This window comes from Saccopteryx bilineata, chromosome 9, assembly GCF_036850765.1.
Source record: "Saccopteryx bilineata isolate mSacBil1 chromosome 9, mSacBil1_pri_phased_curated, whole genome shotgun sequence".
NCBI lineage: Eukaryota > Metazoa > Chordata > Mammalia > Chiroptera > Emballonuridae > Saccopteryx > Saccopteryx bilineata.
In genome coordinates, this window is record NC_089498.1 from 43,567,301 (window position 1) to 43,639,389 (window position 72,089).

The 72,089-nt window shown below is 42.1% G+C and overlaps 1 protein-coding gene and 1 long non-coding RNA gene across 12 annotated transcripts; one reads left to right on the forward strand and one right to left on the reverse strand.

The window, feature by feature from the left end:
• Positions 1 to 10,121: 10,121 nt before the first annotated feature.
• LOC136312609 (uncharacterized) lies at positions 10,122 to 24,615 on the forward strand. Its single transcript, XR_010727023.1, has 3 exons — positions 10,122 to 10,188; positions 10,887 to 10,953; positions 24,484 to 24,615. It is a non-coding gene; the product is annotated as an uncharacterized lncRNA (long non-coding RNA).
• Positions 14,984 to 43,900, reverse strand: LOC136312590 (zinc finger protein 568-like). 11 transcript variants are annotated; one of them, XM_066242180.1, is made up of 6 exons: positions 43,669 to 43,900; positions 41,938 to 41,991; positions 33,358 to 33,478; positions 24,988 to 25,111; positions 24,596 to 24,691; positions 14,984 to 17,609 (listed from the first exon to the last, which is right to left on the reverse strand). In XM_066242180.1, exons 3-6 carry the CDS (start codon positions 33,430 to 33,432, stop codon positions 16,168 to 16,170), a joined length of 1,737 nt encoding a protein of 578 aa, XP_066098277.1. In that variant the 5' UTR covers positions 33,433 to 33,478; positions 41,938 to 41,991; positions 43,669 to 43,900; the 3' UTR covers positions 14,984 to 16,167. The 11 variants fall into 11 exon arrangements, with proteins under 11 accessions (XP_066098277.1, XP_066098275.1, XP_066098276.1 ...); XM_066242178.1 differs by lacking the exon at positions 43,669 to 43,900 and adding an exon at positions 43,519 to 43,660; XM_066242179.1 differs by lacking the exon at positions 43,669 to 43,900 and adding an exon at positions 43,095 to 43,489.
• Positions 43,901 to 72,089: the final 28,189 nt, after the last annotated feature.

Below are 72,089 nucleotides of genomic sequence, written 5' to 3' on the forward strand. Positions count from 1 at the left end.
CTAGTGTCTCAGTCCCTCTGAGAGGATTTAGTTTATAAATACCTTTTGTTTGAACTTTGTCTCTGTTTAGAATTTGGTTATTATGTTATGCACCAGCTTTCATGTTTTTCATACTAAAGATTCTAATGAAAAATTAATTAATTAATTAGTTAATAATTCAAAGTGGGAAAAATATCTTACTACCCTTTCTAGATGCTAAAGCTTAGAAAAAAGACCCTGGCCAGTTGGCTCAGCAGTAGAACATTGTGCAGGCATGTGGATGTCCCAAATTTGATCTCTAGTCAGGGAACACAGGAGAAGTGACCATCTGCTTCTCTACCCCTCCCCCTCTCCTTCTCTCTCTCTCTCTCTCTCTCTTCTCCTCCCACAGCCATGGCTCTAATGGTTTGAATGAGCTGGCCCCGGGTGCTGAGGATGGCTCCATGGCTTCACTTCAGGTGCTAAAATAGCTTGGTTGTTGAGCAACAGAACAGCAGCCCCAGATGGGCAGAGCATCGCCTGGTAGGGGTCTTGCTGGGTGGACCCCAGTTGGGGTGCATGCAGGTATCTGTCTCTCTGCCTCCCTGCCTCTGACTGAATAAAAAAAGAAACTCAGAAGAAAAGGAAGAAAAAAAGAGAAACCAGGTCATTTAAATATTTTGAAGCTTTTAGGAGACCTGAAAACTATTGTAATCCTGAGAACAATAGGAGAATTAACATCTCTCCAGATCCTGTGCAGGCTGTAAAAATGGCAAGGATCACAACCTCAATGTAAAGGAAAAGAAATGGGGTCACTTTGAAAATTCAAATGGCTCAGTAGCCCAACCCCTCCATTATCTTCTGTCAACCTGGAAGTCTGCCAAAGACAAAGAGTTTTTCTTCTCTGCAATTATTAATAATACTGTAAAATATAAAACTATTCCAAAAAATTTTTTAATCAGGTGGTCAACAGAAATATTTTATATTACTACTAGCTTAATTTAATTAATGTCTTTTAAAGTTCTTAACAGAAAATATGTTTGTTTTGCCTGGGTTTACAAAAGGTTCCTGTTATCTCTTTTGAAAATATAAGTTTGTGGCCCTGGCCTGAAGGCTCAGCGGTAGAGCATCGGCCCAGTGTGTAGAAATCCCAGGTTTGATTCCCAGCCATCTGCTTCTCCACCCTTCCCCCTGTCTTTTCTCTCTCTATCTCTCTCTTCCCCTCCCTCAGCCAAGGCTCCATTGGAGCAAAGTTGGTCCGCATGCTGAGGATGGCTCCATAGCTTCTGCCTCAGAGGCTAGAATGGCTCTGGTTGCAATGGAGCAACACCTCATAGTAGGCATGCCAGGTGGATCCCAGTTGGGTGCATGCAGGAGTCTGTCTCTGCCTCCCAGTTTCTCAAAAAGAAAATGTAAATTTGCCAATGAAAGAACCTGTTTCAAAGGTCATGAAATATGTTCATAAAAGTATCACTCTAAAATTGTTAATTACTGACTTAATACTCACTGAAAGTTGAGGTTTCTGAAAATTGAGAATTCTGATTAATCAAAAAGAAATTGTATGGTTTTAATGATAGAGGGTATAAGGTATGGAGGTACTTTTGAATGGAAAAAGAAAAAAGCTTTTCTAAAAGCTGGTTATTTCTGAATAGAGAAGAAAGTTTGCAGGTTGTAGAAAGTTTGTGCAGAGGGAAGAAACAAAAAGAGAAGGAACTGAGAAACTGAGCAAAGGTGAGAAAAGGAGAGGAAGGACTTTAGAAGAATTGTCCTGAAAGGAAAGCAGAAAGGAACCTTGAGACATTCTTGGGGGCCTCAGGAGCTTGAGGAATTCACCCAAACTTATAGGTATTACAGAAAGATCCAATGGTCTTCTTAATCACCAACTGAACAAATAAAAAAGGGGGAGTCAGGAGGAAAGACTCACCCCACAAGAACAATTGTATAAGGCTCTTTTTACTCTTAATTTTTTGAACATTGTCTCATCTGGACTTACTTCAGCTGATAGGCATTTTATACTAGCCAAGCAATGGCCTAAGCTTTAGCTTTTTGTGTTATACCAGGATGTGTTAGCTATCCATGAGTGGCAGAATCCAGTCAAATTGCTTACCTGGGGGTGAGAGTATGTTGCAATTTTGTCATCAACAGGTTCTCTTTGGTAAGGTGACCAACTTTTTTACAATGAAAAGGAGGACAAAAATAAATGGAAGAAAACAATATTGTAAATAAAAGAAACATTTTATTCATTGCAACAATAATACACTATAATATGATAAATGCATAATAAAAACATTGTACTATTTTATATTATAATTATGCTTACATGCCTATTAATTTTTAATAATAATTGTAAGAAAAAATACTCATTTAGTAAAACTAAATATTGTTGGAATCCATGGGAGTCCGAAAGACCAGAGTAACAGGCTTTATTGAAAGGAAGAAAAGAACCTGTAAGGTATTTTTCCCCGCCGAGAAGGAAGGAAGAGGGCCAGAGCCGCAAAGTGTGGAATAATAAATGGCTTTATTGAGTACAGAGCGCACATCCCACCCGGCAAGGTTCCCTGGCCCCGAGGAAAGAAAGATGGAGGCTAGGGAAGTTGCAAAGATTAAACCACATGGGAGATATTTAAAGGGTCCCTCTAGGGAAGTGGAGCTACTATGACGTGGTAAAATTTCACTGGCTGGCAGACGATCGCTTCTTTCCAAATGGTTCCTGGGAAGCTTCCTTTGGCGGGCTTGATTGTGGGCGGTCCTAGCCAAAGTGGGCGGGTCTGAGTTCTCCACATGACCATCCCTCTATCCACCGACCTTATAGAACCCTGCCGGGCACTTCTCCTGGGGAGAAGAGCACCGAGAACAGACTGAGGTAAAACTTTATAGGGTTGCGGATAGCCTCGAACAAGGGTGTGCTGGTATGTTCCGGCTTTCTGGAATATTCTTCATTGGGGTGATTGACCAGCTTCCTGGAGTTCCTTTGTCCCATGGGCGATTGTCTGGTAATTAAGGGTGGGGTCAGGCAGCCAAGTGGAACAGCAAAAGTGCAGTTTGGAATTTACATACCTATTAAATATCAAACAAAACCACTAATTTGGAGTGATATTTAGGTGTATTTAACATTTTCTAATTTAAAAATATCTGCTTTATGCAACTATTTAATCAAAATGCATTATTAATAGATATGGTTTGAGGTTGATTTCCACTTTAAAACTCCAATTTTGAGAAAATATTTGTAAATAAAATTATACGTATTTGGAAATTATTAAATAGATAATGAATTAATAAAACGTGAATTGTGCTTACCTATGATTGAATATTCACTGAGAAAAAAATAATCATGAGTCTCTACAATGTCGTTTGTGCCATATCATGTTTCAGTAAGAAGTACACAAAGCCATTTGCACACTAGGTATATCACGCACTCTCTTAAGGTCTCCTGTGTGAAGCACATCGATCTCATAATCACATCTCACTGCACTGTACTGATCCTTGATGAATCGTCATGCCAAATACAAATACATCACACGCAGTGAATTGACTCTGCATTGATCAAATGTAAACATTTACAGATTAGTCTTCCAATATCAAAAAGGAGGATATGTAGGAAGACACTTTTCGAGGGAGGACAGAACTTACAATAAAAGAACTATCCTCCCTAAAGGAGGACGATTGCTCACCTTATCTGTAGGGCAGATAAAATATATTATGCTCACTTTGTTAAAGATGGTGCTGCCCACGTGAAGGCCGTCGCCCAGGTGATATTAATGTGTGTTGGGGGCAGGCTGTGGGCAGGCAGGATCGTTGTAGCCTGGGGCTTGGTTTTGGGATTAAGCCTTTCCCACCCTTTTTGATGTGGGGTGGTATAATCTAATCATGCCTCAGAGAAGTGACTTTGTATTAGACTCCCCTATTTTGTATATTGGATTAAAGGTTTTGAATCTACACTATAAAATGGGGGCAGAACGAGAGCTTGCTCTCTTGGTTCCTGAGATTAATATTAGAGGAGAGAGCAGAAAGGAGAGCAGAGAAAGGCACATGGAGGAGGCCAGGAGACGCAGCCAAGATGGCGAAGTGTTGAGTGAGAGGCTAGTTTGTGCAGAGTTTGTGCAGAGGGAGGGAAGGAGATGGGAAACATAGGTGAATAAGTCTGGTGAGCTAGAAACCTTTGATTCTAGGAAACTCGGATAAGTCAGTAGCTTTGTGAGCACTGAATGTGAGTGGGTTTTGGAGCCCAGTGTTTTTTACTTGCCTGCTGGGTGCAACCTAGGATTAAAGATAATGGCCCATCAGTTTTTGGCTCCATTGTTTTTTTGCCGACTGTCCAATTCCAGTGCAAACCTGCATGGATCCACCCGGCACGCCCACCAGGGGCGACGCTCTGCCCACCAGGGGGCGATGCTCTGCCCCTCTGGGGCGTCGCTCTGCCGCGACCAGAGCCACTCTAGCGCCTGGGGCAGAGGCCAAGGAGCCATCCCCAGCGCCCGGGCCATCTTTGCTCCAATGGAGCCTTGGCTGCAGAAGGGGAAGAGAGAGACAGAGAGGAAGGAGGGGGTGGGGGTGGAGAAGCAAATGGGCGCTTCTCCTATGTGCCCTGGCCGGGAATCGAACCCGGGTCCCCCTGCACGCCAGGCCGACGCTCTACCGCTGAGCCAACCGGCCAGGGCCTGAATGATTTTTATTGATTTGCTAATATTGTACTAGCCTTGCCTCCCTGGAATAAATCTCAGTCGATCAGGGTGTATGATCTTTTTAATGTATTGCTGGATCTGGTTTGATAATATTTTGTTGCGAATTTTAGCATCTATGTTTATGAGGGATATTGACCTACAGTTATTTTTTTTCTTTGTAGTGCTTTTACCTGGTTTTGTAATTAGGATAATGCATACTTTTTAACATGAGTTTGAAAGTTTTTCCTCCTCTTTAATTTTTTGAAATAGTTTGAGAGGAATAGATGTTATTTCTTGAATGCTGAATAAAAGTTGCTTGTGAAGCCATTTGGTTCAGGACTTTTGCTTGCTGGTAGTTTTTTGATAACAGGTTAAATTTTATTTATTATAATTGGTCTGCTCAGGGTTTCTGATTCTTCCAGATTCAGTTGTGGAAGATTGTATATTTCTAGGAATTTATCTATTTCACCCAGGTTGTTCAATTTTTTGGCATATACTTCTTCATAGTATTTTCTTACAATCCTTTGTATTTCTGTGATGTCAGTTACTTCTCCTTTTTCATTTCTAATTTTATTTACTTTGGTCCTCTCTCTTTTTTTCTTGATAAGTCTGGTTAAAGGTTTGTCCATCTTGTTTACCTTTTCAAAGAACAAGCTCTTGGTTTCATTGATCTTTAGTATTTATTTTTAGTCTTTATGTCATTTATTTAACCATTCTGACCTTAATTATTTCCTTTCTTATACTTCCTCTGGCTTTGTTTGTGGTTCTTTTTCTAGTTGTTTTAGGTGCAGGGTTAGATTGTTTGAGATATTTTTTCTTCTTGAGGTGTGCCTTTTTTTTTTTCCTGTATTTTTCTGAAGCCAGAAACGGGGAGAGACAGTCAGACAGACTCCCGCATGCGCCCGACCGGGATCCACCCGGCACGCCCACCAGGGGGCGAAGCTCTGCCCACCAGGGGCCGATGCTCTGCCCCTCCGGGGCCTCGCTCTGCTGCGACCAGAGCCACTCCAGCGCCTGGGGCAGAGGCCGAGGAGCCATCCCCAGCGCCCCGGCCATCTTTGCTCCAATGGAGCCTCGGTTGCGGGAGGGGAAGAGAGAGACAGAGAGGAAGGAGAGGGGGAGGGGTGGAGAAGCAGATGGGCGCTTCTCCTGTGTGCCCTGGCTGGGAATCGAACCCGGGACTTCTGCACGCCAGGCCGACGCTCTACCACTGAGCCAACCGGCCAGGGCTTTGAGGTGTGCCTTTAAAGCAATAAATTTTCCTCTCAGGACTGCTTTCACTGTGTCCCATATATTTCAGGTTGTTGTATGTTCACTTTTATTTGTTTCAAGGACATTTTTTATTTCTTCATTGATCTCATCAACCCATTTGTTATTATTATTTTTTAATTTTAGTGAGAGAAGGGGAGGCAGAGAGATCGACTCTTATATGTGCCCCAATTGAGAACCACCCAGCAAGCCCACTAGGGGGTGATGCTCTGCCCATCTGGGGCTGTTCCTTCATTGCTCAGCAACTGAGCCTTTTTTTTTTAGCACCTGAGGTAGAGGCCACAGAGCCATCTTCAGTGCCCAAGAGAAACTCGCTTGAACCAATTGAGCCATGACTGCAGAAGGAGAAGAGAGATAGAAAGACAAAGGGAGGCCCTGGTCGGTTGGCTCAGTGGTAGACCGTCGGCCTGGCGTGCAGAAGTCCTGCGTTCGATTCCCGGCCAGGGCACACCGGAGAGGTGCCCATCTGCTTCTCCACCCCTTCCCCTCTCCTTCCTCTCTGTCTCTCTCTTCCCTTCCTGCAGCCGAGGCTCCACTGGAGCAAAGATGGCCCGGGCGCTGGGGATGGCTCCTTGGCCTCTGCCCCAGGCTCTAGAGTGGCTCTGGTCGCAACAGAGCGTCACCCCTGGTGGGCGTGCTGGCTGGATCCCGGTCGGGCGCATGCGGGAGTCTGTCTGACTATCTCTTCCCGTTTCCAGCTTCAGAAAAATACAAAAAAACAAAACAAAACAAAAACAACCCCCCCCCCCAAAAAACAAACAAAAAAAGAAAGACAAAGGGAGTGGGAGGGGTGTAGAAGCACATGGTCACTTCTCCTGTATGCCCTGACTGGGAATCAAACCCGGGACATCCACACACCAGGCCGATACTTGGTATGATTTCAATCTACTTAAATTTATTGAGACTTGTTTTGTGTCCTAACATATAACCTATTTTAGAGAATGTACAATGTGTACTTGAAAAGATAATATATTCTGCTACTTTGGGGTGAAGTGTTCTGAAGATATCAATTAAATCCTGTTGATCTAGTTTGTCATTTAAGGATGCTATTTCTTTGTTGATTTTTTTGTCTTGAGAATATCTATTTATGTCAGTGTGGTGTTACAATCTCCTACTGTTACTGTACTGCTGTCAACCTCTTTCTTTATGTCCATTAAAATCTGCTATATATATTTAGGTGCTCCTATATTGGGTACATAAATATTTACAATGGTTATAGCATTTAATGCATTTACATTTAAGGTTACTATTAATATGTACTTATTTATTTCTATTTTATTCTTTAAACTTATAATCCACTTTATTTATTTTTTCTTTCTCCCTCTTATAGCAGGTCCTTTAACATTTACTGCAATGCTGGTTTGGTGGTAATGAACTACTCTTGCCTTTTATTGATCTGGGAATCTATTTAGCGTTCAATTTTAAATGATAGTTTTTCTAGATAGAGTAGTTTTAGTTGTAGGTTCTTGTTATAAGTCACTTTAAATGTTTCTTGCCAATCTCTTCTGGCCTGAAGTGTTTCTGTTGAGAAGTTAGATGTCAGCCTTATGGAGACCTCTTTGTAGGTAATTGATTGCTTTTCTCTTGCTGCTTTTAGGATTCTTTCTTTGTCTCTTTGGCATTTTAATTATGATGTGTCTTGCCCCTTTTGGGTTCATCTTTAATGGGATTCTTTGTGCTTCTTGAGCTTTTGTGACTTTTTCCTTCAACAGGTTAGGGAAGTTTTCAGATATGATGTCTTCAAACAAGTTCTCTATCACTTGTTCATTCCCTTCTTCTTCAGGAACTCCTATGATGCAGATGTTGTTTTGCTTGATTCTGCAGAGGTCTTTTAGATTTTCCTCAGCCTTCTTGAGCCTCTTCTTTTTGTGGCTCTGCTTCTGTGCTTATGTTTATCTAAACCTCTAACTCACTGACTCAATCCTCTGCTTCATCCAACCTGATCCAACTTGCTGTTGATTCCTTCTAGTGCAGTCTTCATTTCAGATATTGTATTTGTCATTTTGTTTTTAAATGAGAGGAGGGCAAATAGTAATACTCCCACATGTGCCCAATCAGAATCCACCTGGCATACTCCATCTAGGGTCGATGTTCAAGTAAACCATGCTATCCTCAGCACCTGGTGCCAATGCTCAAACAAATTGAGCCATGGGCTGCAAAAGGGAAATAGAGAGAGAAGAGGGAGAGGGAGAGAAAGAGAGAAGGTGGTTGCTTTTCATGTGTTCCCTGACTGGGGATCACACCCAAGATTTCCACACACTGGGCTGATGTTCTATTCACTGAGCCATCTGGCCAGGGCCATATTTGTCATTTATGACTGGTTCTTTTTAATAGTTTCAGTGTCCTTTTTAATGCTTACTATCTCTTTGTTTAAGTTCTCATTGTGATCATCCATTCTTACTCTAAGATCCTTGAGCATCCTAATAACCAGTTTTAAACTCTGCATCTGGTAGTTTGTTGGTTCCATTTCATAAAATTCTTTTTCTGGGGGTTTCTCTTGTTGATTCATTTGGGGCATATTTCTTTGTCTGCCCAATTTCCTTGTGTATTAGGTATCTCTGGTCTGACTCCCAAATTTGTTGTGATGTCTTCATGAGGAAGGTGGGTTCAGTGGTACTAATGTTCAGGTCATCTGAGCTCTTTGCTCTAGAAATGTTTCTTGAAAGGTATATTTACCTCCTGTTGTAGGTGAGTCTTGGATGCTGTAGTCCTTTTTGTGGGTGGAGTTAACCTGTCAGGCTAGCTGGCTCTAAGGGTTAATCTTGATCAAGTGTATTAGACACTGTGCTGTATCTATCCTCTGGGGCATAGTTATTCTTAGCAGGGCCTGGTACCTGCTGGAATATTTATTTGATCATGCCTCTTGTGTGGCTAGTCATCTAGCATTGGTGTGGTCTGAAAACCACTACTGGCTGTGTTGATTCTGGGTCTTCTTGGAGGAGTTCGGATATGGCTTGATGTCAGACATTGTTTGTAACCCACTGTGGGCTACTTGTTTTTAGCCACCACTCTGTTCACTGTTTGTGTCTATGTTATTTGTGCCTGAAGGGGCCAATCTGTCTATAAGGATTGACTTCCTTCTGCTCAAAGCTGACAGCAGCTCCTTAAAAGAGTCCAAATTCCTTAACATTGGCCTCCAATTCTCAGCTGCCTGGTCTTCCCACAGAGTTTTCTGTAGAGTGAGCTCAGACCGGCCTCACCCCACAACCTCTCCACGGTTAAAAGCTTGATGGGTTAGGACAGCTGAGGTTGGGATGACCTTAATTGGACTCCCACTGGGAAGGCCACCTGGGAAGGTGCTCAGTATGGGGAAAGTGCTCCCTACTCCAGAGCCTAATTCCTCAGCCATTGCTGGATACTCTGATTCTATTTCTCTCCAGAGAGGTGAGCAGCACATTCAGGTTAGGTGTGGCTTACTGGCCCCCTCTATAGTTCTTTTAGCTGAGGAGCCATGGATCTCAGGGAGGAAGATTGAGAGACTTCCACTGGGGCTGATTGTGACCCTACCCCAAAGGGAGGCTAAGCCCCTTGCCTGGTACCAAAAATAGTCCCCAAGGAACTCACACTTTGAATTTCTGAGCTCTAAGCCTCTCTCCCACTGTGGAACTTATCCCAGCAGGGCAGGGTATCTAAAACTTGAGCCAGCTGTGAGGCTCTACCTCATTGCAACACGCCAGATGTTGTGCAGGTGCTGACCACAAGCAGCAGAATCCACCTCAGCTGGGTTTGGTGCCTGATGAGCTCTCCCATTAGATATGCTGCTAGTGATGTTCCATGGATCCTGCTCTAATGTCTGTAGCTAGCCAATGTGTTGGTTCTAGGCTTCTTAGGAGGGGACCTAGTGCAGACCAGTATAAGACACTAACTACTACCCAAGACTGGCCCTCAGTAACCTTTTTGAAACTATAAACCAGCGGTTCTCAACCTGTGGGTCACGACTCTGGTGGGGGTTGAACGACCAAAACCCAGGGGTCACCTAAAGCCATCAGAAAATACATATTCCCGATGGCTTTAGCCGCTGAGAAGCTGCGCTACTGTCTGCAGCAGCGCTATTCAGCTTGAACGCACGCCGTTATGGATGTGCGTTCCAAACTGAATGCCTGTGGTCGTGCGCAGACGTGGTTGCATCATCTGTCCGGGGCCTAAGGGGAGGGGGAAGCGGGGGAATGCTCCACAGTCCATAGCAGCGCATTACGTGTGTCCGGAGCTTGCTGACGTCATCAGTGGGCGGGTGCAGCAAGCGCCAGAGGACAGAAGCCTAGGAGGCGGAGAGGCAATGAGAATACATAATGCATATCAGGTATTTACATTCCAAATCATAACTGTAGCAAAATTACAGTTATGAAGTAGCCACCAAAATTATTTTTTGGTTTGGGGTCACCGCAACATGAGGAACTGTATTGCGGGGTCACAACATTAGAAAGGTTGAGAACCACTGCTATAAACAATCCAGAATTTGTGGCTCCCTCTGCTGGGCTTAGGTGCACATGGGAGGATCAGGCTGCACAGCTAGGCTGGCTGTTACCAGCACCACTCTCAGGGGGCAAGTCAGCAAAGGATCCAAGGATCCCTGAGTTTCACTTTCTGTTGCCTCTGCTTGCCGGCTGCTTGGAGCTAATGTGGCCGCTAGGAATTCTGTGGGTGTGGCCACTGAAACCCAGAGATGTGCTCTTCCTACAGTCCAGACAATTTCTACTGTATCTCCCATGGGGCAGAAGAACTAATCATATTCTCAGGAAAGTGGAGGGAAAAGCTCTGGCCTCAATGCCAGACAACCGAGTCACTGTCACCCCCTGAATCTTTTTAGCCTTCTACTTCCTAGCCAAGGCTACTTACTTCTCAAGCAGGACCCACTCTCCATAGGGTGGGGCAGTTGCTTTCCTCCAGGTTGATGCTGCGGAGGGGAGTGCTCTACCCAAATAAGATGATGACTGTAGTATTAGAAAAGGACTTAGCACAGGGGTTCTGGTGGCTGACCCCCACTGTGTCTCTCCTCAGGCCACTATCCTCACAACCTCCTCACGCAACTGCAGTCCTCTCAGCCCTCCCTCCGCTGGAGCCCTGGGTAAGTGGCTGTGAAAGATTTCCTGCATTGGCCCTTTAAGAGGGTGCTTGCATCTCTGCAATCTTTTTCTCGCAGATGGAAACCTCGCCTTTTTTCACCACCAAATGCTATATGGGCACCTCTTCTACACCCAGGTTGAGGGGTAGGACCCAAGCCTCTCAAGGAACACTTCCCCACAGCTGTCGCTCACTCCTGGGAGCAAAGGCAGTCCTCTTGCTTCTCTGCCCTTTCTACCAGTCTCGATGTTGCTTCTGTGAATCCTTGGTTATACACTCCTCTTCATTTAGTCCTGTTTATCAGTATGATTGCTCTTAAATTTAGTTATAACTCCAGTTTTGTCCTGGAAGGAGGCGTGTGAAATATCCACCTGCCTATTTCTTCACCATCTTCTTTCATAATATGTATTCCTTTTTAAGTTGTGATGCTCAAGTGGAATCCACTGGATTACTCCAAATGTTGAGAATGTCTAATTATCCTGAGGTATGTTTAACTGGATAACTGCAGTGATTTCACAGCAGCTGAATATATTATACATATCCTGTAATAGTTTCTTGTTTACTACTTTGGGTGATAAGTTATTTTAGCATCTAGTTTTCAATATGTAAACACTATGTTTACACATTGTATATATATATTTAACACTTGAACAGGTCAGGTCATTTTATTCTGGATTTTTAAAATCCCATTTTTTCCCCCTAATACACTACTGGATTTGAACTTGTATTTTCATTGGAATATTCATATAACATGAGTACAATGGATTATTTTTATAGCTGATTTGGATATCCTTATCCAAATTTGGTCAAAGGCGTATGTAGCCTCATAACTGTGACTCTTTGTATCTTGAAGACTTAGAAGATTTTATCTGTAATATACTCTGGTACTAGAGGAATAACATGGTATAGCTTTTTAATCAGTTTTTTTTCTTGATTCTTATTCAGGAAAATAATACTATTCTAGGATTTCAGACAACTGTAAAAAGCTGAATATAAACACACTGCAAAACCCTGAATATAAATAAACATGCTGTATAAACACACATTTCCTACATCTTACTAAATCATAGTTGACTATGTATACATACATAGAGGCTTATTGCGCTGTCTTGTTGCGTGTCACAGATGTTTTATACATTGAAGGTAAGACTCTCCAAAAGCAAAAAGAACATGACTCAATTTAAGGCCTTACTATATTGCAATGGTCTGAAAACAAATCTATAATATATCTGAGATATGCATATATGTTTAAGAAAATAATGCTTTTCTACAATTTGTTATACCATAAAAAGAAATATAAACATTTTCTCATCTTTCTAAAGTTGAATAAATATATGTATGTATTTATAAAAATCTTTTTTACTCAGACTCAGACATACTACAAAAAGTTGATATAGGCCCTGGCGAGCTGGCTCAGTGATAGAGCATCAGCTTGGCATGTGCATGTATTGGGTTTGATTCCCAGTCATGGCACACAGGAGAAGTGACCATCTACTTCTCCACCCTTCCCTCTCCCTTCTCTTCCCTTCCTGCAGCCATGGCTCAGTTGGTTGATTGGTTCAAGAGCATTGGCCCCAGAGGGGAAGACCATCAGCCCCAAATGGGGGTTGCCAGATGGATCCCAGTTGGGATGTCTGTCTCTCTTATCTCCCCTCCTCTCACTTGGAGAAAAAGAAGAAAAAGTTGAATACAAACTTGTAACAGCTGCACCTGTAGTGGCACACTGTATAGAGCATTGACCAGGAATGCTGAGGTTGCTAATTCGAAAGCCTAGGCTTGTCTGGTCAAGGCACATACAACAAGCAATGAACAACTAAAGCGAACCAACTATATTCCTTGCTCCATCCACCCTCCCCATAAAAACCAACAAACAAAATCTTTATTTATTTATTTATTCATTCATTCATTCATTTGAGAGAGAGAAGGGAGACACAAGTGGGGAGGAGCAGGAAGCATCCTCAGCATTCCAGGTCGATGCTTGATCCACTGCTCCACCACAGGTCAGGCTCAACAAACAAAAACTTTAAAAAGAAACTTCTAACAGATATGCATGGAGTTTCTTATTTCACAAAAGTCCAGGATCAGGGCACTCTGAATTGTTTCATCAGCTCAACATTGCCAATGACACAGGTAATTCTAATCTATTCCATGCCAATCTCAGCCTCTCACCCATCTAGCTGCAAAATGGCCACAATTCCAAGTATCACACAGACATATAAACTGCATCCTGTATGTAAGAGGACCATTTCCTACTCCTATTTTGTTAGGAAAGAAAATTTAACTGAAGTCCACGTGCAGCCATTTTGCTCAGCTCTTCTAAGGCCAGGACTGTAATACAAACTCCCAGGTGCAAAGCTAGCTAGGAGAGCAGGATTCTGGCATTTAGACTTCAGTGAGTAGCAGGTAATCCTGGCAAAGGAAGAATAGTTAATACCAATGGGTAGGCAACCAATGGTGTCTACCACAATAGTATTGTCTGTTTCTTTAAATTCCTCCATGTTTGTAGTTACATATCTTCTCTCAATTCATGAGTTTTCACTTTTTAGGATACAATGTTTTTCATTTCTTTTTATTTTTACTTATTTTTTATTTTTCTGAAGCTGGAAACGGGGACTCAGACAGACTCCCGCATGCGCCCGACCGGGATCCACCTGGCACGCCTACCAGGGGGCGACGCTCTGCCCCTCCGGGGTGTTGCTCTGTCGCGACCAGAGCCACTCTAGCGCCTGGGGCAGAGGCCAAGGAGCCATCCCCAGCACCCGGGCCATCTTTGCTCCAATGGAGCCTCGCTGCGGGAGGGGAAGAGACAGAGGAAGGAGAGGGGGAGGGGTGGAGAAGCAGATGGGCGCTTCTCCTGTGTGCCCTGGCCGGGAATGGAACCCGGGACTCCTGCACGCCAGGCCAACGCTCTACCGCTGAGCTAACCGGCCAGGGCCTCAATGTTTTTCATTTCAACAAAATGTTTTCAAAACTTTTTTTTTTTTGGCTCTGCATTTTTTGGTTTTGTTTTAAGCAGGAGAGACAGAGGAAGGGAGAGAGATGAAAAGCATCAACTCATAGTTGAGGCACCTTAGTTGTTCACTGATTGCTTTCTCATATGTGCCTTGACTGGGGGCTCCAGCTGAGTCAGTGACCTCTTGCTTAAGCCAGTGACCATGGAGTCATTTCTATGATCCCATGTTCAAGCCAGATGAGCCTGCACTCAAACCGGCAACCTTGGGGTTTTGAACCAGGGTCCTCTGTATCCTAGGCAGATGCTCTATCCCCTGCACCACCTGGTCAGGTGGCTCTGCACAGGGATCAGGGAACGTGCAGATACTCCAGTACTTCCAGCTTTTTGTACAGTGCATTTTCACCAATGAAATAAAAGTTGGTTTTGCATCTTACTTACATAATTGAACAACTTTCCTTGACTTGTCATTTGCTTTTCAGTTGTTCTTGTTTAATAAAAAAAAATCAAATGCTTTTTTTTTATCACTTCATATTCATTTTGAAATATCCCCTAATTTTTGTGAGCAGTATGTTTTGGTAGTTTTTCAACATACTCGAGTCAAATGCTTATTCTTCACTCTTGTTCCTTTAGTCATCAACATGTACTGGGAGCACACTAGGAACAGGCAGTGCACCAGGTACAGGGAAGTGAGACCCTGGCCTAACTGTCCCTGTCTTCCACACATAGTGAAGGAAGGTCATTTCCCTCAAAGTATAGCTTTGCTGCATCCTACAAATTTCAACATGCAATCTTCTTTGTCATTCATTACTAATGATAATTTACTTTGATTTCCTTTTTAATATAAAAACTATTTCTACAGGTACTTTTTAAATTTCCTTATAGAAACAATGGATTTTGGCTAAGGCTTTGTTATTTTCTAATTCTCCAGAACAGAAGTCAGAGGGTGTGCCCATGTAATTTTTTTTGAAAGGTTTTAATACATCATCCAGATCTTCCCTCGACTTCCCAGCTACCCAGTTTTATTCTATTGGTATTCTTCACACTGTGAATCCCCTGACGGGACAAAAAAGCAAGCTATGAATAAAAATTTTTTATTTTTATTTTCCAGAAGGAATTAGTTAACATTCAATAAAGAAAGACATGATGTAAGATGTTCATACAGTCACTGAGCCCAAAAGGCCTTCCTCTCTTATAATCTCTAATAATACACAATTATGAAAATAAAAAGTTATAGTAAAAGCAACTTTTATCTTACACACTTTCAATACAATCCAGAAACTGTTCTAAGGGACACAGTACAGTGATACCTTGAGATACAAACAGACCAACATACAATTTTTTTTTTAAGGTACAAGCTGTGACTCGGTCTGTATTTTTGTTCAAGATCCAAGTGAAATTCGAGATACAAGTTGTGATTTGGGAAGCTGCCACTAGTTGGCGCATGGGTCCAGTATTGGCAGTTTGACATACGAGTTGACTGATTTACGAGCTCGGTTACAAAACAAATTAAATTCTTATTTCAAGGTGCCACTGTATAATTATTTAATCTTCACAATGCTACTAAGAAATATGGTGCTAACATTACTAATTTATAAATGAGAAAATTTAGACTTGGTTAAGTAATTTGCCTTATAAGAAATGAGTTATAGTGGTGAAGGCAAATATAGACTAAATATGATCAAATCCTTTTCCACTCTGATTCAGTTCACATTAATTTTAGAGAATGAGCTTGCAAATGTGAACAAGATTTGAGCAAGATGAAATAATTTGCTATAACTTTAATATTAATACAGCTTTCCACAAGTATGAATTATCAGATGAATAACTTGTTAGCTAAAGCAAATTGGTATCCAATATAAATGCTATTTATGATGTTATATATCCTCTGATTTCCCCCAAGGGCCATTGATGCTGATATTGAGAAAGGTTTGAATGACTAATGTCTCTAACACATTTGCTGCCATCCTAAACCTTCCCACTTTCCTTACATTCATGGGGTTTCTCACTTTTCTACCAACTGAATTCTGATTATCAAATGAATCCTGAAACACAAATAAACCTTCTCAATCCCTAACATTTATAAGGTTTCTCATCAGTAATAAATGCTTAATAAATTCTGGCCCTTAAATACTTTACTTCCACATTATGAACTCTGATATTGTTATCCTCAAATTCTTTCCCTAATCCCTTATAATCACAGGGGTTTTGCTTGTTTTACTAGTATGAATTTCAGATGTCAATTAAATTCTGAAACTCCCCACACCTTCACTCACTCCTCTGGCTTATATGAATTCTCTGATGTTGACTAAGGTGTGAGCCACGAATGAAGGCCTTCCCACACTGCTTACATTCATAGGGTTTCTCGCCAGTGTGGATTTTTCGGTGTCTACTGAGTTCTGAGCCGCGACCAAAGGCCTTCCCACACTCCTTACACTCATAGGGTTTCTCACCATTATGACTTCTCTCGTGATTAGTAAGTTCTGACCTTCGAATGAAAGCCTTCTCACATTCTTTACATTTGTGGGGTCTCTCACCAGTGTGAATTTTTTGATGTCGAATAAGTTCTGTGCTACAAGTAAAGGCCATTCCACATTCCTTACATTTATAGGGCTTCTCACCAGTGTGAGCTCTCTGATGTCGAGTAAGTTCTGAGCCACGACGAAAGGACTTCTCACATTCCTTACATTTATATGGTTTCTCACCTGTATGAACACTCTGATGTCGAATAAGATGTGAATCAGAGATAAAAGCTTTCCCACACTCCTTACATTTATGAGGTTTCTCACCAGTGTGAATTCTCTGATGTAGACTAAGTTGTGAGGCACAACTATAAGCCTTTCCACATTCCTTACACTCATAGCGTCTTTCACCAGTATGAGTTAGCTGATGCAGACTAAGCTGTGTGTCATAACGAAAAGCTTTACCACATTCTTTACATTTATGGGGTTTTTCACCAGTATGGATTCTCTGATGTCGAAAAAGGTGTGAGGGACGGGTGAAGGCTTTTCCACATTCCTTACATTCATAGTATTTTTCATCTGTGTGAATTCTCTGATGTAAACTAAGCTGTGAGGTAGATGGAAAGGCCTTCTCACACTCCGTACATTTATAGGGTTTCTCACCAATATGAATACTTTGATGTTTAATGAGTTGTGAGCTAGAATGATAGGCTTTCCCACATTCCTTACATTTATGAGGTTTCTCACCGGTATGAATGCTCTGAGGTTTAGTCACTTCAGAGTCATAAGTAAAGGCACATTTCTTATTCTCATTACTCTTATTTCTTTCATGAACTTTCTGATGCTTAATCAAGTCTGACCTGCTATTAAAGGCTTTTCCACATTCTCCACATTCAGAGTCTTTTTCCTTATGATTGCTTTCCTGTTGAATGTGGTGTGACTGGTACCTGAAAGCCTCCTTACACTTCCTGCATTCACATGATTTCCCTCCAGTATGAACCATCTGAGGTACACTACGACCTGTGCGCTGAGCGGCAGCAGACCTTTCTCCAGAGGTTGTTACAGCTGGTCTGAAATGTTCGTCCTGTTGTTTCTGCAAGTAGCATTTACTTTCACTATTATCTCTGACCCTAGTACACACAAGATTAGAGCTAATAGGTCTTTTCGTTATCTCTGGTTGCAATGATTTAATTTCATAACTGCACTCCTTTGGAGATAAATTCTTGGTTTCTCTTCTGGACTCCCAATCTGTAAGATAACAAGAAAGAAAATGGGAGGTATTTTCTTTCATGGTGCAGGGGAAAAAAGGTCTAAAGTAGAAATGACACACTTAAAATAGCAGATAAATAGCCCTTAACACTGCAATGCAATTTGAAAAAAAATGGGGTGAGGAAAATGAGAATTGAGAAAATGAGGGGATCTTATAAAGAAAGTGGTTCTTCACCTCTGGTGAAAATCAGAATCAGCTGAGGAACTTGGAAACATATGACACCCAGAAACCACCAAACTCTCACCAACTCCATGAGAATCTACAGGAGTAGGACATTACAGCCAACGGCAAGTCCTCATCTCTAGCCTCAAAGTATATCCAGATTATAAATACTGCTCTCTACCAGTATCTCTACCCCCTGCCCAAAGCCATTCCATACCAAGATTAATGCACTATCTTAAAAGATCTCCACACTTCCACTGTTGCCTTCCTTACGTCCCACACCCAACACAATAGCCAGAGTATTCTTGTTAAAAATAAGTCAGACCATGTCATTCTTCTGCTCAAAAACCTCCATTGAATTTTCCATTTTCCTCTCAGGAAGAGAAAGAATTCAAGCCTGAACGCGGTCTACAGGCCTTCCCGGAGCTTCTCCTGCACTACCTCCTCTGACCTCAGTCCATCTCCTCCCTTTAGCTGACTCTGCTCTTGCTCCCTGGCCAACCAGATGTTCTTCCAAACGTAACCCTCTTTCAGAATCTCCGCCTGCAAATATCTTCCCTAGGACATCAATATGACTCATTTAATTACTTTATTCTGACCTTTAATCAAATGCCAACTTATGAGACCACTCTATAAAATAGGACCCTCATCACTTAACTTATTCAACTACCGTATTTATAGGACATTTTCCTCACGTCATGTATCTACTTCCTCAATATTATTATGAAAACTTTCAAACAGAAACATTAAAAGAATTAGACCATGAACCCCCATATTCCCACTACATAGATTCTAAAATAAACATTTGGCCCTACTCGTCTCATCAAATATCTATCCCTCCATCAATCCATCTTGCAAACATCAGCATACTCACTTCACAACAGATTATATTATACTTTAACTTTTTTACTTTGTATTGTCTGTCTGCCCTTCACTGTACCTGCAGAGTACATACTCAGTAACTATGTTTGAAGAATGAATGGTCATATTAATATATTTTTGAAAACTAATAATTTTATTTATCTCCCTCACTGATTCTTAGGGAACTCAAAAGCTGGCACTCACTTTTAAAGTATAATGCATGCTTCTTGCACTTACAATAAAATACAAAATTCCTTAATAGACCTGCAAAATTGCATTATCTGGATCCTGCTTCCTGTTCACCTTCATTTTAAGGTATTCCCTTCACTCACCATGTGCCCATTCTGGTGAACTCCATTAGAGTCCTATATAATGCTAATTACTTGCTCATCTTAGACGACCCTTTTGGGAAATGTCTCCTTCTCCCATGAATGCATCTCTGCTCCGGGATCTTGGCATGACCAAGTTCTCTCACTCTGTTAAGTACCCTATTCTTTGCCTTCATAATCTTTATCTCAGTTTGTTCATCAGTTTATCTATTGCTATAATTTCTCTAAAAGTGGCCTAGAACTAGCATAATAGTTATTTCACAATGATATAAGCAATCACCAAAACATAGTTCAATTAATGTTAAGTAAAGTAATTAAAAGTATTCCAGTGGCAACAAAAGAAAATATGCTAAAGATCATGAAATTGGGGAGTGATTTGGGAATCAGAGTAATCACTTCATGCTTTTCTCATTACTATTTAATAGGGGATGGAAATATTACTTCCCAACTTCAATACATTCTCCTGCCATCACTTCTCATGCACATGGCAGGAATGTACAAGCATGCCAGCATCAGTACATGTGCCTTTACCAGGCCCCTATAATACCGACAGCTTTACACACAACAATGAAAATTTTATGTAATTCTGAGACAATTCTAATAGAAATGGAGGATACTATGGTGACCACTGATGAGAAATTGTATAGTGTTGTATTAAAGAATACAATTCATACCTGCGTATGAATCCCTGTCCCATGATTTGCTAGCTGAATGACACTGGACAGTTATATAGCTAATCAAATATAGAGAAGGCTGATCTGAGATAAAAGATGCTTGTTCTCCAAACGCTATGTGAAGTGTTGAGGCTTTATGCAGGCTTGGGTTATTCTCCTTGCTCTTGTGTGGTCCAGAGCAGGGTGCAGAAAAGACAAACAGCAGGGGAATCTAGACAGATAATTAAGCCTGGCACAACTGGGGAGTACAGAAGAATCTTCTGTGACTAATGTATGGTCTGTATCTGGGAACTAATGAAAATGCCACATACACTGGATGCTATAATGTTGTCCTTGGGAGAAGGGCATTAAGCAAGGTATAAATAATGACTATTAAAGTGATGTTGGCATTTTATGTTGTATGGGAAGTTCCAGACATCAATGTCAGATGATAATGCTATTTTAAATATTTGGAAAAACAATCTGGTAGAAAAAGGAAACTGTCTAAAAAGCATGGACTGGAAACAAAATACATACTTAAGGGAATTCTCAAATCAAAAAAGTAACATCCATCAAGGATGCTCCTGTTGCTATCCCATAAAATCACTCTTCAATACTCAAGAACCATTTTCCTAAACCGAAACTCAATCTCTCTTCTCTCTCCACTCCAGGGTCTCACTCTAGCATAAGGTCAAATCATCTGGTCCTCCAAAACAGCTTCCTAATAAGTTTCACCATTTTCACTCATGAACCCCGATTCAATCTCTATAGGACAACCAACCTAATCATGTCCCTACCTTGTTTAAAACCTTTCAAAGGCCGTGAAGTGTCCTCAAGAAAAATTCCTAGACTTGGAAACCTTGCATGACATCGACCTTCATTCAGATATTCCGGGACACCTACCCAGAACCTTCTCTCCTCTGTGCCTTCAATGTACATGCTCCTCTAGCTAGTACAATATTCCCACAACTATTCCTAGAGCTTACTACTCATCCTGCCAGCTTCATCAGTCACAACCTCAACAGTCTTTCCAGTCTCACAGAATCACCCTTATTATTCTCGTATAGCGGTGCCTAACCTGTAGCCATCTCCCATAGAAAGACACTCATTTTTCTTTCCATAGCACAAGGTCAGGTTTCTAAAAGAAAATCTGTGGCCCTGGCTGGTTGTCTCAGTGGTAGAGCATCTGCCCAGTGTGTGGATGTCCTGGGTTTGATTCCGGTCAGGGCACACAGGAGAAGTGCCTATCTGCTTCTCTACCCCTTCCCCTCTCACTTCTCTCTCACTCTCCCTCTTCTGCAGCCATGGCTCAATTGGAGTGAGTTGGCCCCAGTGCTGAGGATGGTTTCATGGCCTCTGCCTCAGGCAGTAAGAAGAGCTTGGTTGCTGAGCAAAGGAGCGACACCCTAGATGGGCAGAGCATCACCCTATAAGGCAGCTTGCCGGGTAGATCCTGGGTGGGGTACATGTGGGAGCCTGTCTCTGCCCCCCCCCCCTTAATAAAAACAAAAGAAAATCTGTAGGGTTATCAGTAATTAGGGATTTAAGTCAGCCCTCAAATCCTCTGCATGCTACTGGTAAAATGGATTCTTCCTGGCCTGAATATTGTGCATAAATTCAAGGGCCATAATTCAAGAAGGGCCCAGGAAAAAACCCCAAGTCCTAAACCATAATCGCGCTCAGTCAGTCCCTCTCCACCAGACACACCATTCCCAGAAGGGACCTGTGATTAAGATAATCCCTTACCTTTTCTCTAAAAGGTCAATCAAGACTAATTCCAGCAGTCCAAGCAAACCTCTTAACCCAAGCTGCTTCCTAGGTTATTCATTGTCACAATTTATATTTCCTTTCAATGTTTTTTTAATATCCTTTTTATATAACTAAACTTGCACTGACTCTAAAAGTTATATATCTGGCTTTATTTCACTAAACATAATAGCATTTTAAAAACTACTTTATAAGCCCTGGCCGGTTGGCTCAGCGGTAGAGCGTCGGCCTAGCGTGCGGAGGACCCGGGTTCGATTCCCGGCCAGGGCACACAGGAAAAGCGCCCATTTGCTTCTCCACCCCTCCGCCGCGCCTTCCTCTCTGTCTCTCTCTTCCCCTCCCGCAGCCAAGGCTCCATTGGAGCAGAGATGGCCCGGGTGCTGGGCATGGCTCTGTGGCCTCTGCCTCAGGCGCTAGAGTGGCTCTGGTCGCAATATGGCGACGCCCAGGATGGGCAGAGCATCGCCCCCTGGGGGGCAGAGCACCGCCCCTGGTGGGCGGGCCGGGTGGATCCCGGTCAGGCGCATGCGGGAGTCTGTCTGACTGTCTCTCCCTGTTTCCAGCTTCAGAAAAATGAAAACAAAAACAAACAAACAAAAAAAAAACTACTTTATAAAAAATATTTAAAGCACTGAGAGTCCTGTATCCCAACTGTGATAGTGGTTATATGAACCAACAAGTGTCATACAGTTTCAGAGTAACAACACTAAAATAATAAAATAAAATAAAATAAAATAAAAACAAGTGTGTAAAAATTGGTGAAACTTGAACAAGGTCTCTAGTTTAGTTACTACTATCCTGCCAGCATCAACTTCCTGGTTTTGATGATATCATAAGTTTAGGTAAGACCTTCTTAGAGAAAGTCGGGTGAAGAGTACACAGGAGCTCTGTACGGTAGTATTTTTGTAACTCCTTTTGAGTCTTAAATTATTTCACAATAAAAGGCTAAAAAAAACAAACTCCAAAACACTGAGGGCTTGAACAATGCTGGGCAATCTTTGTATGTTTTCTTAGTTCATTTTCCTGTTTCCCTTCCCATTACCTTTCCCTCTCAAAATCTGTCCTATCAGATTTTTGTCCTTACCCTCTTCCATAACTACTATTTTAAGGTCTCAAATAATTTCCATGCAACCAATTACAATAGTTAAATAATTCTCAGTTACTGTCTTACTTATCAGTTGTATTTGCACAATTGTTCTTTTCCTCCTTCTTAAAGCATTATTTTGATCAGGACTCTGGCCACCATACACTCTTGATTGTCTGCCGAGCTCACTGCGATTCCTACTTGTTTTCTTTTGCTGGATCGCCTGACTCTTTTCAAACAAATGGTGGAGTGTTCCTGGACTAAGTCTTCTAACATCTTTCCTATGTTTACCTCTACCTCCCAAGGTGATACCAATTGTCAGCTTGCAGATGGTAATATTAAAAAACATACATTTTTCAGATAGCCTTGTAAGTAGCTTTGATTATTAGACTTAAAATTGGCCAATGGTATTTGAATCCATGGTGGTCGTGGTCAGAGATCAGTGGTCAGTGGTCACGGCCAGTTCCTGCAGCTGACTGGCCTGCGGATTATCTCTCCCACTGACATGCCAACAGCAACCAAGGCTCAATTACAAGAGAAAGGTGTAATTAGCCCACACAGGGGCACACCTCAAGCGCCCACTTCTGGTGAGCAGTGAGGCTGTGCCGCTGGACTCTACAGAACACCTACTATATTAGGCCCCTCTACCAAGCCAGGGAGACAGTGCAGCTCTACCTAATACATGGAAAGAAACACAGGGCGGCAGCCAAAATGAGAAGACAAAGAAACATGTCCCAAAGGAAAGAACAGAACAAAACTCCTGAAAAAGAACTAAACAAAAGAGAGACAAGCAATCTACTAGATACAGAGTTAAAACACTGGTTAATGGGATGCTCAGTGAACTTGGTGAGAACTTCAACAGCATAAAAAAAAGAACCAGTCAGAAATGAAGGATACACTAACTAAAATGAAGAATAATTTACAGAGAATCAACAGTAGAGTAGATGAAGCCAAGAATCAAATCAGCAATTTAGAATATAAAGAAGCAAAAGAAAGAAACCAAACAACAACTAACAAACAAACAAACAATCAGAACAGCAAGAAAGAATCCCCCCAAATGAGGACAGTGTGAGGAGCCTCTGGGACAACTTCAAGTGTACCAACATTCACATCATGGGGGTGCCAGAAGGAGAAGAGAGCAAGAAATTGAAACACATTTGAAAAACCCAAAGAGGTCCACACCAAGACACATCGTAATTAAAATGCAAACGGTTAAACACAAAAAGAGAATAAACAATAAAACAGCAGTAAGTATGCATTTATCAACAATTAAATCTAAAAATAAAAATAAATGAATATGCAGAACTGAAAAAGACTCACAGATACAGAGAACATTTCGATAACTGTCAGATGGGAGAGGGTTGGGTGCTGGGTGGAAAGGGGAGGGATTGGGAAGTAAAAACGGGCTGTTACGGAACAGTCATGGGGATGTAAAGTACAGCACAGGGAATGTAATCAATAATATTCTAATAACTGTATGGTGTCAGATGGGTGAGGGAGTTATCAGAATGATCACTTAATAAGTAATGTATGTCTAATCACCTGAAACTAGTATAATAATGTATGTCAACAGTAACTGAAAAATAAAATGATATAAAAATGGGGAAAAAATAAAGAGGAGATATCACTACCAACTTTACAGAAATAAAAAGGGTTAGAAGTAGATTTGTGGTTACTTAGGTCTGGGTGTGGGCAGTGACTACTAACAGGTATAGGGTTTCATTTTGGATGTTGTCACTGTTGCAAAACTGCGAATACACTAAACATCAATGAACTGTATACTTTAAATAAGTGAATTTTACAGTAAGTTAATTATATCTCAATAGAGCTGTGTTGAAAAGTCAGGATAAAACTGGACCCCAAGTATTGGGAAAATGATCTGTCTCCTGGGAAGGAGGAAGGCGCTTCCTTTGTGAAATGAGAGGGAAATAGCAGAGTATTAAACGAAGTAAAAGTTTGAGGCCTCATGCTGAAGCATCCTTACTTTCTTTTCCAGTTATCAGGACTTTGCAAGGAGCTTTCCTCCCAACATCTCAGAAGTGCTGCTTCCTCAAAGTCCAACGGGGTGACCCACCTGCCATGGCCTTGTCCGAGTCAACCTCACTCACCTGGGCAGCACTCTTTCGTCTCCTTCCCTGTAACAATCCAGGGCTCCTTCCCCTGCTCCAAAAAGGAGATCACATCTGGCTTAGAATCAGAGAGTCCTGCGCAAAGTAAGGGGAAAAAGGGAAAGTTATGTTGTATCTGCCCCAGAATTAGAATTGGTCCATGATTATCAAGAGGAGTAAGGAGATTAAGGGTGAAGGTCAGAGGAATGAGAAAGATAAAATTGTAAAATGGAGTAGCCAATTTTCAATTTAACAAGAAGCAATCATTCTTTGGTAAGCAAGAATTATTAATTCAGCTAGGCAACTGATAAAACACTCAAAAGAAATTGATAACAAAGAACAGAAAAATTCCAGAGGGCCAAATCTGAATTTTGAGGGGCCGGTCAACTTGCCTAGTGAGATCAGGTTGTTATAATTCTCCAACATCACATCTCGGTACAAACCCCTCTGAGCCGGGTGCAAGCATTCCCACTCCTTTTGAGAAAAGAAAACGGCCACATCTTTGAACTTCAGGTCCTGAAACCACAGACAAATACACTATTTGTAAAATTAATTGATAAAATTTTTACAATGGAATAAAAGAAATTGGAGAAAACAATCAGTAAGGGAACACTCGTGGGAAAATAGGCTATGCTGGACCCTTTAACATGGACAGGTCAGTGTGAGAACAAGAGTGATCAGAGCACAGATTCCTGGTTGTACACATTATTCTTAAACATGCCTCAAGCTATAAATGTAACCTCTTGGCGATATCCTCTTCCCTTTTCCACCCAGGTTCGGGAATAAACAAAGGACAGTGAGTTGGTGTTTTCCAATTAAATAAAACTGCATGCTGAAGTACACAGGATACTCTATGTTGAGAACTTGTGATCATTTTCCTCCCATTCTTCCAATAAAGAAGTTTTTATGAATATCTGAATCACTCAAAAAATCTTATAAAACTTCTACTTCTGAAAGTAGAATTTAAATATAACTTAGTGACTTAATATCCTACAACTCAGGCTCATAAATATGCCAGAATATTAAATCCTAATCACTTTTCCATGTCATCAAAAATAAACATTTTTACTGGTTGTATGACACTCCATGTATCCAATGTTATTATTTTGGGGCACTAGTTTGGACAAGTTGTCCAAGGTTCTTTTGCAGCTATGTGAATCATTATTCTTCAACAATTTATAAATTTGGCTCTATTGTTCATGCTACCGTAAATTATCCCTAACTACGCCTTCTTTGTTCCTGAGCTACCAGAACTGATGGAGGAAGATCCAGACCCACAGTGACGTGACTCAAGAAGAACATAAACTATGTAAGTTCAAAATAGACTCCTTTGGGTCTACCTGGCACGAATTCCTTGGACTATCACAGAACTCTTTTATTTATTTGTTTATTTATTTATTTGACAGAGACAGAAAGAAGGACAGATAGAGACAGACAGACAGGGAGATGAGAAGATCAATGCTTTGTTGTGGCACCTTAGCTGTTCATTGATTGCTTTCTCATATGTGCCTTGACCAAGGGTTTACAGCAGAGTGAGTGACCCCTTGCTCAAGCCACTGACCTTGGGTTCAAGCCAGCGACCTTGGACTTCAAGCCAGTGACCTCTGGGCTCAAGCCAGAGACCATGGGGTCATGCTGATGATCCCACGCTCAAGCCGGATGAGCCTGTGCTCAAGCCAGCAACCTTCAGGTTTCAAACCTGGGTCCTTCCACATCTCAGACCGATGCTCTATCCACTGCACCACCGCTTGGTAAGGCAGAATATCAAATTCTATACAATCAATCTATTATATTCCTGAGTCCTAAAAATCTCAGAGATCTAGAGGTATGGACAAATACTGAGACTGCATCAAATCAACATCAATTACCTTCTCGTCTAACTGGAAAACCCAGGCTTGCAATTGGAATCCTACTTAACTACTCATCTCCATTACATCAAATCAAAGCTCTAACAAGAGAGGTGTATGATTTTCAGCAAGCGTTTGTTTTCCCACTCCATTAGTGGAAGGACATGCACTGAGGAAGATTAAGTGGTTTGGAAAACGAGTATATAATACTTGTTGGAGAACAGGGATACTTATGGGACAGCAGTCTTCGGTAGCATTATTTACTGGAATGGGAAGAACTGGGGAGAGCAAGTTCCTTGAGGAGCTCAGTAAAGCAGGAATTTTCAGGAAAAAGAAATCCACTGTTCAAATCTTCCAAAATAAAACACGCATTCAATAAAAGACAGAAGTATCAATTCACATACATAATGGCTTTTTGGGTTGAAAAGTAGATCATTTATATCCTGGGTTCATCATAGAGAAATGCAGAACTTGATAAAACAAAGGGGCCCCAGCTGGTTGGCTCAGTGGTAGAGCATCAGCAGGCATGTAGGTAGATGTCTTGGGTTCGAATCCTGATCAGGAACCACAGGAGAAGCATATATCTGCTTCTCCACTGCTACTCCTCTTGCTTCTCTCTCTCTCTCTCTCTCTCCCTTTCCCTCTCTCTCTCTCTCTCTCTCTCTTCCCCTCCTGCAGCCATGGTTTGGTTGGAGCGACCTGGCCCAGGCACTGGAGGGTGGCTCCATGGCCTCTGCCTGAGGCACTAAGAAGAGCTCGGTTGCTGAGCAACACAGCAACACCCCAGATGGGCAGAGCATTGCCCCCCCCCCCCCGTGGGCTTGCCAGGTGGATCCCAGCTGGGGCACATGCATGAGCCTGTCTCTGCCTCCCCTCCTCTCAATGAATTAAAAAAAAAAGGGTACGCAAAGGAGGCAGAAGCAAAAGAATCTCCAGACTGACCTCAGAGTGCCCAAAGGACTGAGAATAAATTTTCCTTCCCTCTCCTGTTCTAATCTTTCTGCTTTTGGCACCTTATCTCTCTCTCTCTCTCTCTCTCTCTCTCTCTCTCACACACACACACACACACACACACACACACCTTTTTTGATTTGAGGGAGAAAAACAAATCTTTGTATTCCTTGAACTCCAAGGAATCAACTCTATATATAACGTATTCAGAAGAAACAATGTTCTCACCATGGGGAGCTGATCTGAGCCCAGAAGGGCCTGCCTGACATGTCCTGAGCAGACCCCTGTTCTACAGTCTGGAAGACACGGACATCCTCAACCATAGAGGTACCCTAAGGACATGATGTAGTCCTCAGGTCCGGTAACACAGGACACTTGGGCAGGCCCAGCCCTGGACAATGGTTTCTGCCCAGCCACCCGAAGCCTAACAGATACAGAGCATCTGTTACCTCCTTGGCTTTGTTCCCCTATGCTAGAAATCTCTTTCCACAAAGACCCTGTCCAGAATCACCGATGCTAAGCCAGACAATCCACCAAGATCAGCAGGCCCTGAGCAGCCAAAGCAGAGCTAAGCTACCTAGATGCAGGTTACAGTGGCTTTACATGAACCACAGTCCTCAGAATCCTCATTACTAGCACACCCTGGTTCCCAACCAAGAGTGCCCATGGCTCTTCTGCCTGACATTATTCCCTCTCACACCTACTCCCAAGCCTTACACTGTTGAGAGGCAGCGCTCACTAGGTCTCAAGTACAATTACTGTGCATTAAGCACATTAAGTTTCTGGTAACTTATACCTATAAATTAATCCTGAGGAGAGGCCAATGAATCCTAGTTCAATGGAAACTTTCACTTAAAAAATTGAAGTCATTTACTCAGATTTGCAGCGGCATTGCTGGGATTTAAATCTAGACTTCTCCAACTCTACAGCTGACTGCCTTTCATTTCTGGCTCTTGCAGGTGCAGCTAGGAATTTCCTGACCCTCTAAAAGAACCCTGATCTGAGCTCTACTTAGGGGAGCAGAAAATGCTTGGTCTGTTCTGTTTGCTAGTGCAGAGCACAGCGCTCTATAAGGGGAAATCAGAGGTAGAAAAGGGAAGAAAGAAGCAGTTCTGCAAACAAAATTCCTTTATTCAAAAATCTCAATCAAAGCCCCCATGATTGGCTCAGTGTGGACACTGGGGACACAATGACTTCTACCCAGCATCTGCCCTTCAAAAGCTCCATGTCAGGAAAGAAAACTAGAAAAATAGAGACAATCACAGGACATCAATCTCTGTGGGGGACTGATTGCCATGACCAAATCATCAGCTGAAAAATAATGTACAAAATATTAAAACATTTTGGAATGCAGTGATGAGTTGGTAAACAAGGCAAGTAATCTTCAGTGGCTAAAACTAAGTAAAAAACAGGGAACAAGAGGGATGTGTTCAGCCATTGACACTAATTTTACCAGAAAACCTCTCCTGAACCCAGATGACCTTGAGCCTTGAATGCATGACCTTAAAGAGTAGGCAGAAAGGAAGCCAAACCTACAGCTGGTCAAGATGGGAGTCTAACTGGTCTGTACTGTAAAGATCTGGGACCTCTAGGACCATACCCTCAGGTATTTTCTCATTGTAGAAGCTCTAAGGAAGTTCTAAGGTAGAAATGACAAACTAAAAATAGTGAATAAATAGCTCTTAACAATGCATTGAAATCTGAAAAAGAGGGGATGAGAAGAGAAAAAATAAGGGGAGCTTGTAAAGGAAGTATCTCTTCACCTCTGGTGAGAATCAGAATCAGCTGGGAAACTTGTTAAAAATATGATGCACAAAGTAAATGCTCAATGACTATTTGATGAATAAATGGCCATTGATATTATTAATATCACTCAATGATTCTGAGGGAACTCAAAGTATGGGAGTAATTGTTTAAATATAATGCATGTCGCCCTCACTTGAAATGCAAAATTCCTTACCAGACCTGAAAAACTGTATTATCTGGACCCTGCTTCTTATTTATCTTCATTTAAGGTGCTCTCACTGTCATTCACAATGCGCCCACTAAACTAGCCTCCATTCGACTCCTATTAATTACTTGCTCATCTTAGACCCTTTCAGAAATGTTTCATTTCCCATGAATGTGCTCTGCTCCAAAATCGTGGCATGGCTTGGCAAACTTCTCTGATTCTATTAATTTTTGGTTCTTTGCCCTCATAATCCTTTTATCCATTCCTGAATTACATATTTGTTCATTATACCAGTTTATCTATTGGTATAATTTCTTCAAAAGTGGCCTAGAACTAGCATAATACTTACGTTACTCACCATCACATAATTAATTACCAGCATATAGTTCAATTAAAGTTAATTAAATAATTACTAGATTAAGGGTCTTTCAGTGGAAATGGAAACATTCTACAAGTTCCCTAGAATATTGATAGTTTTACACAACTAAGAAAATTTTATGTAATTCTGAGAAAATTCTAATGGAAATGGAAGATACTATGACAATTATTTATGAGAGATTTTATGGTGTTGTGACAGAACACTTCAGGGCTAGGATACTTGCATGTTAATCCTTGTCCCATGATTTGCTAGCAGCATGACACTGGACAGTTACATAACTACTCAAAAATCAAGAAGGCTCGTCTGAGACAGAAAGATGCTTGTTCTCCAGATGCTCAGTCTAAGGCAGGGGTCCCCAAACGGCCTGCGGGCCGCATGCGGCCCCCTGAGGCCATTTATCTGGCCCCCGCCACACTTCCGGAAGGGGCACCTCTTTCATTGGTGGTCAGTGAGAGGAGCATAGTTCCCATTGAAATACTGGTCATTTTGTTGATTTAAATTTACTTGTTCTTTATTTTAAATATTGTATTTGATCCCGTTTTGTTTTTTTACTTTAAAATAAGATATGTGCATTGTGCATAGGGATTTATTCATAGTTTTTTTTTATAGTCCGGCCCTCCAACGGTCTGAGGGACAGTGAACTGGCCCCCTGTGTAAAAAGTTTGGGGACCCCTGGTCTAAGGTGTCCAAGCTTTATGCAGGCCTGGGTTATTCTCTTTGCTCTTGTTATATGGCCCAGGGTCGTTGAACTGGCCTAGAGCAGGGTGTAGAAAAGAAATGGGGAATCTAGAGAGATGAATAAGCCTGTTGCAACAGGTGAGCAGAGAAGATTTTTCTATGACTAATGGATGGTCGATATCTGGGACCTAATGAAAATGCCAGTTACACTGGGGATGCTGTAAGGTTGTCCTTGGGAAGAACAGCACTCCCATTCTTGGGGGTTGCAAGGAAAATGGACTGACTTTGAACCCTGGCAGTTGTTGGAAGAAAATATTCTCCCTGGAGAAACTGTAACTACAAGTCAGCCTGTGGCTCACATTCACAGTACTAAAGTGCATCTAAAAAACTTACCATCTATGAACCATTAAGGCGGTCTGGTTTGGCAGTGCTGTTGGCAGAAGCAAACATACCCCTATGCAACATTGTGAATGTATTATATGCCACTGGATTCTACACTATAAAATGGTTATCTGTTATATGAATTTTGCTTAAATAAAAAGTTAAATGAAAATGAAACATGTGCCTGACCAGGTGGTGGCGCAGTGGATAGAGCGTCGGATTGGTACACGGAGGACCCAAGTTCAAGACCCCGAGGTCGCCAGCTTGAGCACAGGCTTATCTGGTTTGAGCAAGGCTCGCCAACTTGGACCTAATGTCACTGGCTTGAACAAGGGATCACTCAGTCTGCTGTAGCCCCACGGTCAAGGCACATATGAAAAAGCAATCAATGAACAACTAAGGAGCTGCAACATAGAATTAATGCTTCATATCTCTCTCCCTTCCTATCTGTCTGTCCCTCTCTCTGTCTCTGTCATGAAAAGGAAAAAAAAGAAACATGTAAAGAGGCATAAAGAGTCAGAAAAATAAGTCATGTAGTTGTTTTAACTTTACATTATATTAAAAAATTTTAATGAAATATTGGGGATAAAAATATCACATCAACAAAGATCCATGTTACATAGAGAATGCCAAAAAATATAAAACAAGAATTTAACATATTTTTTATAAAAGTGGTAAGATGGTAAGAAACAAAACTCCACAAAATGAGAGGTAGATTTAAAAGAAAAAAAAAACTTCTAGAGAAACCACAATACTTAACATTAAATTACACAATGGCTGGAATAAATATTCTCTGAAGAGTAAAATTACTGGACTGAAAGATAGAAACACATTATGCAGCATGCTGTCAAGAAAGACAATGTGGGAAAGTATAAGAGAAGCTAAGAATATAAACTGAGAAGGTTTAAGAGATATCAAACTAGAGTTCCACAAGGAAAAAAGCAGTAGAACTGAGAAAAGGCAGTAATTGAATACATAATGGCTAAGAAACTTTCAGAACTGGCAAAAGAAAGCATTATTCAGAAGTCCAATAAGTTTTAAATAGAATAAGTAAAAAGAAATCCTAGATGATTATTTCAAAACTGCAGAGCATTAAAAACAATAGAATACTTTAAAAGCAATTTTAGACTAAAGAAACATTGTATACAAAAGAACAACAGATCTAGGAGTCTGACTCAGCAGGCTGACAGCTGTGGGGGGGGGGGGGAGGGCTGGGTGAGAGGGGTGGAGAGGTTGAGCAAAAAAGAAGAAAAAAAGGCCTGACCAGGCGGTGGCACAGTGGATAGAGCATTGGACTGGGATGTGGAGGACCCAGGTTCGAGACCTCGAGGTCACCAGCTTGAGCGTGGGCTCATCTGGTTTGAGCAAAAGCTCACCAGCTTGAACCCAAGGTCGCTGGCTCGAGCAAGGGGTTACTCGGTCTGCTGAAGGCCTGTAGTCAAGGCACATATGAGAAAACAACCAATGAACAACTAAGGTGTTGCAACGAAAAACTGATGATTGATGCTTCTCATCTCTCTCCGTTCCTGTCTGTCCCTATCTATCCCTCTCTCTGACTCTCTCTCTGTCTCTATAAGAAAAACAAAAGGAGAATAAAAGAAAACTTATGAACACGAAAAACAGTGTGGTGACTGTGCTCGGGTAGGGAGTTAGAGGAGGGTGTAGGGGGAAAATGGTGATGGATAAAGACTCAATTTGAGGGGCGAATACACAATATGAACAGGGAGATATATTGTAGAACAGGGCAGCTAAAGTCTGTACAATTGGGTTACTCAGCGTTACCCCAATAAATTCAATTAAAAAAAGAACAACAGATGACTATTCAATAGCAACAATGTTATCCAGAATACAGCAGACTATATCAGTAGGATAAAAAAATTATCTTTGACAAATGAAGGCAAATAAAGGTATTAAAAAAAACCTAGAAATTAATTAAAGTATGTATGTACTTCCATCTGAAGGAAAATGATCCCAGGTAGAGGGTTTGAGATATAATAATGGTGAATGAAGGAAGTGGTAGGTAATATGTGGGTAACATAAACTAACATTCAAATATACAATAATAATAACATGGCAGCAGAGCAGGTGCATATTACACTCACCTTCTCCCAGGACCAAACTGGAGTTTAACTAAATTTAAGAATAATCATCCTGAAAAACCAACTCAAGACAAAATGAAAAGGATTCTATAACCAAGGATTCACAAAAGAAGCCACATCAAGGAAGGGCAGAGATGTGAAAAAGCCTGGCTCAGCTCCTGCGGGCAGCAGCTGAGGCTCTGTGGGGCGATTAACTCCGAGAAGGGAGGGGCCTAAACCCCAAGCCTGGTTCCTAGCCAAGAGCACCAGAGCCGGGAACAGGCACCCACACGGAATTCAGCTGTGAAAAGTGGCAAGGCTTCTGTCTTTCAGAAAGAGACAAAAGTTTATAGAGATGAGGGTACTCTCTTAAAGGACCAATGCAGAACCTCGTGTTCACAACCACTTACTCTGGACTCCAGCAAAGGGAAGGCTAGAAAAACAAGGAGAGTCTGAGGTCGGGGGCTCTGGGAAGAGACAGAGTGAGGGATACACACCAAGACCTGTGTGCAGTCATTCTCCAGTATCAGTTTCCACCTTTCTTGGATGGAGCTCTGCCGTTCCTGCAGCATCAGCCTCAGGGAAAGCAATGGCACTACCCTGGAGAATCTCTCTTCTCCCAAACGACAGAGAATAGGCCCCGAAGAAGTCAGTGGTCTTGGCTGGGGAGTAGAGGTCTGGACAAACTTGGAGGGGGTGACAGTGACTTGGCTGTTTAGCTTCGAGGCGGGAGCTCTTCCACCCACTTTCCCAAGAATCTAGTACATCCCCTTCACTGGAAGTTCAGTGGAGCCACTGCCACGGTTGTTGGCAGGCCAGACCTCCAGGCTCCGAAGCCCACACCCAACACCATCCAATTCCCGCTGGCTCCACCTTGCTGTGGTCAAAGGACAAATCCGGGACAGAGTGAGACCTGTGGCTCTGGGGTGGGGACTACACCACCACCTCTCTCCCCTAAGACCTGACCGGCAGCTCCTCCACAGGGGAGATCCGCTAGCCCCATCCTCCCTAATCTACCTGAGGCTCTTACAGTGACCAAGCCTAACAAGCAGCCAGCAGCCAGAAGCAGCCAGAGGTGGATCTCAGGGAGCCTTGGATCTTTTGCTGACCTGCCTCTGGGCTTGGTGCTGGTAAAAGCCGGACTTGGTGCACAGCTTGGTCTTTCCACATGCACCTAAGCTCAGCAATGGCAGCCACAAACTGCGGATCACTGGTAGCTCCAAACAGGTTGCTAAGGGCCAGTCACAGGCAGCAACTTACATTGGCCTGCACCAGGTTCCCTCCTAAGAGGCCCAGAATCAACACTCCGTGGTCAGCTTCAGACAACATCAGAGCAAGATCCATAGCTTTACAAGCAGTATATCCAAAGGGGGAGCTGGTTAAGCACCAAAATCAGCTGAGGTGAATTCTGCTTCCCGTGATCAGCACCTGTACAACAGCTCACATGCATTGGTTGAGGCAAAGCCCCATGTCAGCCAGCCTCAGGGTCAATCCCATGCACATGGGCTAATAGCAACCAAGACTCAATTATAAAGGGAGGGTCTAGAGCCTGACCAGGAGGTGACACAATGGATGAAGTGTTGGCCTGGGAGGCAGAGGACCCAGGTTTGAGACCCCGAGGTCACTGGCATGAGTGTGGGATCATAGACATGACCCCATGGTCGCTGGCTTGAGCCCAAGGTTGCTGGCTTGAGCAAGGGGTCACTGGTTTGGCAGCAACCCCCAGGTTAAGGCACATACAAGAAAGCAATCAATGAACAACTAAGGTGCTGCAACAAAAAATTGATGCTTTACATCTCTCTCCCTTCATGCCTATCGTCCCTGTCTGTCCCTCTCTTTCTTGCTAAAAACAAACAAACAAAACAAAAGAACAAAAGGAGGACCAACATAACACACACAAGGGACATTCCTGAAGCACAGACCTCAGGTGATCAAGGAGTATGTACCACTGGACCCAAAACAACGCCTACCATAAAAAGCCACCCCACGAAGACTAGGAATCATAGCAGATCTATCTAATACATGGAAACACACACACACACACACACACACACACACACACACACATGCCAAAAATGAGGAGAAAAAGAAACAGTCCACAAATGACAAAACAGGAGAAACGGAGCTAAGCAACTTATCAGATACAGAGTTCAAAGTAATGATTATATGGAAGCTCAAGGAAGAAAGTAAGAAATTCAAAAAGAGATAGCAAGCATAAAAAAGGACATAGAAACCATAAAAAGGAACCAGTTAGAAATGAAGGATACAATACCTGACATCAAGAACACACTGGAAGGAAAAACAGTAGGTTGGATGAGCAGAGGATAGAATCAGAGATTTAAAAGACAAGGTAGAAAAAAACACCCAATCGGAGTAGCAAATAGAAAGAAATTTAAAAGAATGAGGAGAGTTTAAGGGATTGTGTGACAACACGCAATGTAACAATATCCATATCACAGGGGTACTAGAAGGAGAAGAGAGAGTAAGGGAATCAAGAACCTATTTGAAGAAATAATGACCAAATATTTCCCTAACCTGGTGAAGAAAAAAGACAAGTCCAGGAAGTGCAGAAGAGTCTTAAACAAGATGGACCCAAAGAAGCCCACATCATGGCACATCATAATAAAAATGGCAAAGGTTAAAGGCAAAGAGAAAATCTTAAGAGCAGCAAGAGAAAAGCAGTTACTTACTTAAATGGCTGTCTGTCAGCTGATTTCTCAGTGAAAACATTTCAGGTCAGAAGGAATTGGCATGAAATATTCAAAGTAATAAAAAACAAGGGCCTACAACCAAGACTACTTTACCCAGCAATGCTATCATTTAAAATTGAAAAGGAGGTCCTGGCCTGTAGGCTCAGTGGTAGAGTGTCAGCCTGGTGTATGGTTGTCTTGGGTTCAATTCCCAGTAAGGGCACACAGGAGAAGCACCCATCTGCTTCTGCACCCCGCCGCCTCTCGCTTCTCTCTCCTTCCCCCCCCTTTCTCCCCTTCCTGCAGTCATGGCTTGACTGGAGCAAGTTGGCCCTGGGTGCTAAGGATGGCGCCATAGCCTCTGCCTCGGGTACTAAAAAGAGCTCGGTTGCTGAGCAACAGAGCAATGCTCTAGTTGGGCAGAGCACTGCCCCTTAGTGGGCTTGTTGGGTGGATCCCAGTTGGGGTGTACGAGTGAGTCTCTCTGCCTCCCTTCCTCTCACTGAATAATAAAAAAAAAAAATTGTAAAGGCAATAACAAGCTTCTCAGACAAGAAAAAGATAAATGAGTCTGTTATCACCAAACCAGCGTACAAGAAATGTTAAAAGACCTGAGAAGAAAAAGAAGACAGAAGAAAGCAGGAAGAAGAAAGAAGAAAACAGAGGAACATAGGTTAAAAGAATAAAACGACAATAAATATATACCTATCAATAATCACTTTAAAGCCTAACCTGTGGTGGCACAGTGGATAGAGCATCAGACTGGGATGCAGAGGACCCAGGTTCAAAACCCTAAGGTCACCAGCTTGAGCGTGAGCTCATCTGGCTTGAGCAAGGGGTCACTTGGTCTGCTGTAGCCCTCGGTCAAGGCACATATGAGAAAACAATCAATGAACAACTAAGGTGCTGCAACAAAGAATTGATGCTTTTCATCTCTCTCCCTTCCTGTCTGTCTATCCCTATCTGTCCCTCTCTGTCTCCGTCACACACACACACACAAAATATATTTCATACAAATGGAAATTAAAAAAAAAGAAAGAAAAGCTGGGGTAGTAATACTGTACTTATAAATAGACTTTAAAACAAAGGCTATAATAAGAGACAAAGAAGGAGACTACATAATGTTAAAGAGAGCTATCAACAAGATATAAGCCTTGTAAACATTTATGCACTCAAGGTGGGAACACCTAAATAGGTAAAGCAAATCTTGATGGACATAGAGAGAGATCAACAACAATGAGTCATGGTAGGGGATTTTAACACCCCATTGACATCAATGGATGGATCTTCCAGACAAAAAATCAACAAGGAAATGGCATCCTTAAATGACACATTAGATCAGCTGGATTTAATCGATATCTTCAGAGCATTTCACCCCAAAGCAGTGGAACGTAAATTCTTTTCAAACACAAATGGAACATTTTCTGGGATAGATCACGTTAGATATAAAACAGGTTGCAATAAATTTAAGACTGAAATCATATCAAGCATCTTCTCTGACCATTATGGTGTGAAACTAGCAAGCAATCACAAGAAAAAACCCCAAAACAAAACAGACATGGAGGCTAAAAAGATGTTACTAAACAATAAATGGGTTAACAATGAGATGAAGGAACAAATCAAACATACTCTGAAAGAAACAATAATGAAAACACAACAACCCAAAATCTATGGGACTCAGAGAAAGCCGCCTGAACAGGGAAATTCATAGCATGTACAGGCCCACCTCAAGAAACAAGAAATATCTTAAATGCACAATCTAATGTTACAATGAAAGGAACTTGAAAAACAACAACAAACAAAGCCTAAAGTGAGTACATGAAAGGAAATACTAGAGATCACAGCCAAAATAAATAAAATAGAACTGAAACAAAATACAAAAGATCAATAAAACCAAGAGTTGGTTCTTTGAAAAGATAAATAAGATTAAAAAACCTTTAACCAGGCCCTGGCCGGTTGGCTCAGCGGTAGAGCGTCAGCCTGGCGTGTGGGGGACCCGGGTTCGATTTCCGGCCAGGGCACATAAGGAGAAGCGCCCATTTGCTTCTCCACCCCCACCCCCCACCTTCCTCTCTGTCTCTCTCTTCCCCTCTCGCAGCCAAGGCTCCACTGGAGCAGAGATGGCCCGGGCGCTGGGGATGGCTCCTTGGCCTCTGCCCCAGGCGCTAGAGTGGCTCTGGTCGCGGCAGAGCGACCCCCCAGAGGGGCAAAACACCACCCCCTGGTGGGCAGAGCATCGCCCCTGGTGGGCGTGCCGGGTGGATCCCGGTCGGGCGCATGCGGGAGTCTGTCTGACTGTCTCTCCCCGTTTCCAGCTTCAGAAAAATACAAAAACAAAAACAAAAACAAAAAAACCTTTAACCAGACTCATCAAGAAAAAAAAAGAGAGGACCCAAATAAATAAATTCAGAGATGAAAGAGAAGTAACAACAGACACCAAAGAAACACAAAGCATTGTAGGAAAATATTACAAACAACTATATACCAACAAACTGGACAATCTAAGTGAAATGGATAAATTTCTAGAAACATACAATCTTCCAAAACTGAATCAAGAAGAATCAGAGAATCTGAATAGACAGATTACAGCCAGTGAAATTGAAGCAGCAATAAAAAAACTCCCAACTAACAAAAGTTCTAGACCCGATGGTTTCATTGGTGAATTTTACCAAACATTCAAATGTTTTCCCTAAGATCAGGAACAAGACAGACTATCTGTTATCATCCCACCATGAAAGCTGGAAGGCCCACTAGTGGGCAGGAGGGACCAGGTTGACCAGCACTGCAAGAGTGGGCGGTTTTTATAAAAAGGTTCACCATCACAGGGATAGAACGTCAGTCTGGGATGCAGAGGAGCCAGGTTCGAAACTCTAAGGGTGCCAGCTTGTGCACAGGCTCATCTGGCTTAAGCGTGGGCTCACCAACTTGAGCACGGGGTCATTGGCTTGAGTGTGGGATCATATATATGACTCCATGGTCGCTGACTTGGGCCCAAAGGTTGCTGGCTTGAAGCTCAAGGTCACTGCCTTAAGCAAGGGGTCACTAGCTCTGTTGTAGCCCCCCCATCATCAAGGCACATATGAGAAAGCAATCAATGAACAACTAAGGTGCCAAAACGAAGAACTGAAGCTTATCTCTTTCCCTTCCTATCTATCACTATCTGTCCCTCTCACACACACACACACAAAATACACACACACACACACACACAGGAAATGTGTTAAATTTGATGGCACTAAAAGTGAGAATTTAAAGGCTAGAATTGAGCCTGACTAGGTGGTGGCGCAGTGGATAGAGCATCAGACTGGGATGTGGAGGACTCAGGTTCGAGAACCCAAGGTTGCCAGCTTGAACGTGGGCTCATCTGGTTTGAGCAAAGCTCACCAGCTTGGACCCAATGTCGCTGGCTTGGGCAAGGGGTTATTCGGTCTGCTGTGGTCCTACGGTCAAGGCACATATGAGAAAGCAATCAATGAACAACTAAGGTGCCACAAAGAAAAACTAATGATTGATGCTTCTCATCTCTCTCCCTTCCTGTCTGTCTGTCCCTATCTATCCCTCTAACTCTCTCTCTGTCTCTGTAAAAAAAAAAAAAGTTAGAATTGACTCTACAAACTGACAGAAAGCAGGAATAGCCACCTATAACTGACTCAGGACGACAAACCCCAATATTTAAGAAGTGCTACAAAGCATTAGAGGGAATAAAAAACTGGAAATATAAAACTTAACAGAAAAATTATAAATAACATGAAAAATACTCCAGAGGAGAGAATGTGAGAAAGGCTAAGCCTCTCTTAAATGGATGGGAATGTTCTTCATACTACTTTTAACCATCTCCTAGATAAGTTTCAAGTTTCTCTTCAGGCGCTCCCCCAAAGTTCCTCACTGTGACTGTGGATGCCAGCCCAGGGCAGGAACCTGGAAAGCAAAGAATCCTGTTCTGCAGCTGTAGGAAGATCCCAGCTCCAGCTCTATTTAAGTCAGACCCCAGCAGTAGTTCAGGGAGCCATACTCTTCTTTAGTGTGTGCTCTCTTGATGCATCAAGCTCCTGACCTTTTTTCCTTTCCCTCCACCTTTTTTTTTTTTCTTCCTAAGTTAGAAACGGGGAGGCAGTCAGACAGACTCCCGCTTGTGCCCGACCGGGATCCACCCAGCACGCCCACCAGGGGGCAATGCTCTGCCCATCTGGGTCCTTGCTCTGATTGTGGCGGGAGCCATTTTAGCGCCGGAGGCAGAGGCCATGGAGTGGTCCTCAATACCCAGGGCCAACTTTGCTCCAATGAAGCCTTGGCTGCAGGAGGGAAAGAGAGAGATAGAGAGGAAGTAGAGGGAGTAGGGCGGAGAAGCTGATGGACGCTTCTCCTGTGTGCCCTGGCCAGGAATCAAACCCGGAACTTTCATACACCGGCCAGACCTCTACTGCTGAGCCAACAGGCCAGGGCCTCCACCTCTTCTTCTGAATGTTGCACCTCCTCTCTTTTATTTTTTTAGTGAGACAGACAGCTAGACAGACAAAAAGGGAAAGAGACAAGAAGCATCAACTTGTAGTTGTGGCACTTTAGTTGTTCATTGATTGCTTCTCATACGTGTCTTAATGGGGCAGGCGGGAGGGCTCTAGCTGAGACAGTGACTCCTTGCTCAAGCCAGCGATCATGGGGTCATGTGTATGAGGCCAGGCACAGCTGGTGACCTCAGGTTTCAACATCTCAGATCAACACTCTATCCACTGTGCCACCACTGGTCAGGCAACAGCTAATACCTTAAAGATTAAATTGTATGGATAAAAAAGAAAAGTACTTTAGGAAAATTTGAGTGACTTCTTTATTTTTATAGTAGGGAAGACGTTTTGGCATGACATAAAGGGAAGACACATTTTTTTGCAAACTGAATCCAAAAACATACAAAATAGATTGTAAAAAAAACAACAACATAAATGACAAAGAGAAAATACGCTTGACATGTAAACTTGTTTAAAATAAATCAAGAGCCCTGGCCGGTTGGCTCAGTGGTAGAGCGTCAGCCTAGTGTGCAGAGGACCCGGGTTTGATTTCCGGCCAGGGCACACAGGAGAAGCGCCCATCTGCTTCTCCACCCCTCCGCCGCGCCTTCCTCTCTGTCTCTCTCTTCCCCTCCCGCAGCCAAGGCTCCATTGGAGCAAAGATGGCCCAGGCGCTGGGGATGGCTCTGTGGCCTCTGCCCCAGGCGCTAGAGTGGCTCTGGTCGCAATATGGCGACGCCCAGGATGGGCAGAGCTTCGCCCCTGGTGGGCGTGCCAGGTGGATCCCGGTCGGGCGCATGCGGGAGTCTTCTCCCTGTTTCCAGCTTCAGAAAAATGCAAAAAAATAAAAAATAAAAAAAAATAAAAATAAATCAAGAAAGTGGAGAGATGAAATTAGTAGCCAATTTAGAGATCCCAGTTGTATCATTGATTAGTGTGTAATTTTGGGGGCAACCGATTTAACAGAACTGACTTCCTCATCTGTCAACTTAGAATAATAGCATATTTTATCAATTCTATAATGCTACTGATTGTAGAGCCACCATTACTTTACACTCCAGAAAAGAAAACAAATGCCATCAATGAAACTATGACTTGCCAGAAATTGTAAAACCCATTTGGAGCTGGAAAAAAAAAGTGCATCATAGATTAATGAACTACAGTAGGACCTGTCTTATGGGTTGTTATGTGGATTCAACAAGATTACACACGTAAAGAACTTCAAAGTATAAGTGGCTTAAAGCAAACACAGTAAGTTAGTAACATGTATCAGTTCTATCAGTAACATGATCTCATTCTGAAAACAAACTTACATACCTAAACAAAATAACTTGAAAATATTAATAATGACTATCTCTAGATGGTGGGACCATGGATAACAAACTTTCTTAATAACCTTCTCAAATTTTGAAATTTTTGCAAGAATCCTATATTAACTTAAACATTAGAAAGTGCAATTAGCTTATTTCTATCTTGGAGGAAAATATCTAGAACTGAAGTGGGCAAGCAGGCACCCCAGGCTATTAGAAATTTGGAAGCCAATAGGCTATTCCATGTGACCCTGGAGGGGACAACAAAGAAATTAGTGAGATGAAAGCGAGTAACCTTAGTCTCTTGGTCAACTTCCCTGCCCAATCACTGAGGCACATTCTGTCAAGATCATTTCTGGAATGAACAAAACCCAGGGAAATGAAAATTCCAGATCATCAGAGCCCTGGTTTAGGCTCCTGTCTGATTTAGAGAAACTAGTCCATAAATGTGGTTTCCTCTTCTCTTCTCCTTACTCTAAATCACTACAGTAACTCTTTCAGATAGAATTCTAAATTAGGATAATGTTCTGAAAACCAAGAAGCCCTTTTTCCAAGAAGAAAGTGCCACATACAACTTACCTCTGCCATGATTTTTGATGCACAGTGGCTCTTTTCCCGTCCTGTTCTGGATTCTTAGAGAAGAAAAAGAGTGAAAAAATATTAGTAAGCTAGGAGACAACAGTCCCTACCTGGTTCCCTGAGGACCCCAAGTCAAGACAGATCCCTGCCCTACGTCCCTACGCCAGGTACCAACAGGGAGCTCAGAGCTAAAGAAGCCTGCAACTCCACTAACCTCTCCCATCATGACAAAGAAGAGCTGGTGACTTTCCGGGCCCTAATGGGAATCCTGGGCGAGAATCCCAGACTGTGCCTGCCTTCCTCCCCAACAGCTTGAGTTTGGGTTCTTCTGGGCCCAGTATATTGTACTGTGCCCAGATCTGTGGCTCCAAGGCACAGCCTGAATGAATCCATCTGTCTGAGTCCCAACACACCTATCTTCTAGGCTGGGGGCACCTCTTGGGACAGGATCTCCAGCGACCACGTGTGAAAGAACAAAGTGTGAGTAGGAGGGGCGCCTAGGCCCAAGCTCTACAAATTCGCAGATCAGGAGAAACTGCCCCTCAGCGAAGGCCATTCACAGCGCTGGAGAGCGAAAGGCGGCGGTTTGTAAGTTTCGGCTGAGAGCAACGAAGGCTCAAAAAGCAGCAGGGGCCTGAGGTAGACGTCAGCACCCATCCACCACCCGACCGCGCCTAGCGCTGACCAAGAATCTATTTATACAAAGAGGGCGCCCTTCCCAGCCTGACCCCAAAGGCAGAGGCAGCGCCGCGGTTACACGGGGCTCTCACGCAGAGACAGAGTCCCCCTTGGACGGTGCACTCACGGCCGCCCCACGGGCACTGCTCACAATCCACGTCGGGGGAATCCCGCACGGGCTTCCTGCCCATGCAGGACACCAGACAGCTGCGACCCCCGACTTCCCGACACCGCAGGCCTGGAACCGCATCCACCTCGTGCAAGCGCGCGGCGGGTTCCTACCGGGAGGTCGGACACGCGGCCTCGACAACCCCCTCCCCCGACGCCCGTTCTTTTTACGGGGTGAGCACGCAGGCTGGACTTGCCCGACAGCCACCCACATTCAAGACTCCAGGCAGACCCAGCCCGGCTCCGGGTTTCCCCAACGTCCCTTTCTCCCGGGTCTCGGCACCCAAGTCTGATCGAATCCTCCACAAACCAGCGAGCTAGGCCGCCCGGGACACCCCGACCCTTTGCGTCCCAACTCCGTCCAGCTCGCCGCGGGCCAGCCAGCTCCGGCTCAAACGGCACGTGCCGCGGAGCGGCCAGGGAAATGTAGTCCAGAGGAGGGGAAGTCAGCCGGGCTCCTCCGTCGGGGCGCGTTCCGAGCCTCCGGCGAAGCTCAGTGCCGCTCGCCCAGGGCCCCGAGCATCCTCGGAGGACCTGAACGAAGGGTTAAGACCAAGTTGAGGGCTGCGGAGGCTCCCGAGGTAGACAGCCCACGGCCGGGGAAAGTGCGGGACGGCCCTTCACCAAAGCCTCCCGAGACCTCGAAGTTAACCCGTCGGCAAGTCCTCGCCCCAAGCTGGGAGATGCCCAGAGGCCCCTGAGAACTGGGGTTAAAACCCAGGAAGCCGACTGACCTAAGTTCTCTCCACCAGGAGCCGCGCTCTGAGCTCGGGACCAGAAGAAGAGGACTGCACCGCGCTACACACTTAGGAGCCCTCCCAGACCTGGGCGGTCCAGCCTTTGGCGCCCCCCAATCCTGGTCGTGCTGGGTGAACATGCTCAACTTTTCGGCTGAGAATGTGCTCCTCTGTCCCAGGCGCCGCCGGGAAGTGTAGTCTTCAGTCAGGAAGGCCACAACACTGCAGCCAGATGTCCCGTCCCAGCACAATTTGAGCGGTGGAGCCTGGAAGCGGCTGAGTCCACCCTGGAGGCTTCCGGGAAATGTAGTCCCGGCCTTGCAAATTGGGATGTGGCGGGAGAAGAGACTGAAGGCTGACTGGCTTGAGCAGTGGAGGCAGGAGTCTGCGAAGGGACTGGGGTGGGAGCGGGTGACGGAGGACAACCCTGGGTCCAGAGCAGAAATAATGGAGTACCAATACAAACTGTATCTACCACGTAATACTGTTTTGAAACTTTTTATAAGTACGTAAATATAGAAAGGCAGTTAATAAACTGGAAAGTTACACTAACATTTGTTAACAAGTAGTTAATTTCTAGGGCAAGTAATTGTGATTTTGTTTTTCGTTTTTACTTTAGTATTCTCATTTTTAGCTATTCTCATGTCCTTCTTTTGAAACATTACTTATTACATTTTGTTACATATATAATGAATAAGTATTAACTCTGAAACTGATGAACCAGAAAACAAAATGTGGACCAGATTTTACAAATTCACAATTTGGTTCTAAGAGATAAATGAAACACAATATTGATAAACAACAGCAAAACAAAAATAAATAAGTAAAAGCAAAAATATTAGAAATAAGAAAGGTTAAACCACATAGAATTTAAAGGAATTTTGAGGCTATTATGTGCAACTCTAGAACCACAGTAGAGGTAATTGTAGAGTTTTTAATAAAATTTCAATTATTAATTCTAGTAAGAAGTAGAAAACCTGAACAGAGCAATAACAATAAAATTTAAATACACATTAAAATATGTGCTATTGAAAAGGTTCCAGATGATTACATTTGAGTTTTAGCTAATTTTCGAACTCAAGATGATTATGTAATTTATTTAGATCCTAGGAAAAGATGGAATGTTTTCTAATTAATTTTGTCCAACTAATATAAAATCTGATAAAGAGAGGCCAAATGAAAAGTATTATCCATTATGCATTAAAAGATAAACTGAAGCAGGCCCTGGCCGGTTGGCTCAGCGGTGGAGCGTCAGCCTGGCGTGTGGGGGACCCGGGTTCGATTCCCGGCCAGGGCGCGCAGGAGAGGCGCCCATTTGCTTCTCCACCCCCACCCCTTCCTTCCTCTCTGTCTCTCTCTCTTCCCCTCCCACAGCCAGGGCTCCATTGGAGCAAAGATGGCCCGGGCGCTGGGGATGGCTCCTTGGCCTCTGCCCCGGGCGCTGGAGTGGCCCTGGTCGAGGCAGGGCGACGCCCTGGAGGGGAAGAGCATCGCCCCCTGGTGGGCAGGGCGTCTCTCCCCGTTTCCAGCTTCAGAAAAATACAAAAAAAAAAAAATACAAAAAAAAAAGATAAACTGAAGCACATACAATTTTCAATTTTAAGCATACAATAGATTTGAATCAGGCAGCATCAAACCAAAGTGGTTAGGAATGCTTCATCAACAGAACTAGTAGAGGGATTTTTTTTTTATATAGAGAAGACCTGGAAGCAAAGCAAGGAAATTATTTGATTGGTATAGCTTAAGTACTTGCATTATTTGGGAAAGATAAATTGACAATTTGTGATTGGGTGTTTTTAAACTTTTTCTTTGAAATTGAGTCATTTACTTTGTATTAGTTTTTGGTTTGCTTATATAGGGACAAAGGCTTTATGGTTTCTGTCTTTAATAACTTTAACATTTGTGCTGATTATTTATGCAAAAACTCCAAATAAGAGGCTGATTTCTATAATGTAGTATAAAATTTGTAAAATAAATTTCATCAAAGGATTTGTTAGAAAAACTTTAAGAAACCCGGTGACAAAATGTAATCTATAAACAAATTAAGGGAGAATAAAGAAATACATATATTAAATTTTGGTTCTTTCTCCTGTTTTCTTGATGAGTCTGGTTAAAGGTTCATCAAACTTGTTTACCTTTTCAAAGAACCGGCTCCTGATTTCATTGAACTTTCATATTGTTTTAACCTCTATGTCATTTATTTCTTCTCTGATCTTCATTATTTCCTTCCTTCCACTTCCTCTGGGTTTTCTTTGTTGTTCTTTTTCTAGTCCATTTAGGTGCAGGGTTAGACTGAGATTTTTCTTGCTTCTTGAGATATGTGTTTAATGCTGTGAACCTCTCTGTCAGGACTGCCTTCACTGTGTCCATAGATTTTGGGTTGTTGTATGTTCATTTTCATTTTTTTTCTAGGAATTTTCTGATTTTTTCCCTGATCTCATTGCTAACTGATTCATTTTTTAATAACATGCTATTTAGCCTCTAAGTGTTTAAATATTTTCCAGTTTTTCTCTTGTAGTTGATTTCTAGTTTCATGCCTTTGTAGTCAGAGAAGATGCTTGATGTGATTTCAATTTTCTAAGTTTATTGAGATTTCTTTTGTATACTAACATGTGACCTATCTTAGAGGATATACCTTGTGTACTTGAAAAGAAAATATTTATATATTCTGCCTCCTTGGGGTGAAATGTTCTGAAGATATTAAAACCAGTTGATCTAGTGTGTCATTTAAGGCCACTGTTTATTTGTTGATTTTCTGTCTGGAGGATCTATTTAGTGATGTCAGTGTGGTGTTAAAATCTCCCACCATTACTGCATTGCTGTCAATCTCTCCCTTTATGTCCATTAAAATTTGCTTTATGTATTTAAGTGCTCCTATATTAGGTACATAAATATTTACAATGGCTATATCCTCTTGTTGGATTGCTCTCTTTATCATTATGTAGTGACCTTCTTTGTTCCTTACTGTAGCCTTTATTTTAAAGACCATTTTGTCAGATATAAGTATTGCTACCCCAACTTTTTTTTTTCATCTCCTTTTGCATGGTATATTTCTTTCTATCCCTCCATTTTCAGTCTATATGTGTCTTTTGTTCTGAGGTGGCTCTCTTGTAGACAGCATATATATGGATCATGTTTTTTTATCCATGCAGCTACCCTATGTCTTTTGATTGAAGCATTTAATCCATTTACATTTAAGGTTATTATTGATATGTTCTTTTTTATTTCTATTTTATTCTTTAAATTTATAATCCACTTTCTCTCAATTCCTTTTTCCTTTCCTCTTTTTATAACAGGTCCTTTAATATTTCTTGCAATACTGATTTGGTGGTAAGGAACTTCTTTAGCCTCTTTTTGGTCTGGGAAGCTCTTTATTTCTCCTTCAATTTTGAATGATAACCTGGCTGGAGAGAACAGTCTTGGTTGTAGGTTCTTGTTTTAAATCACTTTGACTATTTCTTGTGAATTCTTTCTGGCCTGAAGTGTTTCTGTTGAGAAATCAGATGTCAGCCTCATGAGGGCTTCTATGTAGGTAATTAATTGCTTTCCTTTTCTTACTTTTAAGATTCTTTGTTTTAGATTTGGCATTTTAATTATGACTCTCTGTGCTTCTTGGACTTGTGTGACTTTTTCCTTCTGTCTCCTTCTCTCTCTCTCAGGACTCACAAACAAAACAGCTGGGAGAAACCCCTTCTCTGGCAAACAATGGTCCCTCCCAATGGTGGCAGGCAACCCACAATCTAAAATCTGTCACCCTGAGGACGATCACCTGCAGCCTTACATAGACTATACACACATGGTGCTGCCCCATGCTCATGCATCAATCAGGACAAGTACAAACAAGCAAGCCTAACACACTTGTTTGCCCAACAATGTCCTTTTTAATGCTTACTATCTCTTTGTTTAATTTCTCATTGTAAAAATCTATTCTTACTCTAAGATCCTTGAGTATCCTAACAACCATTGTTTTAAACTCTGAATCTGGTAGTTTGGTTACTTCCATTTCATTTCATTCTTTTTCTGAGGATTTATCTTGTTGATTCATTTGGGGAATATTTCTTTGTCAGCCCATTTTCTCTGTGTATTAGGTATCTCTGGTTTGACTCCCAAATTCATTGTGATGTCTTCATGAGGAAGGTGGACTCAGTGGTACTAACCTTCAGACCACCTGAGCTCTTTGCTCTAGTAATGTTTCTTGAGAGTTATATTTACCCTCTTGTTGTATGTGAGTCTTGAATCTGTTGACCCTTTTGTGGGTAGAATCATCCTTTCATTCTGGGTGGCTCTAAAGGTTCACCTTGATCACATGTATTAGACACTGTGCAGTGTCTCTTCTCCGGGGTGTAGTTATTCTCACCAGGGTTTGGTGCCTGCTGGACTCCTCATTTGGGCATGCCTCTTTGTGGCTATTTGAGTGTAACACTGGTGCTGGTTGTATTGGTTCTGGGTCCTCTTGGGCAGGATTCAGGTATGAGGTTTCAGACATTGTTGGTAACCCACATTGGTTACATGTCTGTAGCTACCAATCTGTTCACTGTTTGTGTCTGCATTTTCTGTGCCTGGGTGTGTGTTGGAGGAGCCAACCTCTGTATAAAAATTGACTTATTTCTGACTTAAGCTGACTCACCTCTGTTAAAGGGCCAAAATTTCTTAAGATTTGCCTCCACTTTTCAGCTGCTCTACCTCCTCTTGCAGGTGTTTGGTATTCCCAAAGAGTCTTCTGTAGATAGACTGTAAAGTGGGCTCAGACTAGCCTCACCTCACCAACCATTCCACAGGTTGCAGGCTTGGTGGGTTAGAGTAACTGAGGTTGGGAGGACAACATTAGTGAGACCACCTACTTGGGAAGTCTCTTGGTCAGGAACTCAGTATGAAGAAAGTGGCCCCTACTCCACAGCCTAATTCCTCAGCTACTGCTGGATACTCCAATTCTATTTCTCCCCAGAGAGGTAAGCAACAGGCTCAGGTTGGGTGGGGCCAACTGTCCCCTCTGCAGAAGTCCTTTTAGCTGTAGAGCCTCCGATCTCAGGGAGGAAGATTGAGAGAGTCTTCCATAAAGGCTTGCCGCGGACCAGCGCAGCTTCCAAATAACGGTGCGGAATTAAGGAAACACACTTTGTCAGAACAAAACCGATGGGACCGGGAGGACTCCTCAAACTGCCTGGCAGCATCTGAGAGCCTCACAGCCTCAGTTCACTTTATTATATGGACCTATGCAAATCAAGGACCCTGATACAAAGTTGCACATCAAAGGCTAAGACAGGAACTCTCCCAAGGCAAAAACAGTATACATTAGTGAATTTTACAAACATCTGAAAACAAAGAGTCAGAGGAAGGGTATGTATATTGCTTCCTGCAACCCAAGGAAGGAAGGGGAGTGGGTGCAAACACAGAGCATCAAAGCCAAATATGGAGATGGAGGGGGTAGAACTTAAGCCCCCTGCCAAGCCTCGAATCTATAATGGCTTTTTGCCATTACCGGTCCACAACAAAGGCTGTTTGTGACCCTTACCCCAGGTGATGGCTAAGCCTCTTGTCTGGTCCCAACAATAGGCTCCAAGGAACTCACACTTTGAATGTCTGAGCTCTGAGCCTCTCTCCTTCCCCCCATGAAACATAGCTCAGCAGGGCAGGGTATCCAGGAAATGGGCTGACTGACTGTGACCTCATCCAATGCAATACAGAGTTTGTGGCTGCCTCTGTTGTACACAGAGAGACCAAGCTGCATACCTAGGCTGGCTTTTATTGGTACTGGGCCTGGGGACAAGTCAGCAAAAGACCCAAGATTCCCTGAGAGCTTTCTCCTGCTGCATCTGTCTGCTGACTACTTGGAGCTAAGGAAGCATTTGGAAAGGTAGTCGATACAGTTCCCTCCCCAAGGCCCCAGGTGTCGGTCTGTCTGGAGTTTTTTCACAGACTTCAGTAGGGTGTGGCCAGTAGAAGTTCAGTGGGTGTGGCCTCTGAAACCCAGAGATTCAGTCTGCCCACAGTCCAGACAGTTTTTACTGAATCTCCCATGGGGCAGAAGCATCAGTCATATTCTCAAGAAAGTGGAGGGGGAAGCTAAAGCCTCAATGCCAGACAATTGAGTCACTGTCACCCTCTGAGTCTTTTCAGTTCCCTGATTCCTGGCCAAGGCTGCTTACTTCTCAGCAGGACCCAATCTCCACTGGGTGGGGCAAGAGAGCATGGGGCAGTTGCTTTTCCCCAGGCTGATGCCCAAAAGAGGGGACTGCTCTACTCAAGAGAAATAATGACTGCAGTATTGGAGAAAGATTCAGCACAAGTGTTTGGGTGGCTATCCCTCCCTGTGTCTTTCCCTGGGCTACCAATTTCACATTTTCTTCACATGACTCTAGTCCTCTCAGCCCTTCCTCCACTGGAGCCCAGGGTGAGTGGCTATGAATGAGATTTTCTTCATTGTACCTTTAAGAAGGTGCCTGTGTTGCTTAGATCTCCTATCTCTTTCTCACAGAACAGAAGCCTTGCTTCTTTTTACTGTCAAATGCTATGTGTGCACCTCTTCTAGGCTGTGGTCCTTTAGGTTGGGGCATCTGGCCTGGGGCTTAGGATTCATACCTCTCAGGGAAAACCTCTCTGCTGTCCCTCTGGACCCTCAGCCAACACTTGCTCCTGGGAGGGGGAAGCTTTTTTTGCATCTCTGCCCTTCTTACCCATCTCGATGTGGCTTCTTCTGTGAATCCTTGGTTATAGACTCCTCTTCATTTATTCTGAATTGATATTTCAGGATAATTGTTCTCAAATTTAATTATAACTCCAGTTTTGTCCTTGGAGGAGGTGAACAGAACATCTGTCTGCCTACACCATCACCATTTGGATCTCAACAAAATGTCTTATATTTTGAATTTGTCTAGTTAATTCCTCAGGGCAAAATCCAGGTTAATTACATTTGGTAAGGATACTGCATAGACATTGTTGTGTCCTTTTGTATCGTATCAGGAGTATCATGAAATCAGATAATTTCACTATTGGTGATGCTAAATTTGATCACTTGGTTAGATTGGCAATGGCAGATATCTCCACTATAAAGTTATATTTTTTTCTCTTTTCCTTAATAATTAATTATATGGAAATTTAATATAAGATGTGTTATTCTTTTATATAGTTAATGTTTTACTCTTTCATATGATATGAATCATGAAACTATATTTTATAAAGTAAACTTTTTATTACATATGCATATTAATGGTGTACTATTAACACACATATACACATATTATTCTTCAGTGTTGGATAATTAATCCATGTTATATGCTCTGTGAACCACTTAAGATATATTTTTTTTCATTTTTCATTTTTCTGAAGCTGGAAATGGGGAGGCAGACAGACTCCCGCATGCGCCCGACTGGGATCCACCTGGCACGCCCACCAGGGGGCGATGCTCTGCCCCTCTGGAGCATGGCTCTGTTGCATCCAGAGCCACTCTAGCGTCTGAGGCAGAGGCCACAGAGCCATCCCCAGCGCCCGGGTCATCTTTGCTCCAATGGAGCCTTGGCTGCGGGAGGGGAAGAGAGAGACAGAGAGGAAGGAGAGGGGGAGGGGTGAAGAAGCAGATGGGCGCTTCTCCTGTGTGCCCTGGCCAGGAATCGAACCTGGGACTCCTGCACGCCAGGCCGATGCTCTACCACTGAGCCAACCGGCCAGGGCTCACTTAAGATATTTTATAAAATAATTAAAAATACAATCAATTTTTTATTTTGTTCCTGACTTTTGAATCTAATCCCCATAAAAACAGATCACTATAAACAGATAGTTATTTTCAAATTGTTGAGTTTCTCCATCATTCCTAATGTTCTGTTAGGAGCACTGATGGACAGAAACACATATCTTGGGGAGAAACGTGGGAATATTTATTGTGGAGATTATAACATTGCAAGGAGGTAAATGGCAAACTTTCCTTATAAGACTTTAGGTGAGTTGATTATAAGGCTTTTAAGAGTTGGGTTTCACGGAGAACTTAGGTGTGAGAGTCTTGATGAATGACGGTGAGCTTTTGCCAAAAATGAATGAGTACTTTTTGTACCAGCACCCAACTCCAATAATCAATTTATATTAGTTTGTATTCAATCAGGAAACAGAAACTGAACCAGAATTTAAACAGAAGGTTAATATAAATAATTATTAAGTAATGATGAATGTTACCATGAAGACATCAAAGAACTTTAAAGGGACCCTTAGAGGGGAGGACAGTACCTAAGGAAGGACAGGGTTTAAGAACTCATTGGAGAAGATGTGATTGCAGCCCACTGGGTAACAGAGAAGTTTTCTGGGTTGCCAAGTACTCAGAGTGAGTCAGAGTGTCACTAGAGTCATGAGGGCCAAAATGCATGATATCCACATTAGGAGGGCTGTTAGAAATAGTCTTCTATGGCAGTGGCCCCCAACCCCTGGGCTGCGGACCAGTACCAGTCCGTGGCCCATTTGGTACCGATCCGCAGAGAAAGAATAAATAACTTACATTATTTTTGTTTTATTTATATTTAAGTCTGAACGATGTTTTATTTTTAAAAAATAACCAGATTCCCTCCGTTACATCCGTCTAAGACTCACTCTTGATGCTTGTCTCAGTCACGTGATACATTTATCCATCCCACCCTAACGGCCTGTCTGTGAAAATATTTTCTGACATTAAACTGGTCCGTGGCCCAAAAAAGGTTGGGGACCACTGCTCTATGGCACATGCAGGCCAAGGCTGATGGACAAACATACAGAGAGTTGGTATGCTATTGTATGCATGAGGTCTGGAGCATAATGTCTTATCAGGAGGGCCTTAGAAAAGTTGTCATTAGGCTCAGTCTAGGTCTACAAAATTTCATAGAGACTATGTTCTGAAGCACAGCTATTGCTGACCATCCCTGAATGTTTTCATATATACACAACCCAGGGACCATAAAGCAAGAGTAAGAAAAGAAAAATGTAGCAACTGGAACCTGGAAAAGAAGTCCCTTTCTTCTTCCAGCACGCTCTACTGACAATGATTCACAATCATACTCACTGTAAAGAAGAAATACTTAAAGAATCCAGTTTATTTTCACAGAGCAGGTATTAAAGGATCAATCTGGAGCTCAGAGGCAATAAATTGATAACTGAGAACCACTGACTCCCATGACTACTCTGTAGTGGAATAACCCATTGCATGGCCTTGGATGGGAACACAGCCAACAAGAAAAGAATGTTTTGCCAAGAAAATTGTTTTGTGACTTGAAGGCAGGTCACTGAAACAGGTTTATGTGACTGAAGGCAGTTGCTGGGCTTTTCTCAGTAAAACATTCTCATAAGATTTCTGTACTTTCCAAGGTTATCCCTTGAGATAAGGAAAGAAATGTTGTGGGATCCATAGAAGCAATAGCAATTAATGCCTTCTGATATTATGTTGTTACTAAGCTATCTTGCAGGTGCACTCCATGTATCTTTAAGTAAAAGTTACACTTGATGTTATGCCAATTTCTCAGTAAATAAGCTTTTTGAAGTCTTATGAATAAAATTAGGACACAGCGTGAACTTGGGGCCATTTGCCTGAGTGAGCGGTGGTCCTTTGCTAGTCCTTGATGATTTCGTCTGCTGATCTCTCTCTCTGCGCCCTGACTCACAACAACACTACTCAGTTTCTATACACTATTCTATACACATTTGTGCTACTTTACAACAGAACAACTCTATATTTCTACTTAGCAAAGTACACCTATCCAAATGAGAAAATATACAATACCAACAGTTGGCTATATTAATTATTAATTAACTTCTGGATATATTTATTACTCCTCAAATCAGTGATAGTCTAACTGAATATTCTGCTGCCTAAAGAAAAAATTGTGAAGTTAATCTCCAACAATTTGCATATACAATAAAAATGAGGAGAGAGAAGAAAATGGTGGTTAGTATATACCGATAAACACATGAAACAAGCAAAGATAAAATGTGCAAAGCTATTAGAGGCCTCTTGTCTATAATAGAATATAAGGTCATATACATATATGGCTTTCATCTTCAGTGGCCCATTCCATTGCCCTCAGTGACAGCCTTATGTGCTCTAGGTTCTTTAACTGAGGGACCCAACCCATCATTCCAAAGATTCTAAGTCCTCAATTATTCTGTACTATTTTTTTTATTGCTGTCAATTCCCAACTAACCTTTATTATTGAGTATAGAAGTGGTAAAAGGAATTCTAGAGAATTCCCTGGGTTTCAGATATAGCTCTCCTTCCCTCCATTGTATAAGCGGGAACCTGATTCTTCTTTGCTAATTAGGATCAGTCATTCTAGCCAGTAGCAGATTAACTTTTTTTTTCTGCTCAGTGGTGTAAGGAGTACAAAATGTTGAAGAGGTAAGTCTCACCTTCTAATTCAGTAGAACTACTCCCATTGTGTGTTCCAGATGGGAGTATTGCCTCCTTAAGGACTAATATCTCCAACTAGCAAAGCTCAAGTTATTAGGTTTTATGGTGAAAGAAGCCACTCCCACTTCATTTCTTCATTCCTGGAGCATGTATTTTGTGGGTGAGTTTCACCATAATGGTCTGTGATTCCAAATATATTCAGTATCCTGATAATTGGTTTCTTGTAGGCAAGATATAAACTTGAGCTCCAGGATGAAGATACCAGGTAAAAAGACAATGTGTTTTTAGCTTAAATCCTGAGCAAGAATCCCAACTAGAACTACAACTTTTTCCAAATCAGATTCTTTTGAGAGAAGTAAGAAGACAAGACCTCAAAAATATGAATTACTCTTGGGAGAAAACACTTCCCAAACTTGTGAAGAAGGGCCAAGGTGAGATTCTCCCAGGAAGTGGCAGAGGCTAGTGAAGTTATAAATGAAGGATTTTTTTAAAGATTTTATTTATGCATTATAGAGAGGGGAGGGAGAGAGAGAGAGAGAGAAGGGGGGAGGAGCAGGAAGCATCAACTCCCATATGTGCCTTGACTGGGCAAGCCCAGGGTTTTGAACTGGCAACCTCAGCGTTTCCAGGTTGACGCTTTATCCACTGCGCCACCACAGGTCAGGCGTAAATGAAGGATTTATTACCAGGGTAGAAGACAGAGTGTAGACTCTTGGGTTTGTGGACAAAGGTAAGAGTGACAAGTGGATGGGGGACAGGTAGAACAGGAAAGAGAAGTTCCTACACCAACACTTGAATAGCTCATTTGTCAGAGAAAACATGAAAAATATGTTTACATGGTGTTTACTCGAAGTGTGCATATAGAAACAGTTTAAAGAATGGCTATTTCTTTAATATTGTTTGGTTATGATAATGAAACTACAAAAACTTATAAGTGTAATAGTGATTTGATATATCAGTCACCCCTATGCATATGTTAACAAACAATATGAACAGATTTTGTATTATTTTCTCTTTATCTATGTTGTTTGTTCAGATTATATTTATAAAAAAATCTAACTTTGTTGAAGCTAAAAATTTGAAAAATTGTGGCTTGTGTTTTGTTTGTCTTTTATTTTTCAAGCAATTTATGTTTCCTATATTGTCCAAAAATCTTGGTTCACAACACATTAAAATTTTTTATTGATTGATTTTTGAGAGAAGAACAGAGAGAGAGAAAAACATCCATTTGTTTTTCCACTCACACATTCATGATCGGTTGACTCCTACATGCGTCCTGACCAGGGATCAAACCCACAACCCTGGCTTAGCAGGACAACACTCCAACCAACTGACCTACCCAGTCAAGGCCAAACTGAAATTTTTAAAAAGCAAAAGAAATAACCTTGTCTTTCACCATAGATAATTTCAGAAACACTACTTTAAAAATTAATGATGGGATGGAATATTTGTTTGGTCTTCTTTGAAGAAGTAGCTAAGTGGTTTTCTGTATTTTAAATACTGTGACCAAAGACTCCCAAGAAAATAAGATCACATTGCATCCTTAATTAAAATTTCAAGGACTTTCAGTCAAAATAGCAGAAGAGGTAAATTCTGTGTTTGCCTCCTCCCACAACCACATCAAAATTACAACTAAATTATAGAATAATCATCACTGAGAAACACCTGATAGCTAGATGAATGGAATTCCTATACCTAAGGAGATAAAGAAGCCATTATGAGACTGGTAGGAGGAGCAAAGACATAGAAAGGACAGGTTTTACAATCATGGTATTGAGGCAGGAAAAAAGCTAGGAAGATTCCTTGGCAAGTGGAATACAGAAACTGAGACAAGATAATTAAACCAAACCAAACAATTTGACCAATTTACAATCAGCTAGTGAACCACAAGACCTTATCTTTTCTAACCAAGGACACTTGAGAGCAAATGGTTTATACTTATCCTCTCTAACCAGAGAATAAACAGTTTAAATCATCCTAGTTGGGGAGATAGGTAACAGAGACCCAATTAGTGCCATTTGTGCCAGCAAAACCCAAGGATGGATGAAGTCAGGGGAACAAATAACAAAAAAGCTGATTAAAGCCAGACAGACCCAAGATAAATCAAAGCAGTAAAGCTGACCAGAGACTGATTCCAAACTGCCCTATATGTTCATTTTGATGAGTCAACATATGAAGAACACACCTGGAAAACTAATTAATAATCTTTTGACCTCCCATGAAAGCTCTCCTAGGATTCCTGCCTGCAAAAAGAGTTTAAAACCCTCAAGACAAAGGATGCCAACATGGGCTTTCTCTGGTGCATGCCCATACCTGTTGTGAGGCATGAACTTTTTACTTTCTTTCTCCTAAACACTAAGGGTCCCCACAAGAGCAGTATGTAGTGGCAGCTGGTCCTGGGTTTAACCCCTGAACCTGTCTCCAAGGCCCCCTTTTACTCTAACTTTTTAGTAAGCTAAAAGCAGCCCCACCTGGGTTCATTTCTTTTCTGTAACATTTCTTAAGATCCAAAGCAGAGAACTGCAAGCCTTCATGTTGCTTCTTCTACCCTAAGCCTGAAGGAAAAACTTTTTACCTCATGTTCTTTTCTTCGATGGAAATTTCCCTAGCCCCCCTTTATCTGGTTTCAGGACAATTCGCCAGCTTTCTTCATCCAGTTACATGAAGTTAACATTATTCCCATCTCTCCCTTCCCCTTTTTTGTGGCCATTTAAACTAGCCAATCAGGAAAGAGTAAGATTGTATGCTCAGCACCCCAGCCAATGGGGCAAGACCCAGCCAAGGCCCACATTAAGAACAAAAACAGAACCCGACCCCCTGCCCACACACTTGCTGGCCGGCTTTCACTATCAGCAGCACACCCTTCTGCAGAAGTTAGTAAAGTTGCCTTGCTGAGGTATTTTGTCTCCATGAGTCTTGCTTAATTGCATCTCTAACAATTTGAGGGCTCATCTGGGATTCCTGTTTCCCTTGGGAGGGGTCTTAGCCCTCTGATGAGGGCGACATAGCTTGCTGCTCCATTGCAGCAACCATCAACTAAAGGGATGATGAGGTCCTGAGCAGGTTGGCTCAGTGGTAGAGTGTCGGACCAGCATGTGGAAGTTCCCAGTTTATGACTGGGCATGCAGGAGAAGCAACCATCTGCTTCTCCCTCCCTCCCCTCTCCCTTCTCTCTCTCTCTTTTTTTTTTTTTTTGTATTTTTCTGAAGCTGGAAACGGGGAGAGACAGTCAGACTCCCGCATGCCCCAGACCGGGATCCACCCAGCACGCCCACCAGGGGCGACGCTCTGCCCACCAGGGTGCGATGCTCTGCCCCTCCGGGGCGTCACTCTGCCGCGACCAGAGCCACTCTAGTGCCTGGGGCAGAGGCCAAGGAGCCATCCCCAGCGCCTGGGCCATCTTTGCTCCAATGGAGCCTTGGCTGCGTGAGGGGAAGAGAGAGACAGAGAGGAAGGAGGGGGAGGTGGGGAAGCAAATGGGTGCCTCTCCTATGTGCCCTGTCCGGGAATCGAACCCGGGTTCCCCGCATGCCAGGCCGATGCTCTACCGCTGAGCCAACCGGCCAGGGCCTCTCCCTTCTCTCTTTAACTCTCTCTTTCTCTCCCACAGCCATGGCTCAGTTGGAGCAAGTTGGCCCCGGGCACTGAAGATGGCTTTATGGCCCCATCTCAGGTGCTAAACTAGCTTGGCTGCCAAGCAATGGAGCATTGGCCCCAGATGGGCAGAGTATCACCTTGTAGGGAGCTTGCCAGGTGGATCCTGGTCGAAGTGCATGTGGGAGTCTGTCTCTCTGCCTCCCTGCTTATCACTTAAGAAAAAATTTTTAAAAAGGGACAATGACTCAGTTCATTTAGCAAACACCCCCAGACTCTTGGCAATGTGGGCAAGGGGCCCTAAAAGGTGATACTGCAGTGACCAGGCAACTCTGTGCATGAACCAAGGTAAGAAAAGTCACAGGTGTGGCAAAGTACTTCTTAGTGGTCAGGGAGAGGTGCAGGAGGTGGTGTTTGTGTGTCGTGCTGAGACATGGAATGAGTATGGAGTTCTGATCTGTGGTTCCATGGTGACCTCATAAGGCTTATGGTGGTATCAAGCAATGCTTGATCTGAGTTGGGAGTTTATACCGACTTGCCAATTGCTAAGAGGCACTCAATGTTCCAGTGAGGGAGCAACTGAAGATGGATGAAGCAAATGACAAGAGTGCAAGAAACTTCCAGGGAGACGGAGGTTGAGCCTCTCTCAGGAGTCATGCCATAGTCAGGATAGAAAATCACATCTCTAAGATGACACTGGAGACAAAGATGGTACCAAACAAAAGGGAAAGAAACCTTCCAATTTTCCACTGGGCCAAATGCTCACTTATTGGAATGATAATTCCTAAACAATGGGGAAAAAGAAGCAACAGATGATATCAGCTTAGGATAGCCAAGATGTGGCTCTTTTGAGGCCTAAATTAAGTTCTTGCATGCAAAATTGAAAATGCCAGCTCTAATATTGAAATAAATAAAATAGAGTGATGTCACGGAAATGGCGCCGTGAGCAGCGCGTCCGACAGCTCTCCCCTAAATCACAACAAATTTATCAACTAGAAACAGAAAAATTTATCCTCGGAGCATTCCGGAGTTCCACACAAACTGATAGCGAAAGGACTGTTATCACTTGAATCTGAGAGACGAGGGTGTGGAGGAATCTACCACAGGGACGTTCTTTCAAACCGCAAGGAAGTGCGCCTGTGGTGAGTCAGCCCATATACTTGGGAACCGCGAGCCGCCGCGCGCCCGGTCCGGTTGAGCACCGCTGACGTTCCCAGCGGCCCGCACACTGCGAGTGGGGGTCGCCGGCCACCGGTGCCCGGAGCGCCCCATTCGTGCGCGTGCCTTGGGCATTCCACGCGCCCAGGGCGCCCTGCTGGCCCGCACACCCAGGGGGCTCCATTATCCTGCGCCTGGTGCGGTCCAGCCGCCAGCGGCGGGGCGAGCGGGAGAGGCTTGGGAGATTCTCTCCGTGGGTGGGGCACCTCACTCAGCCATTCAAGCTAACAATCAAGCGTTGGGGGAGGGGCGCGCGCAGGCAGCCTAAAATACCTTCGGAAGCACAGCTGCGACCCAATCACTGAAATTAGCTTAACCCATGAAATCTGCGCACCCTCGGTTCTAATTGATAAGATCTCTCTCAATTCAGCGTTCCAAGACAAGAGGCGTGATATTTTTTAGTGCCTCTCGCTAAAGGGGCGGGGGCAACTTCTGATTAATAGAGCCTCCATATTTAGGGATAAACGCTAACAAGAAGGACTTGGCAGATAATAAGGTCTATACTACACTAGTCGTAAGCAGAGACTAGTGCCTCTTCTTCCCTGCAAAAACAGGCTACAAAGTGTGGAAAGCCTGGGTTGAGAGGTCCAACTAAATGATAGGCGCTGAACAGTCACCTTGACAACAATTGACTCCCACCCCCGCCTGATTACACTGGAGGCCCTGACTCTCAGAGCCTTTCCCAAAGCCTTGCACTGAGTGGGGATAGAGTGGGGATTTCCCAGCTCTTTGAGCCTCTTACTCCCCAGGCAGAAGCAGTTGCAGCCTTATAGCTGGATCACCAGGCTGCTAATTCAGAAAGGGGGGACTAGGAGAGAGAATCCAGGAAAGCAAACTCTCTCATCGTTGGACCCTGCAAACGCCAACAAGCTTTTACTTCCAGTAAGACTAAAGCCAATTATATGACATTGCCATAGAATCCCATCAACTGCAAATCCCTACCTAAGAGTGACACAGGGGCAGAGCCTGGGGTACAGAGTCACCGACCAGGAAGAGGGAGAGAAAAGAAAAAGGAAGAAGTTAACCTCTCAAAATCAAGAAAAACCCACAGACTTTACAACTTGATCCACTATTTTTGTTGTTGTTGTTGTTGTTGTTTGTTTCTTCTATCTTTTTGCCTTTATTTCCTCCACCTCGGTCCTTCTATTCTCTGCCCATCTTATGCTTCCCCTTTCTTGAACTACACTACCCATGAGTGTTGCATTTTATTTTTCTTCTTCATCCTCACCCTCCTTTAAGGTTATACTCCAAAACACTTAACTCTCACTCTCTCCTCTTTTTTTTTTTTTTTTGTCTTGCTTTATTTTGTTTTTTTCTCTTCCTATTTTATTTCTTCCTTCGTTTTTCTCTTTTTCTTATTTTTTCCTTTCTATTCGTTTTTTCTTTTCTCATTTTACTTTCCTCCCATATAATCCTCAATCACGAACAAATTAGTTAATTTGGGACTCAAGGCTTTTTTTTGGCTTTATTTCTCTTTTTTGCTTTTGTTTTTATTTTTTTTTCTTGTTTGTTTATTTTTGTGGCATTTTGGGTCCTCCCAACCCAAGGTCTCCATTGTATTTAGTTTTTGCTCCACTTAATACAACAGATTTTTACTTATTATTTTTATTTTTTCTTCTTTATTATTCTTTTTTGGTCCTTTTTTCTGGTTCCCTCTTATCCCTCTCATTATATCTCTTAGTTGCACATACAAGCAAATCATCTTATGCTTGTCTAAGATTTTCTTCCTTTTTTTTTTGCATTTAGTAGGTCCCTACTCCCTTTTTTTTGCCCCTTGAACTCTTCACCCCAAATCAGGCCCTCCATTATAGGCACGATATTTCCCTGAGGAGGGGAGAGGAGGGAAAGAGAAGAGAGAAAAAAAGGGGGAAATAATAAATTATTACTGGTTTTTTTTGTGGGGTGTTTTACCTTTTTTTTTTTTTTTTTTTTTTACTTTTTACTCTTTATTAATTCTAATTAGTGCTATCAATAAGACCACCCTCAGATGCTGATAAGAAAGAGGAAATCGAATATTATGGATACAAAAGAAAGAGAGGTAACACAAATAGATGTGGAAAAATCTATGGAGAAAAGACTTAACATATTGGAAGCCTTGGAGCTAAATGACAGAGAATTTAAAATAGAAATCTTAAAAATACTCAGAGATATACAAGAAAACACAGAAAGGCAATATAGGGAGATCAGAAAACAACTCAATGAACACAAAGAATATATTACCAAGGAAATTGAAACTATAAAAACAAATCAAACAGAAATGAAAAACTCAATTCACGAGCTGAAAAACGAGGTAACAAGCTTAGCTAACAGAACAGCCCAGATTGAAGATAGGATTAGTGAAATAGAAGACAAACAACTTGAGGCACAACAGAGAGAAGAAGAAAGAGACTCAAAAATAATAAAAACAAGAAAGCTCTACAGGAATTGTCTGACTCCATCAGAAAGAATAACATAAGAATAATAGGTATATCAGAGGGAGAAGAGAAAGAAAATGGAATGGAGAATATACTCAAACAAATAATAGACGAGAACTTCCCAAGCCTGTGGAAGGAACTAAAGCCTCAAATTCAAGAAGCAAACAGAACACCAAGTTTTCTTAACCCCAACAAACCCACTCCAAGGCACATCATAATAAAGATGACACAAACCAATGACAAAGAAAAAATTCTCAAGGCAGCCAGGGAAAAGAAGAGTACAACATATAAAGGAAGGCCTATTAGATTATCATCAGATTTCTCAGCAGAAACTCTACAAGCTAGAAGAGAGTGGACCCCAATATTTAAAGCCCTGAAAGAGAGGAACTTTCAGCCAAGAATACTATACCCATCAAAGCTATCCTTCAAGTATGAAGGAGATATAAAAACATTCACAAATACAGAAAAGATGAGAGAATTTATCAACAGAAAGCCCCCACTCCAGGAAATACTAAAGGGGGTTTTCCAACCAGATTCAAAGAACAAAAGAAAACAACACTACAAGTAACAGCTCCACCAAGAACACAATAAAACCAAACTTAAACTGTGACAACAAAGGAAAAAAAGGGGGGAGAGGATGGAGATTAACAGTAGCAAAGGATGATGAAGTGCAGAAATACTTATAAGATAGGGTACTACAATGAATATGGTAGGTACCCTTTTCATTACTTAATGGTAACCACCCTTAAAAAAACCACCACAAAAACACTTGACTTAAAAAAGGTAGCAACAGAGGAAAGAAGTATGGAACACAAACAAACAAAAACAAATGATAGAAAAACAAAAGAGAAGAATCAAACTAGATACAAAACTAACAGAAAGCAATTTATAAAATGGCAGTAGGGAACCCACAAGTGTCAATAATTACACTAAATGTAAATGGATTAAACTTACCAATAAAAAGACACAGAGTAGCAGAATGGATTAAAAAAGAAAATCCAACTATATGCTGCCTACAAGAAACACATCTAAGCAACAAGGATAAAAACAAATTCAAAGTGAAAGGCTGGAAAACAATACTCCAAGCAAACAACACCCAAAAAAAAGCAGGCGTAGCAATACTTATATCTAATAATGCTGACTACAAGACAGAAAAAGTACTCAGAGACAAAAATGGTCATTTCATAATGATTAAGGGGAAGTTGAATCAAGAAGACATAACAATCCTTAATATATATGCACCAAACCAAGGAGCACCAAAATATATAAGACAGCTACTTATTGACCTTAAAACAAAAACTAACAAAAATACAATCATACTCAATACACCGCTGACGGCTCTAGATCGGTCATCCAAACAGAGAATCAATAAAGATATAGTGGCCTTAAACGAAATACTAGAACACCTGGATATGATAGACATCTACAGGACACTTCATCCCAAAGCGACAGAGTATACATTTTTCTCTAGTGTACATGGAACATTCTCAAGAATTGACCATATGTTGGGCCACAAAGACAATATCAGCAAGTTTAGAAAAACTGAAATTGTACCAAGCATATTTTCTGATCATAAAGCCTTGAAACTAGAATTCAACTGCAAAAAAGAGGGGGAAAAACCCACAAAAATGTGGAAACTAAACAACATACTTCTAAAAAATGAATGGGTCAAAGAAGAAATAAGCGCAGAAATCAAAAGATATATACAGACAAATGAAAATGAAAATATGACATATCAGAATCTCTGGGATGCAGCAAAAGCAGTAATAAGAGGAAAGTTCATATCACTTCAGGCCTATATGAACAAACAAGAGAGAGCCGAAGTAAACCACTTAACTTCACACCTTAAGGAACTAGAAAAAGAAGAACAAAGACAATCCAAAACCAGCCGAAGAAAGGAGATAATAAAAATCAGAGCAGAAATAAATGAAATAGAGAACAGAAAAACTATAGAAAAAATCAATAAAACAAGGAGCTGGTTCTTTGAAAAGATCAACAAAATTGACAAACCCTTGGCAAGACTCACCAAGGAAAAAAGACACAGGACTCAAATAAATAAAATCCAAAATGAAAGAGGAGAGATCACCACAGACATCATAGATATACAAAGAATTATTGTAGAATACTATGAAAAATTATATGCCACCAAATACAACAATCTAGAAGAAATGGATAAATTCCTAGAACAATACAACCTTCCTAGACTGAGTCATGAAGAAGCAGAAAGCCTAAACAGACCAATCAGCAGGGAGGAAATAGAAAAAACTATTAAAAATCTCCCCAAAAATAAAAGTCCAGGCCCAGACAGTTATACTAGTGAATTCTATCAAACATTCAAAGAAGACTTGGTTCCTATTCTACTCAAAGTCTTCCAAAAAATTGAAGAAGAAGCAATACTTCCAAACACATTTTATGAGGCCAACATAACCCTCATACCAAAACCTGGCAAGGATGGCACAAAGAAAGAAAACTACAGACCAATATCTCTAATGAATACAGATGCTAAAATACTAAACAAAATACTGGCAAACCGAATACAACAACATATTAAAAAAATAATACATCATGATCAAGTGGGATTCATCCCAGAATCTCAAGGATGGTTCAACATACGCAAAACGGTTAACGTAATACACCATATCAACAAAACAAAGAACAAAAACCACATGATCTTATCAATAGATGCAGAAAAGGCTTTTGATAAAATACAACACAATTTTATGTTTAAGACTCTCAACAAAATGGGTATAGAAGGAAAATATCTCAACATGATAAAGGCCATATATGATAAACCATCAGCCAACATCCTATTAAACGGCATAAAACTGAGGACTTTCTACCTTAAATCAGGAACAAGACAGGGTTGTCCACTCTCTCCACTCTTATTCAACGTGGTGCTAGAAGTTCTGGCCAGAGCAATCAGACAAGACAAAGAAATAAAAGGCATCCATATCGGAAAAGAAGAAGTAAAGCTATCACTTTTTGCTGATGATATGATCCTATACATCGAAAACCCGAAGGACTCCACAAAAAGATTATTAGAAACAATAAACCAATACAGTAAGGTCGCAGGATACAAAATTAACATACAAAAGTCCATAGCCTTTCTATATGCCATCAATGAAATATTAGAAAAGGAACTCAAAAAAATAATCCCCTTCACGATTGCAACAAAAAAAATAAAATACCTAGGAATAAACATAACAAAGAACGTAAAGGACCTATATAATGAAAATTACAAAGCATTGTTAAGGGAAATCGAAAAAGATACAATGAGATGGAAAAATATTCCTTGTTCTTGGATAGGAAGAATAAATATAATCAAAATGGCCATATTACCCAAAGCAATATACAAATTTAATGCAATTCCCATCAAAATCCCTATGAGATTTTTTAAAGAAATGGAACAAAAAATCATCAGATTTATATGGAACTATAAAAAACCCCGAATAGCCAAAACAATCCTAAGGAAAAAGAATGAAGCTGGGCCATTACAATACCTGACTTTAAACTATATTATAGGGCCATGATAATCAAAACAGCATGGTATTGGCAAAAAAATAGACACTCAGACCAATGGAACAGAATAGAAAGCCCAGAAATAAAACCACATATATATGGTCAAATAATCTTTGATAAAGGGGTCAACAACACACAATGGAGAAAAGAAAGCCTCTTCAACAAATGGTGTTGGGAAAACTGGAAAGCCACATGCAAAAGAATGAAACTCGACTACAGCCTGTCCCCGTGTACTAAAATTAATTCAAAATGGATCAAAGACCTAAATATAAGACCTGAAACAATAAAGTACATAGAAGAAGACATAGGTACTAAAATCATGGACCTGGGTTTTAAAGAACATTTTATGAACTTGACTCCAATGGCAAGAGAAGTGAAGGCAAAGATAAATGAATGGGACTACATCAGAATTAAAAGTTTTTGCTCAGCAAGAGAAACTGATATCAAAATAAACAGACAGCCAACTATATGGGAACTGATATTTTCAAACGACAGCTCAGATAAGGGCCTAATATCCAAAATTTACAAAGAACTCATAAAACTCAACAACAAACAAACAAGCAATCCAATAAAAAAATGGGAAGAGGACATGAACAGACACTTCTCCCAGGAAGAGATACAAATGGCCAACAGATATATGAAAAGATGCTCAGCTTCATTAGTTATTAGAGAAATGCAAATCAAAACTACAATGAGATACCACCTCACTCCTGTTAGATTAGCTATTATCAACAAGACGGGTAATAGCAAATGTTGGAGAGGCTGTGGAGAAAAAGGAACCCTCATTCACTGTTGGTGGGACTGTAAAGTAGTACAACCATTATGGAGGAAAGTATGGTGGTTCCTCAAAAAACTGCAAATAGAACTACCTTATGACCCAGCAATCCCTCTACTGGGTATATACCCCAAAACCTCAGAAACATTGATACGTGAAGACACATGTAGCCCCATGTTCACTGCAGCACTGTTCACAGTGGCCAAGACATGGAAACAACCAAAAAGCCCTTCAATAGAAGACTGGATAAAGAAGATGTGGCACATATACACTATGGAATACTACTCAGCCATAAGAAATGATGACATCAGATCATTTACAGCAAAATGGTGGGATCTTGATAACATTATAAGGAGTGAAATAAGTAAATCAGAAAAAAACAAGAACTACATGATTCCATACATTGGTGGAACATAAAAATGAGACTAAGAGACATGGACAAGAGTGTGGTGGTTACCAAGGGGGGGGGGGGAGGGAGGACATGGGAGGGAGGGAGGGAGAGAGTTAGGGGGAGGGGGAGGGGCACAGAGAACTAGATGGAGGGTGACGGAGGACAATCTGACTTTGGGCAAGGGGTTTGCAACATAATTTGATGACAAAATAACCTAGACATGTTTTCTTTGAATATATGTACCCTGATTTATTAATGTCATCCCATTACCATTAATAAAAATTTATTAAAAAAAAAAAAAGAAATAAATAAAATAGTTTCATTTCTGTATTCAAATGCTCTGGGCATTGTTGCTTTAAAACTAGACTATGTAAGGAGCAGTCATTTAAACTTAAATAGAATGAAATTTTGAATCTTAAACTTGTTTCTTTGTTTTGTACTCTGTCATTGTCTTGTTTGTATGTCAAACTGTACTCTTTGGAATTTGGTTATTATATGATGAACCAGCTTTCATGTTGTTCATGTTAAAGATTCCACTGAAAAATATAAATTAATAATTCAAAGTAGGGAAAAGATCTCACTCCCCTTTCCAGACAATAAAACTTAGGAAAAAAAGGAAAACAAAAGAAAGAAACCAGGTCATTTAAATATCTTAAAGCCTTCGCCTGGAGACCTAGGAATTATTGTGATCCTGAGAACAATAGAAGCATTAGATGCTAGAACAAAAGATGCTAGAAGGGAAATTGATTTAAAATCACAGCAAAAAGCTAATAAAAGGACTGAAGTAATCTAAAAACTAGGTTAGGATGTTTTTGAAAGTGTTAAAAATTAAAAGGCCTAAATACACTAGCTTAGTTTGCTTTGGAAAATGTAAAGAAGTTTTATAACTGAAGTAATTCAACATCAAGAGTAATCACCAACTTAACAGTTTTGCACTGGACTGAGCTCAGATGATTTAAAATCTTGAGGTCTAGCATTAACTGGTAGCTGACTCAGGTGCTACACAGAAGTGGATTCAGTTAAGCTAGGAAGACAGCAACAGACAGGAGAATTCCAGGAGCCAGTGGGGTGAAGAAAGCTGGCAAGAAGGAAGGAGCCCTAATGATTTGGAGGTGAAGCTAGGAAAGGATTCCAGGAGGGAGGAGCCAGTGCGATGTGCTGATGCCAGCATGCGACTGGGTGACCACACAGAGGCAGCGAGTGTCCATTGTGTGAGGCTGTGTGCAGGCAGCCAGTGGTGTGGTAAAAGTCTGGGAGGTTGGATGTCCAGGTTTTTGATAACTCGAGTATGCTAACCTTTACTAATGGTAATGGCGGGGTTGTGCACTGAAGTGGCAAGGGCTTTATTATGAAATGTAGGTTGATTTCCAGATGTTGTAGGTTTTTCTTTCAGGCTCATTTTCTCATGCATCTTGTCGGAAGCCTTTGAAGGCAGACTTCCAAGGCCCTGAGGAATGGTACACGACAAGTTTTATGGTTTTTGTCTTTTAACCAATTTGAGGGAAACAAATGAATTTGAGACCAAATTAAGGCAAATTTTGTAAACAGTGTTTATTTTTAGTTTGGGGTAATGAGCATTTTAGTTTTCTGACTAGATGTGAATGTCAATTTGGGCATCTAATTCTGGGGGGAAAGTTTTTTTGTGGGGGCACAAAATATGTTTTGAGTTCTTTTACCCTTAGGTCTGTCTAGAATCTCAAAGGCAAATGACTCGCAACAGAAAAAGAAAGTTTTTTGTTTTTTTTAAAGACATTCCACAGATGCTATAGCACTTTTGACAAACTGGGTTAGAGAAAGATTGTATTGATATGCTGTTGGCAACAACACCTTTAGGGATTGGAGCTGCCTTCTCCCTTGAAAGAGTATTCCCAGTTGAAGCTGAAATATACAGCACAATGCAGCTTTGGTTCACATTAAGGCATCTCAGGAGAACTTCAGAAGAGTTTGATGTAATGCTGGTGGCCAAGGCCAGGCAGGTCCTCGTTGAATTCGGGCAAACAATAGAGAAACTTTGGAGCCAGAAAGCATTGGGCCGTTCCGTTTTAATAGTCTTGCAACAGCAGATAGCACACAGGCAGGGGAAAACTGCTTCTCAGGCAAAGAAACAACAAAAATGACCCCTCACAGTGGTGGGCAGGCAATCTGCCATCCACAATCACCCTGAGTGCAAGCTCCCATAGCCTTACATAAATAATCCATACACATGTGGTGCAGCCACACAGTCACACACCAATCAGGCAAAGTGCTTGCAGCTGGTAAACCAACGCGAATGCCAAACACATTACACCCCCTTAGGTACGTTACATACATAAGCTATTATCAAAATTGACAATTACAAAGGTGCTCTTCACAATGTCTTCTTGAGCATTCTGCCCAGGGAGTTAACTGGAGTTGTACCTCTAACACCCCATCCCATAGTAGGTAGGAGGACCTGTACAGTCCGGGCTGTGTCCATTGAAGAAAGTGACCTTGCTGCATCTCTGCAACTGGGTGAGAGCAGCTTCCTGGTGCGGGAGGGCCTCCACAGGTGCCACACCCCCCCCCCCCATTAGGGTCTCTCATAGTACTATCCACAAGTAATGTGTCCATCCATAAACAGAGCTAGTGCCACCCTCTGGCCACAGTGCAAGAGTCTATTATACCACTCAATGATTAGTCCATGGTAGACAGCCCAGCTGTCTGTGCAAATCACCAAGGTAAAAGTCTATTAAAGGCAACTAGCCATATAGCTCTGTATTAACGGACCTCAGCATCTTTCCATAGGTACACTGTCCATGGCCACAAGCCCCATCTAAACCCCTCAGCAAGCTCAGAAGACCTGGTGGAGTCAAACACATTTAAAGCCTGTGCCACCTTAACAGTTCTCTTAGCTGTTGCTAGTACTGCTGCTGCAGCAAAAAAAAAAAAACCAAACAACAAAACACCTATTACTGTCTAATGCTAACACCTGCTACACTTTAGAAGTGAATCAGTGGATTGAGAATTTCACATGGGCTCTCCAGCCCCTTGCCCATTTTTGTTGGATGGGTCCCTCGGCCTTCCCCCTATTCAAACTGGTATAACAGGTCTTGGGGATCCTCCTCTTCCACAGATGTCTCCAACAAGTAATCTTGCTACTGTGCAATCTGAACACCAGCCATTTTCCTGGCAGATGCTGGGGCCACCCTGCTTTTTCAGCAGCTGGAACCTCTGTTCTGACTCAAGCTGCCACCAAAGCTCCAAGATTTTAATAAACTTGCCATCTAATTTCTCCTATCTGCCCCAGTTGCAATAAAATCTACCCACATCTGTCTCTGAGTAACCTTTACGGGCCCATTTCTCTTTTTAGTCAGGGGGCAGAACAAGCAGCAGCCTGCACAGCCTTATGATTCCATGGTGTCTCCAGCTCCCCCAAATCTGCTATCATCTATGTAACCACATTGATGGGCTGCACCTGAGACATTCTTAGCTGCTAGGTTTTTACCTTCTGGGTGACCACTGGCTGGGCTCTGAGCCTGTGAATGGCAGTGTCAGCCTGAGCCTCATCTTCAGAAGAGCAGGAGTTGGAAACGCCTGCTCCCACCAACTTAGAGCCACTCTACCGGCACAAATGCTGCTCTGTCCTCAGAGCCTGCTTCAGCTTGTGAGGCTGCTGGCTCTTGGCCTGAAGCTGGAACTCAAGCTCCTGAACCCACAGCTGTTTCTCTAACAACTTCTGGTGCCAACATTTAGCTTCCAGGGCAAACTACAGCTTATTAAATCACAATTTCTTCTCTAGTGAACGTTCCAGTTCCAGGGGCTGTTGGTGCTCAGTCTGCATCTCACACTGAAGCTCTTAAAAGCAGTCAGCCTTCTTCTCCAGCAACTGCTGCAGTTCCTCACAAGGCTATAAAACACACCCAGCCCATGGCCCCCAGAAGGAGAGACACTGGGAACAGCTACTCCTCTATTCCATTCTTCAAGGCTGTCAGCAGCTCCATACCAATCTGATCCGAATCCTGCCTACTACACCAGATGCAATGCCAGTGGCCAAGGCCAGGCAGGTACTCTATTTGAGCAGATGGTAGAGAAACTGTGGAGCCAGAAAGCATCGAGCCATTCCCACTTTAATAGTCTCAAAACAGTGGATGAGTATTGTTTTGATGACAGGCAGGGGAAAAATGCTTCTCAGGTAAAGAAACAGCAAAAATGACCCTTCACAGTGATGGGCAGACAATCTGCCATCCACAATCCCCCTCAGTGCAACCACCCATAGTCTTACATATGTTTTATATAGGTGGCGCTGCCACTTACTCATACACCAATCAGGCAAAGTGCTTGCAGCTGGTAAACCAGTGAGCAAGCCTAACTCAGTTGCTTCCCCACACTTGACTAGGCCAAATATTGAAGTTAAGTTTCTAAATAATATGATTTTTAAAATGCCTTGTATTTAAGGGGAGGGGAAATTTTTGACAATTAGTCTTTGATAATAGCCTGTTATGGTTGAGATCAGGAGGATTGGGTTTAGGTATTATTATTATTTTTTTTTAGTTTATGATTTCAGATAACTCATGCCAGAGAACTTAAATACTTAGGATGGAAAAAGTAAAAAATCACAACTGCCAAGTTGACAAGTAACTCCCCATCCTCAAAAGTTTTTTTCTCAACTTGAATTGTGCAGCTGGGAAAGTTTGGGAAAATCCACTGGATTCAAAGTGTAGGGCCTGGGGAAGGAAAGTGTTGGACTGGGGGTTGCTCTGGCCCACTGGGAATTTCTTTTTAAATACTAAAGTTTGGATGTGATAGTGTGTGCTTCTTTTTTGGAATATTTTTTCAGGTGATTTAATAAAACTTATTACTACTATAGGAACTTCAGAGTAGGGGAAGTGGCTTAGTGATCCTGAAGGGATTACTTCTGAAAGTAGCTTTTGTATTATCAAGTTTCTCTTTATTATCAGAAGAGTTGCTTCATTTTATCTGGAGCAGAAAACAGGAGGCAACTATTAACAGAAAAGTTTAACTTGAATCTGTAGTGTTTCATGTTAGGGATAAGTGCTTATTTTTTATTAAAAGCAATGGAAGTCTTAAGTATTGAATGTGGTACCTTCCAGATCCCTTCCCTAAGAGATTCAGGATTGTAAGAAATTTTCCCATCCATCTTTTTTAAGATTAGGACTAGGGTTCCAAATTGAAAGGGGGCCCTCCAGGGCTCTCTCTGCATAGTAATTGTAGTAGAAGTGAAAAATTTAAAATAGATCCTGGCAATAGAAATGGATACCGAGATGCAAATACCTGAGTAGAATGGATCAAATATTCTGTTAGCACTTGAATATGTTATGGTTGTGCTGTAGGGAGACCAGAGATTCAGATAGTCCCATTTTGACTTGGGTGGTCCTTGGACCCTGATGGTATGAACTGCATGGTAGCTCTGTTTCAATGTGCCACTGCCTGGCAAAACAAGTCATGTTGGTCATTATTGCTACTTTTTCTCAAGGTCAAAGGCCCCACAGAGTTATTAGAGTGCCTTCTCCTACTGCCAATTTCTCTTTATTACTCTCAAGGTGGGTGGACAAATTAGCCTGAGTAGGAAGCTAACTCAGTGTAGTGAAAGCCAACAGTTCACAGGGATGACAAGACCAATCTGCTTTTATAATCCCCAGAGTTGACATTTGGTGATATTGCAGGACAAGGATCTATGAGACTCTACTGGTCAACTGGGCAGCACTTGCCCCCTAATACAATTGGCCAGCCCTTTTACCCTGGCATTCACTTCCCCTGCTTCCCTTCTTAGCTCGTCACAAAATGGGCAAAACAAGAGGAGTATCATAACTCCCCACAGGTCATTCAACCCATATATATTATAATCAACAAAGAATTGCCAATTACACTAGGGATGCGATTAAGGGAATTGCAGAACAGCTTGGTCCTACTAGCCAAATGGCCTGGGAAAATAGACCAGCTCTAGATATGATACTAGCAGAGCAAGGTAGAGTAGCACATATTATGATTGGAACCCAATGTTGTACCTATGTCCCCAATAACACAGCCCCAGATGGCACCATTACCAAAGCTTTGTATGGACTGACCACCCTAGCAAATGAATTAGCTAAAACTCAGGTATAGATGACCCCTTCACTAATTTAATGGAACAATAATTTGGAAATTAAAAGAGATTAATGACCTCTGTAATCCCCCTAATAATTATTATTGTAATCTTGATTTCTTTTTTTTTTTTAATTTTTTTTATTTTATTTACTCATTTTTAGAGAGGAGAGAGAGAGGGAGAGAGAGGAGAGAGAGACAGAGAGAGAAGGGGGAGGAGTTGGAAGCATCAACTCCCAT

Excerpts from the sequence above, each read along its gene's own strand:
- LOC136312590 (XM_066242175.1), bottom strand. The coding sequence starts at position 42,807 with ATGGGCAGGAAGCCCGTGCGGGATTCCCCCGACGTGGATTGTGAGCAG. Across the intron at positions 25,112-41,938 it reads CATCAAAAATCATGGCAGAG|GACCTGAAGTTCAAAGATGT; the intron begins GTAAGTTGTATG and ends CTGTGGTTTCAG. Across the intron at positions 17,610-24,595 it reads GACGAAAGAGTGCTGCCCAG|ATTGGGAGTCCAGAAGAGAA; the intron begins GTGAGTGAGGTT and ends GTTATCTTACAG.